Genomic DNA, 72,089 nt, shown 5'->3' with positions numbered 1-72,089 from the left:
GTTTACTGCAGATGTATCAGCGGCAACTAGAACGAATCCATCACAGACCATACCGAAAACACACTCCATCGTTCTGTAAATTTTTGTTAAGCGATTCTATTATTGTGTGAGCTCTGTAGATTTGGGGGTGAAGGAGCTTTTGTATAAAGAGAGTCGACTTAAAGAACAAGTTAAAAAGTAAGAGAGACCGAAGAAGGGTGGAAGTGAAATTTGAGGAAAAGTGTGAGGATATTTAGGTAGTTACAATTTTGATTTGGGTAGTTTAGGGTAATGGGCTTGTATTTAGCATCGTGGAAACAACGGTTTTTTTGGGGGACTACTCAAAATTGGTGAGGGATTACTCTCCATTTTTTTTGGATGATATTAGAAATAATAATGAGTCACCCCTTATCTAAGTTTTTTTTAATATCAAACTTGTCCTTGGTAATTAAATTAGTGTAGTGATTAGTGAATTAATTAATAATTAGTAAGATTAAATTAATAAGTTGATTTTTTTCAAAAGAAGAATTATTGAGAGGGAGAAGAAGAAGATGAAGATGATAATGAAGATGAGGGTTTTAGAAGAAAAAAAATAAGTTTTTTTTCTTTAAGAGCCACAACAAGAGTATGATATTTTAGGTACTCATGGATACTTCAAATTTAGTTAATGGTGCTTGAATTGGCCAAAACATTCCTAAAAATTAACAATTTACAAATTGATTTCGGTTTGGTTAATTAAGTTCGGCTACGACATCTGAAGAACAGGTAGTTGAAGTCATCTGCAAGTGTAGTTCGGCTAATATTTCTGAAAACACAGGTAGTCGAACTCAGCTTTAATGAAGTTTTTTCTTTCAGAGAAAAGTTCGGTTAGGAGAAGAAAATTGCGACGTAACCGAACTAGGAGTTCGTCTAGGAAAAATAATTGTGAGGTAACCGAACTCAATATGCAGGTTTTTCAGATAAAAGTTCGGTTAGGAGAAAAAAATTGCAATGTAACCGAACTTTTTGCGACATAACCGAACTATAAGTTCGGCTTGGACATTTTTTTTTCGACGTAACCGAATTTTTCTATGAAAACAAAAACCTCCATTAAAGTTGAGTTCGGCCAGTTCGACAAAAATTTTCACATAATTCCTAGCCGAACTTCTCTCTGTAACTTCCATTTTCAACTCATTTTGATGACTTCTCATTTTTTCAACAGAAAACGAATGAAAAATAATGGGTTTGTTATAATTTTGATTTTGTTAATGATTTAAATTAAGCTATATATAGAGGTGGCGGTGGTGGTGATTTGAGGTTGTCGGTGCTGGTAGGTGGTGGTGAGTGGTGGTGGTGATGGGAGGAGGTGGTTATATATATATAGGTGGTGGTGATGGGAGGAGGTGATTATATATATAGGTGAAGGGTAGGTTAGTCATTTCCACACTTTAGGATACCCCTTATAAGTATAGGGTAGACATTCCTATCACAAAGTAGTCCCCCACCATTTTTGAGTAGTCCCCAAAAAACGGTTCCGTGGAAATTATATAACTATCCCTCCTTCTGATGGGCCTTCACAAATATCCTTGTCCATTTTATTAATATCCCTAATCCAAAAACAAGGAAATTTAATTAATTATATTTTCCTTTAATACCCCTCTCAGACTTTAGTGCACTTTTATTTTTTAGATCTGGAAACGATCTTTCTCTTTTTCTTTCTCCGCCATCACCACCATCACTCTCCATTACCGTCACCTTACCACCACCACCACCATCTCCATCTCTGCTACCACCATCGCTATCGTTACCATCACCACCACAACCATCACCACTATCAACAACATTACAGAAAGAATTTTTGAACTTCAGTTTTTATGGAATCAACTCCTCCCGTTGATCCCATTTTTTATGGATCAACTATTGTTGTTGATCCGATCAACTCCTATTATTGACGACATTTCCTTGGATTAGTATAATCATGCTTGTAGTTTAAATCATGAAAAGTTATTCAAATGTTGAATTTGTGTTGCAATGATAGCATGACTGACTCCATGTCAGATGATGTGTATTTGACTCACGCCAAGTTCACTCCATTTACATGGATCAACTTTCATTGTTGATCCAATTTAGGGGATCAACTATTGTTGTTGATCCCATAAATTGGATAAACTTCTACTGTTGATCCTTTTTTTTTTTTGATCAACTACTGTTTTTGATCCCCTAAATTTTATCAACTACTGTTGTTGATACAAAAATACCTGAATCAGTATTAGCGGCGGCGATGGCGGTGGATGCGGACTAGTGATGGTGGCGGCGGCGGACTAGTGGTGGTGGCTGACTGGTGGTAATGACGGAGTGGTGGTGGAATATTGGTGGTGCTAGTGATTGGTAGATAGTGGTCATTGAACGGTGGTTGTGGTGGAATGGTAGTTGAATGTTGGTGGTGGTGGTGCTAATGGTGGTGGTGAAGTGGTAGAGGAAGAAACTTGTTCCATTTTGAAATAAAAAAAAATATTATATGGGTGAGAGTATTAAGGTAATCTAATTTTAAATGGATAAGGTTATTAAAAAGTAGGGATATATTTATTGTTGTATAAGGATATGTTTGTAGGGTATTAAAACTAAGGACATATAATTAATATACTCTTTAGCATTTTCATGGTGAGCAGCAGGTGGCACCTTGGATTTGATGCCACCCAAATCCAATGCATCAAAATGGCGGGTGTTGGATTTGCGTCCATGTCCAGTCCATCATTACGGGCGGATTGGATGCGGGTAAATCCATAAATTTTATTTCTTTTATAAAAAATTGGAAAATAGGTTAGAAAATAAAAAATTAGAACTTGGGTAGTTGATTTAAAGAACAAGTTAAAAAGAAAGAGAGGCTCAGGAAGGGTGAAAGTGAAATTTGAGGAAAAGTATGTGGGTATTTTAGGTAGTTATCAAAATTTTGATTTTCGTAATTTAGGGTGATGGGCTTGTATCTTGGTTGTGATTCATCTAGTATTTTGGAGAAATTCGATTAGGTCATGCCATATGTGCCATTTGCAGCGCCATTCCATGCCAGCCTTCCCCTTCACGGCTGCTAAAACGAAGGCGTGTAACAATCAACGGCCACCCTTCCATATTAGATGCAAATCTTAGACGTCCAAGATCGACAACCAATACATGGTAACCTTTGTCCCAACTCCAAAACCCTAATTTTGGCCACGCCAAACCGCACCAAGGCATGCCGGCCATGCCACATGTGCCAATGGCATGCCTTGTCGCGCCATACCATGCCGGCCTTCCTTATGCGGCTACCAAAACGAAGGCCTGCAACATTCAACGACCACTTTTCATCTAAGATGCAGATCTTAGCCGTCCAAGGTACCAGCTAACGCATGGCAACCTTTATCCCTAGTTTGGTCGCGCCTAAACAAAGCCAAAACCCTAACTTTTGGCCGCACCTAAACTAGGCCATATTAAAGCCATACCGATCATGCTTTCATGCCACTGGCTACTAAACGAAGGGTTACAATAATCAACGGCTACCTTTCCTCTTAAGATGCAAAATCTCGACCGTCGAAGGTCACCACCGAATCGGCAAGTCTCTCAAGCTCAACTTGCCAGAAAACAACAACATGCTACATGTTTTCCACGAAAACGCTCGAGACATCAACACATGTCACAAACTGGGGGATGCTCATTGGGTATTGGTTTGGCGGTTTACAGCGTGTGGCGTACACTACGCCTGTTATAAGATAGTGTCATAAGGATGAGGCGGTTAGTAAATACAGGGAGTAATGGTGAAACGCTTTCTTTTATGAAACATCAATTCCATGTGTTACCGGTTAACACCTCCTCCCATTTACTCACCCGTTTCCCATTTCTTAATGAGACCAGAGTACCTTTCACTTCGACTGGTATAAATAGGAACTACCTATTTCCACCGAAAATATTTGCTAGCTTTCCATCTGTTAGCTTCCCACTTTATGATACAAGTCGTGAAACAACTACTCTTCTAGATCAACTATTCTGGTCTCAACACTCTCTTCGCTTCCCTCCCCAAAACCAACCCTTTTCCTTCACTCTGTGACCGAAGCAAGTCTGGAACGGCCATTTCTTGGTTTAGGCCGGATTTGTGCAGATTGATATCTCGAATCTAAAGTACTCCCTTGCAGTACATTGTTTAGGGTTTAAACTCGTTTCTCACCCACACACCCAAATTACCAAAATCAGCAGAAATCGTTTTCACCTTCAAACAAGTACATAAGATTTCCTTGCAATTGAACAATTCTCTAACTAGTTCAATTGAGTCATTTGAACTAGTTATGGTGAAGAAGAATATGGTTGGTATGAAAAGACGGAACATCTTGTTTCGCTACCTTACAATTAAGATTGTTGTGAGGTGATTGATTTATCTAGGCTGTGCTTCGAGAATATAAGACTGGATTATCAATTGGTTCCTGTTCATCTTGATTATTATCAAAAGACGGAACAAAACTTTAGGGTTTTTCTGTGGGAGACAGATTGATCCTTTGATAGACTTGTCTATGTGAGATAGATTTTTTTATCGTCAAGTCTTCGACTTTGGGTCGTAGCAACTCTTAGTTGTGGGTGAGATCAGCTAAGGGAATCAAGTGCGCACTATCCTGCTGGGATCAGAGGCGTAGGGAGTATAACTGTACCTTGGATCAGTGGGAGACTGATTGGGGTTCAACTACAGTCCAGTCCGAAGTTAGCTTGGAGTAGGCTAGTTCTGTAGCGGCTTAATACAGTGTGTGTTCAATCTGGATTATGTCCCGGGGTTTTTCTGCATTTGCGGTTTCCTCGTTAAAAAATTTTCTAGTGTCTGTGTTATTTCAGTTTCCGTATTATATTGTTTTATCTTTATAATTGAAATAATACAGGTTGTGCGTTAGATCATCAATTAGAGTAATCCAAACTTTGGTTGTTGATTGTCATTGATTGATCCTTGGATATTGGTCTTTGGTACCATCCAAGTTATTCCTTGTGTTTGATTAAAGACTCGCTGATTTATATTAGCTCGAGTAAATCAAAACAAGAGAGAGATATTAACTCCTTGAGATACTTTTACCTAGATTGAGTCTGACTGTTTAGTTGATTCTATAGAAAGTATTTCGGAGTTAGTCCATACAGATTTCTAAGCGAAATATTGGGTGGTGTTGTTAGACCCCCGCTTTTTCAATTGGTATCAGAGCAGGCAAACACCGTAAACCTGATAAGTTTGTGTTTGTTCGTTCCTTATAAATTGTCTTATGGGAAATTTCTTTGGAAAACTTGCTCTTGGCATCTGTAACGCACGCCAGAAATCCTTAAAGATTGTTCAAAGATTATTATGGCTAAAATCTCTGGTTTCTCATGATAATCTTACTTCATCTAAAAGGGAAGATTTAGATGTTAAGAATCAATCAGAAGGAAAAAATAAAAAGAAGGAAAGGTTGAGAAAACGCTCAATACGCTCAAGGATATGGAACCTCTTTAGATTAACTCTTGATCTGTTTGAGGAATACTATCGTAACAGATCAATTGATAAATCTGTTCAAAGCGTTCGAAGGCGTTTTTAAATTCTTAGAAAAACTTAAATCTGTTAAGTCTAAGAATCATTCCGAAAAGGGTTCTGTATGTGTTAAATCTGTTAATACTGTGCAACCCAGAAATCGGAGGTATCCTTCTTCTAGCCAGAACAAACAAAGGATAGAAAGCTCTAACTGCCCTGACTATCATCATTACTTTGATTATACTACAGGGACTGTTCATACATATCAACCAGAAATGTCGCATGTGAATTCCTCTGCGCATTATACCTCTTGGTAACAAGGATGGCATTTCCCCATTTGTATATATCTTGGAATGGGGCAAGAAATGGTTTGAGTTGTGTACAGTTTTGTTATTCGTTATTTAGCTTTCTATTGCATCTGTTGTTGTTCACATGTGTGTTGTTGCTGAATGCATAACCTTTTATGTGCAAATGGCTAAGAAAATCCCAACTTTCTTATGTGGGTCGCGGTTCATAAACGGGTCCAAGTCCATGTGTGTGTTGTAGTATTTCGATTGCGGTAAATAAGGATTCGTTGCTCGGACTTGAAAAGATTTTTAAAACAAAAATATATACAAAATTTGTCACAGGATCAAGAGATACTAGGACTCAGGATTCCACCAATTCTTATACTCATGCGAATCAACTATTAATTCTAGACAATTATAGCTTATAATGATAACAAATATCGACTCTTTTCTTTGCGAAAAATAGATTTTGTAAAGTATTAGATGTAAATCATAAGCATGATGCATCAAGAATCTCATGGATTAAGCATACATCATCATACAAAATCACAAATAATCAATAAAAATCATAATTCCATTCATAATAGTGCAAATAGTCATAAAATAATTAAATAAAAATTACTCATGCATAAAGAATGGTTTCTTCCATCATCCCAGTATTGGGGTTTAGCTATTCATATTAATCATACACTCAAAATATTAATTCAAAGATCAAAGTGTGATCAAAAGAGTCAAAAGTTATAAAACAGTAGTTCTGTGACCCACAAAATACGTCCAGAAAGAAACGATACCAGGGAACTGCAGTAAAACAACGACACTCCGCTGTTGTTGTTGACGCTGCGGAAAATAAGACTGCTCTGTGCAGTCTGTTCTTCGTGTTCTTCAAGGTCCTCTAATGGCAGCAGCAGCAGCAGGTGAGAATTGTTGTTAATCCTTCTTCTTCGCTCCTCTGCGTCCCAAACCTTCCCCAAACTCTTGATAACTTATCTTTGACTCGTAACAACCTTTTTATACACAATAGGTCGACTAAATCTTCCCCAATATTTTCGTTTATCTCCACAACAAGTTACGGGTTTTTTCTCTGCCAAACTCTCTTTACGCGTCTTCCTTTTGAGTCGTATACTTTCCAAAGCCTTTATAAGATATATTAGAATTTGTGGGAAGATATATCTGCATTCTAGTCACGCTATATTTCTGGCAACAAACCAAACAGGACCCGACTTTCTTTCTCTGTTTGAACCGAGTATTTTTCTTCCCTGTTAGTCGATATTCCGGATTATCCAGCCCAAGTTAATCGATCAAAACACATGTACAAACCCTGTTTACTCCATTCGAGTCCAGCCCAACTTAGTTTGGCGGTTGAATCTCTCCAAAGAACGTTCAACAATCGAGTTCCAAATCTGTTCCGTCAGCAAAGTTCTTTCCCGCCAAAATTTCTGTTTTGAATTTTGGGAAGAAGGTGACCTTCCCCTTATCCATTTCGGGGGTCCCTTTAGCAATTAGGGTGGAAATAGTAATTTTTGGGCATAAACAGTAATTTTTCGGGGTTCCTCCAGGGTGTTTCTGGGGTGTCTCCAACACACTTCTGTGGTGCTTCTGATACGTTATTTGCGGAGGTTCAAATGCCACATATCGAGCCGATTTCGCCGCAAAAACTTATTTTTCCAAAAACACCTACAAAAACATAAAATAACCAAATAAGTACAAAATCGAGCATTAACAATCTATACAATTGAGATATATTAGACACATAAATGCGTCTATCAAATACCCCGAAACTTATTATTTGCTAGTCCTCAAGCAAATCAAATAAAAAATAAAATCCTAACTCACTGTCGCAGGCATCGTCGATTGCACTTAGCGTATGCAATAAGCCTTTAAACCCCTAGGTGTCCCTAGTGGCCGAGTTATAGTCTCGGGAGGGCTTACTAGAGATATACCCTCAAAACCTTAATACTCCAGACCCTATCTATCTACAACGAACCTTGGAAGGCACTAAAGAATCTCCTTGGTTGGCATACTTATTGACTACAAGAGGAAGTACCCTGATGCGAGATTCCAATTGATGTACACGAGTTTGCACTCAAGCATACTAAAATTCATATAAAGTGACAGAGCTCTACTCAAATAGTTGCACTATGACATCAATATCCGGAGTCAAAACTAATCACATGGATATATCAAGAAGATGGATATAGAAAAACATAGATGGTTTTGATGTTTACTAAGTGAACGGCGTTTCCCATATCTGTCTGAAGGCCTCCGCCAAAATGAACCTATCCTAATGGATTGAGGTATTAGTCTGACTAATATCAACAGATTGACATATATAAGGGAACCAGTGGTCGATAACCTAACTCTAGGTCAACACAACTTGCATATACAAGGGTACCAGTAGTCGACTTTATTGAATTTATTTCTTTTGGTCAAATGGTCTGGTCTCAATTTCTTTTTTTTCTTTTTTTTATAACTTTTTTTTTTCAATTTTTTTTTTCATGGTATCTCAATCACTCTAATTCACCCTAGCATTGGTAACAACTTGAATCGTGAGCCCCACCAAATCACTTAGAAACATATTTAAAAAGAAAACAACATCAAAAAAGAAGTAAAAAGGACTCAACGAGATATGGTGAAACTATCATGTTATTCCTAACAACTGAGCTATGTGCTTTTATGAGTAGACTCTTTAGATGTTGCCATCTAATCAGATTGGTTCCTCAACTCCTACAACCAAAATGCTTCCATCCACTTAGATTCGTTAGTGCAATCCTCAATAGGCATAAATTTCTAGGTTCTGGAGTTTATTTATTCATACTGCAACTAAAAAGTTTCTCCCATACCCCCAAACTTAAATCTAAAATTGTCCTCAATGTTCTAAAGATAAAATTAAAAGCATGAACAAGGAGAAACTGTAACCATTTGAAGCAAAATAGTTAAGGAAAGATATTACCGTGTTGCATGAGATTGGGTTACCTCCCAAGAAGTGCTAAGTTTAAAGTCCTCAGCCAGACATTGGAAAGGATTAGTCAACTCGAACCGCATAACAATAGCCGAAATAACTGTGGGTCTTCAAAACCAAATAAAGCTGACCAAAGGAAACCGCAGTAAACCAAGAAAATGAACAAGAATAGCATGCCCTTACCTAGTTTCCTAATTAAGAAATTTATATCTAATTGTGGTTCAGGTTCTATGAAAGGGTTTACATAGAAAAATTTCATTGGTTGTGTTTCTTCATAGGTGGGATCCGAATCATTAGGTCCTAGAGTCTGGAAAAACTCAAATATGATCTTAGAAGCGCACAATAATAACCTAAATAACTGAGGATCCTCTAAATAAATAAGATTTGACTTACGTAATTGACCACAATGAGAGTAGTGGTCATTCTTAAGCAAATGTGTCGATTCTAACTTCCTAAAGCATTTAGGTTTAGTCTCACAACTTAATATTCGACACATTTGGAATATAAACGTTCCCACAGTTGGAAGAAAACTATTTGGTGGGAAAACAAAGTCAATCTGGGGATCATATCCTGGGCAAACCACATCAACCAGAGGATGGGTTTCTAACGACTGAACTTCTTCCTGGACATCATTAGGTTCGGGAAAACGAGTATGAAGGTAATCTTGTAAAATTGTCGAGGCAGAGATATCAAGTCCTAAGTGAAGGGACTTTCTGAGAGTTAAAGGTAAGGCAATAGGAAGGTGATAATCACCCCCAAACTTAGAGTTTTCAGTGTCTCTAGATAGACTAGTTACAATCTCCCTAATTTCTGGATCATTAGATTCTTGAAAATGGTCAATTGATTCTTCTAATTTATTATCAGGTAGTGCATCTTTACTCATCTCTACGGGTATATCTTCTTCATCTAATACTATTGTTTCTAAGTCGCTAGACTCTAAAACAGCATTTTCGGAATAAACCCGTTCCTCTAAACCACTATCGGCTTCGTAATCAAAAGGAAAAACTACATCGTCTAAAACGGTGGTATCCTTAATCAAATCCTCGTCCTTTTGAATAGGTGAATAATCATAAAAATTATTTGGATTTGAACTAGAAATAATATAATCATTATAAAGCTCAATTGGATTAATAGATTCCTGATCACTATGCCTACATATTTAAGATTCTTCATTACTACTATGCTCATCATCATAATAGTACAAAGATTATTGAACCTTATCTAAATAAGTAGTGTCTTTTATTCTAGCCTCGTCCTCTAAATTAGGCAAATATTCACTATTGATATCAAGGGTAGAATTAGAAACCCTATTTTGGAAATTTAGATTATTTCGAGCAGCATTAGCCAACTGTTCATTTTCTGCCTCTAGACGTGCCTGAATTTCACTGAGCATAACACTTATACGTTCACCACTCTCGTTTATCATCTCAGAATATCGTGTACACTCTTCCTTTGAACTATTCATTGAAACTAAACGTTTATATGTCCTTTCAATCCGTTTTTGGGTCTCTTCTAGAGATGGAACAGGTTCAGAAATATCATAATCAGGACTAGTTTCCAAAAACGAGTAACCAGTACTACATTGTTCCTGATTTTCTTTCTCGTAAGACCAATTCGCGTGTGGATAGTAATTTAGCTCACCATGGTATGAACCATAACCTTGAAAAGGTTGGCGTTCCCAACTACTATTCCCACCATGGTCATAAAACTGATGATTTCCATATTCAAATTCAGGTCGATACTCATTGTATTGGCTTCTATCATACCAGTTCGACATTCTTAATTGCAAGGTAATTCTACACAACCACAAACAAGGCCGACTCGACTCCACCAAAACAAACCTAAAGATTTCTAGCAAACAAAAAGCATGATGGCTTCACTTATATTGTTTCTAGACTTGCTTCTATCTCTCGAAGGGGAATTCGTTACAATTTAAGCAAACCCCTCTGGAATCAATCCGAGTCAAAGTAAGTTGAATTGAGGCGAGGGAAGCTCAGTGGAGCTTTGATACCCAAGGCCTCACCGCTATCACAAGGCGGCGCAGTCACACATTCAACTAACAGAAACCATCATGAACTTCGAGGTGTGCTTAAGAAAGTAACCAATATCCTTCGAAAAAATTTCCTGATAAGCGCGATACCCTATTGGTCTCGTTCTAGTCAAGTTTTAAGCTTGGGTTCGCGTTAGGTTTCGTTTTCCTAAGGTGGGCAAGAAGGGAGCGGTGATGAAATCCGAACCCTTATCTTGTATTGGCCAGTCCTTGCCCTTTACTAGGAATTTAAAAATAGTCCAAATTCGCCCTCAATCAATGAATCACCTTAAGGAATACAGTAAACCCGCTAACATGGGATTCGCGGGTGTTTCGAAAGCTTACCTCTCGTACCAGACGGAGGATGAACCGTTGAAGTCGACTCGGGCCACGACTCCTATGTCATGTACGAACCCGAGGGGCCGAGGCGATATTGTAATCGTCGTCCTTCCCTGCAAATAGTTTATATTTAATTATTTTTTTTATTAATAATAAGACCCTTCCGTAGGGTTAAAAAAAATAAAATGTCCAAAAGTCCAGAATAAAGTCCAAATAAAAAGTCCAAAAAATACAAAAATTATGAAAAATAAAGCCTATTTACAAATTTTAAAAAAAATAAAAATAAAATAAAAGCTATACACAAAAAAATAATAATAATAAAAATTAAATCCTAAAAAAAAATTATGTCTTTTTTTTCTTCTCTTTTAGCTTTTAGCTTTAAGCTTTTTGTTCCCAAGTCCTTAGTATTCCACTTCGAACCTGTAAATCAAAGACACAAAAAGAAACGTAAAAAGGAACAAATAATAGTAAAAAAAAAAAAAAACCTAAAAAAAAATCTATAAACAAGTCCCCGGCAGCGGCGCCATTTTGTTGTAGTATTTCGATTGCGGTAAATAAGGATTCGTTGCTCGGACTTGAAAAGATTTTTAAAACAAAAATATATACAAAATTTGTCACAAGATCAAGAGATACTAGGACTCAGGATTCCACCAATTCTTATACTCATGCGAATCAACTATTAATTCTAGACAATTATAGCTTATAATGATAACAAATATCGACTCTTTTCTTTGCGAAAAATAGATTTTGTAAAGTATTAGATGTAAATCATAAGCATGATGCATCAAGAATCTCATGGATTAAGCATACATCATCAGACAAAATCACAAATAATCAATAAAAATCATAACTCCATTCATAATAGTGCAAATAGTCATAAAATAAATAAATAAAAATTACTCATGCATAAAGAATGGTTTCTTCCATCATCCCAGTATTGGGGTTTAGCTATTCATATTAATCATACACTCAAAATATTAATTCAAAGATCAAAGTGTGATCAAAAGAGTCAAAAGTTATAAAAAAGTGGTTCTGTGACCCACAAACTACGTCCAGAAAGAAACGATACCAGGGAACTGCAGTAAAACAACTACACTCCATTGTTGTTGTTGACGCTGCGGAAAATAAGACTGCTCTGTGCAGTCTGTTCTTCGTGTTCTTCAAGGTCCTCTAATGGCAGCAGCAGCAGCAGGTGGGAAATGTTGTTAATCCTTCTTCTTCGCTCCTCTGCGTCCCAAACCTTCCCCAAACTCTTGATAACTTATCTTGGACTCGTAACAACCTTTTTATACACAATAGGTCGACTAAATCTTCCCCAATATTTTCATTTATCTCCACAGCAAGTTACGGGTTTTTTTGTCTGCCAAACTCTCTTTACGCGTCTTCCTTTTGAGTCGTATACTTTCCAAAGCCTTTATAAGATATATTAGAATCTGTGGGAAGATATATCTGCATTCTAGTCACGCTATATTTCTGGCAACAAACCAAACAGGACCCGACTTTCTTTCTCTGTTTGAACCGAGTATTTTTCTTCCTTGTTAGTCGATATTCCGGATTATCCAGCCCAAGTTAATCGATCAAAACACATGTACAAACCCTGTTTACTCCATTCGAGTCCAGCCCAACTTAGTTCGGCGGTTGAATCTCTCCAAAGAACGTCCAAAAATCGAGTTCCAAATATGTTCCGTCTGCAAAGTTCTTTCCCGCCAAAATTTCTGTTTTGAATTTTGGGAAGAAGGTGACCTCCCCCTTATCCATTTCGTGGGTCCCTTTAGCAATTGGGGTGGAAATAGTAATTTTTGGGCATAAACAGTAATTTTTCGGGGTTCCTCCGGGGTGTTTCTGGGGTGTCTCCAACGCACTTTTGTGGTGCTTCTGATACGTTATTTGTGGAGGTTCAAATGCCACATATCGAGCCGATTTCGCCGCAAAAGCTTATTTTTCCAAAAACACCTACAAAAACATAAAATAACCAAATAAGTACAAAATCGAGCACTAACAATCTATACCATTGAGATATATTAGACACATAAATGCGTCTATCAGTATGGTCTTATAAAGAAGAAGTTCGCGCACCCTAGTCTTCTTCTTTACCCATTCGCGTTCGTGAACCTAGGGTTTTGTGTATTTCCTCCTTTAAAGCCTCCTTGGAGAAATTGAAAGAAAGGGTGTTCAAATCTCACTCCAAGTAAGTAAAATTCTCTTGCTCCTTTCAATTTCTTAGACCTATGATGAATTCTAAAGGGACAAAAAGGAGTTCTAAGAACTCAAAATCCTTTAGCTTGAATCCTCCTTGTGACCAAAACTCTCTTAGAATTAGCTTTGTGGATGATTCTTGTGCTAGAATATTTGATAAGATTGCTTCAAAAGGTTTCATTCTAGAAAAGAGGTTGGAGTTCTCTAGTGGGCATGAAGAGGATTTGGTATGCTTTACAAAATTCAAGCTTGGAAATATCTTCGGTGGTCTTGGTCAAGGATTTGATTCTCTTACAAGGATTTTCTATGCCAATATTCATGATGTTGATTATAACAAGATGGAATTCAAATCCATGATTGGTAGAGAGAGGTTCCTTGTTGATAGAGAATTAATTTCAAGGATTACCAAAATCCTGTTGGGGAACGTACAGCTCCCTAGACCATGTGATGAACGTCCATCCTGTGATGATATCTCGGTTGGGATTTGTGGCAAGAAGGTCGTTTGGAGTCAAGGAAATTTCCCTAGTAATGATCTTAGTATTTTGTTGATGGCTTTTGGAAAACTTGGTATCCCCAATCTTTGTCCCTCCACAATTGAAAATTCTTGGTGGAGTCACGAGTTTGCAGAATTGGTCTATTTCCTTGATTCGGGTATTCCAAGTCTCGATATTTGTGGTTTCATTATCTTTCAAATGATTTCGATGACTTCATCGGTCAAAATGTTGGCTTACCCTTGCTTGGTTAGTCAAATTTGCCGTGATCGTGGATGTGATTCAATTGGCAACTCTCTTGGGGTCCTAAAACCGGTTCGTCCGTGTACCTTTAGGCGCATAAGGGAAAATGCTTGCAAGCGAAATATTATTGCTTCTATTGATTTTAGCGACCCTACTACCATAATCCTTCTTCAAAAAATTCATAAAGGTGTGTGTAAGGTTGATTTAAGAGTAAAGTGTGTTCAAGAATAATTGTCCTTGATTGCAACAAAGTTTCCCGAGCTCAAGGAAGATTTGAACGCAATTCAAGCATCTTGGAGTATCTCCGATGAGGAAGAAGATGAGTAATTCGTGTTCTTATTGTTGCCTAGTATGTCTTCTTTTTGGTTTAGTTGGAAGAATAACTAGTGCTTCAATAGCAATGATTGTGACTACACGTAGCTATTATTTTTCATCTTCTTGTTCTTTTTTAGGTTTATTGGTTTAAATTCTAAAAATATTTGGAGGATCATGGTTTGTTATGATTTGTTATATTGCAATTTGTTATGGGATATTGGTGTTTACGTCCGTGAACTATGTTGTCCCATATTTTGTCAAAAGTAAAGTCGTTCATGGTCGGTATTCATGTATTGATTTAAGACTTTTGACATATACAAAAGTTAAGCCTATATTGTCAATTCTTTGATGGAAGATAGGTTAAAATATTTTTTGTTCAAGGATTATGTCTATTAAATATCGTTATGCAAATAGTGATGGAAGATAGAATGAATCCTTGTGTATTCCACAGTATTGATCTTTACTGATCCATATTTTATGTAATACTGTGAGGCTCCGTAATGTGTCTTATGTTGAGCACGATACAACCAAGTTGATTAATTTTTTAGTAGCTTTGTTGGTTGTTCCGTAAGGTACTTTATGTTGAGCATTATTGAACTAAATTAATCATCTTGTTTGGTTATTTAGTTATTGCTCCATAAGTATTTTTATGTTGAGCAAAACAAATGACAATTAAATTGATTACCTTTGTAATTAGTTTGGTTGTGTATTCCAATTAGATTAATTATGGGTTCTCTTATAATTAATCTAGTTGAGTATTTTCATATTCCGTAAGATTCCTCTTATGTTGAGTATATGACTATCCTATTCATTTTCTAATGGTTATGTTATTCGTACGCTCCATAAGTTCTCTTATGTCAAGCATAATCAATTAAGTTGATTACTTTTGTGTTTAATTTGATTGTGTATTCCGATTAAATTAATCATGGGTTTACTTGTGATTAATTTTATTTAGTTTTTGGATATAAAAAATCATTCTCATGGTTTTTGGTGTCCAATCAAAATCCTTCATTTATTTTGAAATTAAGGTCGCTCTTGTTGTTCCATTGGGAATGACATCAAATGGGGGAGAGTTCTTTTGAACTTGTGCTTAATGGTCATATTTTGAGGGGTTTGCGGCTGTGGAATTTTAAAGGGGTTATCTTGTATCTTTAAACTCCTTGATGAATGCTATTATCTTCAGCTATATGATTGCATCTAAATTAGATGGTGTGTATTTTCTTTTAGTCATGAAATGTCTCTTACGGAAATTTCATTATGATCCCTTTCTTGTACCTTTGCCAATTTTATTGACAAAAAGGGGGAGAATTAATACGTAGTTCACACTACAAATACATATGGTTTTCGGATCATTGTGTAAGGGGGAGTGGTTTCCATGTGAGATGGAGTATTGACTAAGGGGGAGTGATACATATCACCATAGTATTATTGTTGAAGTTGTGATACAATTGGACTTTGACACTGTGTAATAATACTATGACACTGTATAACAATGATCGAGACCGATGCTTTCTCATTGTTATAGCTACGGATCTTCAACAACGGTGATGCTAAACTTACAACCTTTGGGATCATTGGAGTACTTGGAAGTGACGAAGATTTCGAGGAATGTTGAAGATTAGACATGTGGAATAGGAGCTACTAAAGTTTCTTTATCTTTTTTGTATTCCATATGTATTGATAGTTTTGTCACTAAAATTGACAAAGGGGGAGATTTTTAGAGCATTGCTCGGTCGAACTCGCATGCGTTTCTATCTCAAGCATGTTTGTCAATGTTAGTGATCAAAACTATAAGTCTTGATTTCTAGTCTACTATAGCTAAGTCCCGTACTAGGATAGAAAGTGTAGTTGAGCTCAAGGACTTCATGGAGATTCATCGTACAAGAAGAAGAATTACTCAAGGAACCGGTGAAACTTCTCGACAAAAAGGTATGTGAAGACTTGAAATTATCTGTCATTCAAAAGTCTATCTACTCTATCTCCTACTTCTTGAGACAAAAAGTCGTATGTTATATATAGACTTAGATTATACAAATTTGGTATTTCGAGCCAAGTATACCTCGCCTATCTATATCTCGAAATATGTGTTGGTAAGCGTTTCACTTCGACCATGTTTATCTTTACCTAGTGACGAAAGTCATGATATGTTTCATTCACTTTGAAAATTGCTTTGACGAGAAATGGTGTAACAACTATATAACGTCCTCTAAGAATATTTCAATGGTTGGAATGAGAGTTTAGATTACATAACCAATGATGGACATAAGTATTTTTGTGGAACACATATGTGCATAAGTCCTATCCCTTGAAAAAAATTTTGCGAACTTTGTTGATCAAGAGAAACCGGAAGAATGGCTTGTTGCCACGTCCGCGAACTGCCGAACTTCTCATCCCGAGAAATTATACTGGAGTTGACAAACTAGCTGCGTTCGCGAACCCAGTCCGCGAACCGGCGGAAAGTCTTTGCCGAGATTTTCTGCTGGAGTTTGTAAACTATGCCCGGTTGCTTAAGTCCGCGAACCTAGTGTGTGAACTTAAGAAGGTTATATATCTGAAGATGATTTCTGAACTTAAACTTATAAAGACTAAGAAATACAATTTGCAAACCGTGGATATGAAGTTCATGAACCGATTCGAGTGAATCAAATCATCTTTGCTTCGATTGTGTCTTGTGTAGTACATAAGATTTCCTTGCAATTGAACAACTCTCTATCTAGTTCAGTTGATTCATTTGAACTAGTTATGGTGAAGAAGAATATGGTTGGTATGAAATGCTCATATGGCTAACCTTTTGGTTAACTATTGTTGAACCAACAATGTACACGTTTGGGTACGGTTAACAAACCTAGAAGCGTGCATTTCATTTGTGTATAACAAGCTAAGTTTTCGATCTAACGGTTGAAAAAATATTATCTTGAATCTAAATCAGGTTTTCATCTAGCGGTGAATATTGTTTGCTTTGTGACCAAGGCGAAACCCTGATTTGAAATACTATATAAGGGGACATCTAGCAACTCTGCAAAACTAATCCCCACACTTCACGTGTGATACTAGTTTGCGTGCTAGAGTCGTGTCTCCTTCAACCTTTGGTTTTCTTCTTCTAAAACCAGGTTAACGACTTAAATACTTCATTGGGATTGTGAAGCCAGGCCGATACTACTTTTATCGTAGTTGTGTTATCTGATCTTGCATCTTCTATTGTACGAGGACAATCAGATTGATTGGCTTGAAATTAATATCTCCGATAGGCAAGATATAAAAAGTAGTCACAAAGATCTTCGTCTCATTGTTTGTGATTCCGCAACATCTTTTTTCGCTACCATACGATTAAGATTGTTGTGAGGTGATTGATTTATCTAGGATGTTCTTCGGAAATATAAGACCGGATTATCAATTGGTTCATGTTCACCTTGATTATTATCAAAAGACGGAACAAAAACTTTAGGGTTTTTTTGTGGGACACAGATTGATCCTTTGATAGACTTGTCTGTGTGAGACAGATTTGTTTATTGTCAAAGCTTGCGATTTTGGGTCGTAGCAACTCTTAGTTGTGGGTGAGATCAGCTAAGGGAATCAAGTGCGCAGTATCCTACTGGGATCATAGGCGTAGGGAGTACAACTGTACCTTGGATCAGTGGGAGACTGATTGGGGTTCAACTACAGTCCAGTTCGAAGTTAGCTTGGAGTAGGCTAGTGTCTGTAGCGGCTTAATACAGTGTGTGTTCAATCTGGACTAGGTCCCGGGGTTTTTCTGCATTTGCGGTTTCCTCGTTAACAAAATTTCTGGTGTCTGTGTTATTTCAGTTTCCGCATTATATTGTTTTATCTTAGTAATTGAAATAATACAGGTTGTGCATTAGATCATCAATTAGAGTAATCCAACCTTTGGTTGTTGATTGTCATTGATTGATCCTTGGATATTGGTCTTTGGTACCATCCAAGTTATTCCTTGTGTTTCATTAAAGACTCGTTGATTTCTATTAGATCGAGTAAATCAAAACAAGAGAGAAATATTAACTCCTTGAGATACTTTTACCTAGATTGAGTCTGACTGTCTAGTTGATTCTCTAGAAAGTATTTCGGAGTTAGTCCATACAGATTTCTAATCGAAGTATTGGGTGGTGTTGTTAGACCCCCGCTTTTTCACAACTAGTATCAAACAGGAGGTGTGGGGACTAGGTTTCCCAGTTGCTAGAGTTCTCCTTTATATAGTCTTCAAATCATGGTTTGCAATCAATGCTACCTTGGTAACAAAACATTCAATATTCACCGTTAGATGAAAACCTGATTAGATTCAAGCTAATATCTTTCAACCGTTAGATCGAATCTTAGCTTGTTATACACAAATAAAATGCACGTTCATTTAGGTTTATGCAACCGTACCTAAACGTGTACACCTGGTTGGTTCAACAGTAGTTAGTCATATGAGCACTTTCATATCAACCATATTCATCTTCACCATAACTAGTTCAAATGACTCAAAAGAACTAGTTAGAGATTTTTTCAATTGATTAGATCTTACAGAAGTATACAAGACACAATCGAAGCAAAATCGGTTTTGATTCACTCGAATCGATTCATGAATATTATAGCCACGGTTTGCAAATTGCATTCCTTATTATATAAATGTTTTAGTTCATGAACAAACCAATATTAGAAAGTAACACACTTAAGTATGCGTACGGGTATGCGTACTTAAGTAACCGGATTTGAGTTTGTTTTGGTTTTCAAACTCAGCAGAAATTCACGGACGTGAACTTTCCGCTATTATGCGTACGGGTACGCATACTTAGGTAACCGGATTGAGTTGGTTTTGATTTCCAAACTCAGCATAAATTCACAGTCGTGAACTTCCGCCAGTATGCCCAGTCTCCATCAACCATTTAGTACACACACAAGTATGCATACATTTGGTTCCCGGTTTTGGACTTATACACTAATGTGCGAACACACTATCTGCTTATATCCAAAGATGGTTACATATTCTAAACTCTCATTTCAATCATTGAAGCATTCTTAGAGGATGTTATATAGAGGTTATTCACACTCCATTTTTCATCAAAGCGATTTTCAAGAGATTGAAACAACCAACATGACTTTCGTCACTTGTAAAGATGAACTTGGCCAAAGAGAAAGCTTACCAACACATAATTCGAGAAATAGATAAGCGAGATAAACTCCGCTCGAAATAACAATTCTGTATAATCGAAGTCTATATAGCAATACGACTTTTGTCTCAAGATAAGAGATATAGTAGATAGACTTTTGAGTGATAGATAAGTTCAAATATCCACATACCTTTTAGTCGATGAAGTTCAACCAGTTCCTTGAGTAGTTCTTCATCTTTGTATGATGAATGTTGTGGAGTCTAGAGCTCAACTACACTTTCTATTCTAGTCTGATACCTATCTATAAGTAGACTAGAAATTAAGACTTATAGTTTTGGAAACTAAACTTGACAAAAAAGCTTGAGATAGCAACACTTGCGAGTTCAACCGAGCAGTGCTCTAACAATCTCCCCCTTTGTCCCCGAAATTCATAACACAAACTATTATGTACAATCTCTTTGGTTTGGATTCATGAACAAAACTCCCATATCATATGATCAAAAATCACGGTTTCTTCAAGTTATCGTGAACAACAATTTAGACCTTCTGAGAAACCGTCGCATGCCACCTGCCAAAGAATCCGAAAGTGCCCACAATATTACCGAGATTATCAAGTTGGACAGTCGCCAAAAGGATATCTCAAACAGGTATCCCGAATGGCGTCCCATACCACCACTCAAGAATTTCTAAAGTTCACAAAGTTGGTGCCAACAATTTGTAGTATTGTGTGGAAAAGGATCTAATTGCACACCGTCCCTGACGGTCATCTAGGCTGCCACTCGTAGGTGGGATGCTAGTCGGCCTAACAACGAACACCGTTGGCCAGTTTCCAATGTGTGGGGAAGATCAGTCCCATTGTCTGCCTACCGTTCCAAATGGTCTTACGGATATCCACTCGTAAGTGGGGTACCACTTAGGCCGAGAAAACTCACACTACTTAGAACAATCTCAACTCGATTCGCAAAGTAGCCGACATAGCAGTTACAAACTATTTCCGCGCAAAAGTTGGCTTACTCTCCAACTTTAAGTTTTCATTCAAGGAAAAATACTCGCTAATGGGTCCACTCCGCACTGTCCCAAAAGTTATCTCGGAACTTGCTCTGATACAAACTGTGACGGACCGGAAAATTACGCCCGTCTCGCCTGGGCGCGCAGGCCATAACTTACCCAATGCGCCATGATAATGATGCTTATCGGGCCTTAAAGCTAGGAAAATGCACGTTCATTTGCCCTTGAAAGCATACTCGACGAGCATGATGCGGCTAACTTAGCTTTCACACCTTTCCGACTTACCCTTGTTATGCGAAGGGTTTAAATCCTTGAAGGTTATGGCGATGCACCTTACGTGCATCACTGGCTTCCGAGTCCATTGTAAGCATAGATCATGCCTTGAGCTTACGCATAGGCCATTGCAGGCCTCTTTCCACCTCTTCACTTAGGTTAGGCATTGCTGAGAGCATGCACTTATCTTGCTCGTGACAGGGGTGTATCAATCATGCTTATGCCGTACTTTCCTTAGGCTTATGCAAGCTCCACTAACTTGCATATCGATGTAGCTTACTTTCGAGTCTATGCCCAATGCGCAGTTGGTACATGCTTAAGTCGAACACCTTGATGGGAAGTATGAGCATCCAAGGAATGCAATGCAATTTGCCTCATCAAGTTTGGACACAATCATCTCTTGCATCGAGCTACCGAGCCAGAGGATATAAGAGGTCGGTATGCCGCAATCATCTCACAATTAGATGATACGAGCGACAAAGTGCTGGACCGGCAATGCTGCAACTCATTGCGGCTGCCTACGTACCCTTCCCTACTCTAATGGTATCAAGCACTGACCGTAGTTCATCCTCGAAGGGACAAGCAACTTAAGCCAACTCGTTTGCAAAGCCGTGGCCAAGTAATAATAGTAACGGCCTAGTCCGTATAAGTCATTCCGTCAAAATACATCCAAGTAATATATATCTATTCCGCGACATGGCATAGTGATTACTAAGAATCATAAGCCCCATTGTCAATGCTACGCAGCTATAAATGAGGCTTAAGTATTATTTATACTATTTCGGCTAAGCTATGAAGCTTACTTGGTGCATGGTCCGCATATGCACCTTCAACCAACTACCCTCCCTATATATGTTAACTTGACATTTTTACAACTTAGATTAGGGGAGCAAAATGACTTCACCAAGTCCGAAGGCCATGATGGTTATACATTGTCAAGGCCATCCCGCTCTGGACTGTTGCAATATTGGCCATAGGCCAATGACCTGCGTAATGCGCCATTCTGGCGCTACTTTATTCTAGGACAGTCACCCAACTGGATTAAAGCACCTTTGGTGCGAGATTGGATCTTCGCCAATACATCTTACAACATGTACCCTCTTGGTGTGATATTGGCCCTTGGCCAATATATCTTTGCAATGCGTTATATTGGCCCTAGGTCAATGTTCCTCTTAATACCCAACGGAGCTTTAGATGAAGCTTCATATCATGCGATGGCGCATCTTTGCGCATGGGCCATGGTAAAAATTCGGGGTGTTACATTGGTGGTGTATTAGGTGTTAGAGCTTTAGGTCAAACTCACAAGTTTTGGTAAGTCAATCGTGTTATAAAATTTAGATGAACAAAATTTCATCTTGATTTATAGTCTGCTAAAATCAGTATCGGACTAGGAATATCTCATGGTATTTGAGTATCATAATTCACCGATTAAGCCTTGAAGATTCAAGAACAACTAAGACATCTACGAGGACTTCATCAACAATGGTATGTAAAGACTGAATATCCTATTTACTCATTATTTCTACTATTCTATCTACTAAGATACTATCGAATAACTCTAGTGTTTATGATGAAAATTACAAAGTTAAAATTTCGAGTTCGAGCTAGTACTTGACAAATCTCGAAATACAAATTCAAGCAATGGATGTTCTAAAGGACTTATCAGTTAATATGTTAAAACAATTAATTGTTCAATAAACCATAATTGCGTAAGAAATCCTTATAAGACATCAAGTTACATTGTTGTTTTCAATATAAAAACTATGATATATATATATATATATATATATATATATATATACATATATACACATATATGATGAATAAATTTTCTTATTAACGACGTACACGAACTGTTTTGGTCAGTTCGCGAACTGGTTAATTTTGTGAAGTTCATGGACACTTTTTGAATCATCGAGTGTACGAATTTATTTTGGTTAATAGACGAGCTGGTGATTTTAAAAGGTTTATGGACACTATTTATAACTCACGTGCACGTACTGATTTGGACCGATTACGAACTTATAATTATAATAAGTTCCTGAACTTCGAGACGATATTATTGTTCACAAACTATTTTTAACAGTTCACGAACTAATGTTGTCTTTGAGGGTAATCGAACTCCATTATTTTTTGATGGTTCATGAACAACTTAACCATTGTTCTTGGGTTAACTCTTTGTGCACAGAGCTTATTTTGATAAATACATGGGTGAGCATTCTTCTTTATAATTCAAGGCAAATTGTTCACTTACTTACATGATCCATCTATATTCAGAAGTCAAGCTTTGGTGTCAAAGTAATTCGGAAACATGAAAACTAGTTGACAAACTCAGTTTTAATGTAACTAGCTTTAATCATCATTGTAAATAGAGGGCTCTTTGCATACTAGAATCGTAATCCGGAAAAATTGTGTAGGAGTTGTGAATAGAGACGTCCTAGTATGTCTGTATTAGATTACGACTTTTTGAAGTATTCATTAAGGGATCCATGAAGCCTGGTCAGACTATCTTTTACCTGATAGGTCTTGGTATCCAGAATCTTATCTTGGTCATCGTAACTCTTGTTTATTCTAAAGTTCATTCGTCTAATATACGACCATTCAAGAATTATCGGTCGGGGAATAAGATTAGTAGGAATTTGAAACTTCTTTCATCTTAGAGTTTGTAATTCCACAAGATTCATATATGTTCTTAGATTGATCTTGTGAGGTGAATTTGAATACCTAACTTTATAACCTTTTATACGGAGTAAGAGATCCTAATTGTTGAGGTTTTCTTGATATATTCTTTACCCTTGAAGATCCATCATAAGCAAACATATTTTCATTACCTTGATTGAATATCATTTAAAAGGAAATCAACAGGCTATCTGTTAGAGGAAGAATAGTTAAAAGTCTTCACATCTGTTGAAGCAACTCATAATCCTGTAAATGACGCCAGCTAGGGGAATCAAGTGCTTAGGGTGAAGCGATAAGCACAACTGAAGTTGAATTTCTCAGAGGGTTGATTTGGTTTCAATTGCATTCAATCCGAATTTTGATAGTAGGCTAATGTTTTTAGCGGTTTAATACAATATGGTGTTCAAGTTGGACGAGGCCACGAGGTTTTTCTACAAAGATTCTCGGTTTATCATTAACAAAATTTCTGTTGCCTTGTGCTATTTTTATTCTGCATTATATTGTTTATCTTTATAGTTGAAATAACACAAGTAGTACGTTAATCAGCCTAAATAGTTTTTAACTCAACTGTAAAGAACTTACAAGACTTGCCCTTGTGAATTCATGCTTTAAATTACTATTCGACTTGCTCATATTGGAATTCAGTTCATATATAGTTTAGATATCTACTAGGTTGTTCTTGGATATTTATTTTAGAGATCGTTCAAGAAATTATCCATACAGGTTCACGAATGAAAAAGTTAGTGGTGCACTTGGTACCATTGCAATTGTTTATTATGTTGTAATGAACATTATAGTGTTTTGTTATTTAGTTAGCTTGGTAGTTTCAAAAGGACTTGAAATGCAACACTTTTATATGGTTATTACATATCTATACAAGGATTAAAGGATAAAGATGTTTACAAAAGTGTATGATAGCCTTTTGTTGCCAAAATCAAAACACTCTAAACCACAGAGTGCGTATGAAATTATAGTGGAACGCTTACTTAAGGATTGAAACAATCAAAAGTATTTGGTATACTCGTCCAAGTGACTATTTGATTGGGAAGGGATAACCAAGTAAGGTATTATGTGCTGCGTACTGGTGTAGTTTTAAAGTGTAGTAAGAAAGGATTCGATACTCGGACTATTTTTAAGGTTTGGTTTAAGACAAATAAAAGAAAAACTAATAAATTTTAATTTTCGTTACCAAGGAGAGACAAATCTAGGGTTTGGATTCCACTACTTCTTATGATGTAAACTCAATAAATATACTTGGATATAATACTCCTAATCATCTCAAAGCAGTTTCGAACCCAATCTCATGCTTTGGTGAATATAAAATTACAAGCTCGTTATTTTATGACTTTCACCGTTAATCTATAGGATAATTTTCCTTCGCTTATAAAAGATCGACCGCCGAAGACGATCCAAAACAGTTATTATGAAGCATACAAGAAGAGAAAAATTTTATGCAATTAAAAACATTAAATGGAGTAAATATGCCGAAGAAAATAATTATTAAGAATTACTCATAGAGAAATAGTTTCCTCCAAAACCCTAGAAATTAATTTAGCTACTCATATGAAGAGATATGGAAGAAAATCGATTAATCATTGTATTAAAAATAATGAAAATTGCTTACAACGATTTTGAATCGCTAATGGCCTCCAGTGACCAAGGCAGTACAGTTGCCAAAACTCTATTACGAGTGATTAAACGATAGATACTCTTTGTTGTTGAATATAAGACTGCCTTCTGCGACTGTTTCTGAGAGTCAATGTTCTTCGTTGTTCTTCTTCAATGGAAGCAGCAGCGGAAATGCTGCAGAGTTTGATTTTTTCGTTTGTAGGTCTATGTTCTATCCAAAACTCTTCGTCCTCTTTCTATGCATCCCAACCAACATATTTATACTCGACAGACCCATAAAATCTCTTATAATAACTCACAGTGATCTTATTTCCTTTACGGTGATAACACGGGAATAATTCCCCTGTTTAATCCATGCATGCGTCTGTTGTGGATTCTCATGCGTCTTCTTGCAGCAGCACACTTCTACATGTCGCATCATCATCTCAAAAGTAGTTATACACACGAAATTTCCCCAAAAATAGCTGAAAATATCTTGAGAATATTTACTTGCTCTGTTTTATCCAAAACCACGTCAACTTCCCTATTTTATCGATTCCAACTCATATACCAGCCCTGTTTTAGTCAAAAATGATCAAAGCAATCAATTCCAGCGATTAGGTTGCATCAAATCCTTCCCAGAACCCATATAGAACTTTTCGGGCCCAAAAATGGTATTCCTTTTGTTTTGCTTATCGGTGATTATCCTACCAATTCTAACTATACCAAAACCCATCACCATATATGTTCAGCCTTAACAGACCCAATGAGACTAAATCCAGCGATTGAATCGCATTAACTGTCCGCCAAAATTCGAACCCTAAGTATGGTTCATGAAGAACAGCTTTCCCGCCAAAACAGTTTTGCTTCAAATTGAATTTCAAAACAATCCAACCAACTTTAAATGATTCTGACAACTATATCATGCATGTTATGCTGAATACGATCATCCTTATCAATTTCTGTGATTTAGTCTCACCAAAACACCTTCAACTTTCAAACCCTAATCTGCTGCCACTAATGACCAGTTTTCCCGCCAGAATGTGAAATTCAAAAGGTTGAAGATGACCTCCCCTTATCCAGTTCTGGTTTCCCTTTAGCAATTTGGGGTATAAATAGCGATTCATGGGGTACGAATAGTAATTTGTGGGGTACAAAGAGTAATCGTGGGTTGTAGTGAAAACCTCCTTGGGTGCCTTTATCAACTCTTCTGGGACATTTTTGGGGGTGCCTTTAGCACTTTTATGAGGTCTGAAAACCACTTTTTCCTGTCGATTTCTCCATAAGAACTTATTTCCTTGAAAAGTCTTAAAACAAGTTTATTAGCAATAAAAATGAGTCCTAGCTAATGTAATTATGGGTGAAAAAGTGTCGCACTTACGTGCTTATCAAATTCCCCCACACTTACATTTTGCTAGTCCTGAGCAAAACCAGAATGAAAATTTATCCGCTACACGGCTGGATATAGAGATGTCTGCTACACAGCTAGACGAACCACTAAACAATGATATATAAATGTCTGCTAAACAGCTAGACGAACCACAAAACAGTGGTTGAGAAATATCTGCTAAACAGCTAGACAAACAATCAGAAAGACCCGCTCAACAGCTGGCCATGTCGTTCAATTTTTTTATTTTTTTTTGGAAGAAAGTCACTCTAATAGACCCGCTCAACAGCTGGTCATAATATGCAACAAAATAAAACAGACCCGCTCAATAGCTGGTCATAATATGCAAAAAAAGTTAACCACTCCCCTACACTTAAATCTAACATTGTCCTCAATGATTCTAACAGAAGCACATCAGCAAAAATAAAGTAACATGAGGATTCAATAAGACATCGGAAAGATAATAACTGGGTGAAGCGTAGCAATCCTTCCATGGGGAACAAGAAAGAAAAAAAAAATTCACTAATGTACAATAAGAGGAGGATCCTCCAGAGGGACCTTAATATCACCATGTATAGGTTGCCTCCCTACAGCGCTAAGTTTATTGTCTTCAGCCAGACTTCGGTAGAATTATTAGTCACCACATAAAATCATAAAGTAGTAGTCGGAATATATGTGGGTCATCAAAACCAAATAAAGCTACCACAAAAAGAAGAAAACTGCAGCATATCAAGAAAATGAACCAACCAAACACACCCTTAACAAGTTTTCTATTTGAGAAAACTATATCTAGTTGTGGTTCGGGTTCTGGTTCTATAAAAGGGTATGAATAAAATATTTTCATGTGCCAGGTTTCCTCATTGGTAGGATCCGGAGGATCAGGTTGCAGAGTCTGGAAAACTCAAATAAGAACTTAAAAACACATAATAATAACCTGAACAATTGTGGATCCTCAAAGTCAACTAGATTTAACTTACGTAGTTGACCATAATGGTGGTCATTCTTAAGAAGATGTGTCAAAAAATTTAATTTCCTAAAATAATTAGGTTTAGTTCTAAAAACTATATAATGACACATTTCGAAATGTGATACTCCCACATTTGGTAAATAAAATCTTGGTGGGACAACAAAATCAATTATGGTATCATGGACCGGATTAACCACATCAACCAGAGGGTGGGTTTCTATCAAATGAGTTTCTTTTTGGACATAACTAGGTTCAGGAAAACGTGCATGAAGATAGTCTCTTAAGATGGTAGAGGCACAAACATCAAGTCCCAAATTAGGGATCTTTGTAAGATTCAAAGGTAAACCACGGGGAGAATGATATTCACCCCCAAACTTAGAATTGTCAATATCCATGGATAAACTAGCCACAATTTCCTTAGTTTCTAAATTATAAAATTTAGGAAATTGGTCTTTTATTTCTTCTAAGTTATAATCATGTGGTTCTACCTTTCTATAATCCTCAGAAGAGACTATTGTTTCTGAATCGCTAGACTCTAAAACACTACTCTCAGGATAAATTCTTTCCTCTAAACCATCATCGACTTCATAATCACAATGATATACTACACCATCTAAAACTATGGTATGTCAAATCCACTTCCTTTTGAATAGGTGAATAATTAACAACATTATTAGGATTTGAGTTAGAAACAACATCACTATGACTATATATTTCAAATTCTTCATCGACACTATCTTCATCATCATAACAATACGAGGATGGTTGAACCTTGTCTAAACATGCAGTGTTTTCAGATCTAACCTCATCCTCTAAATTAGGTGAATAATTATATGTATTATCAGGGGTAAGATTCAAAACACTATTTTGGAATTCAAGTTCATTATGAGCAATATCCTTAGGTGCATATTGTTCCACATACTTATTAACAGTCTCACACATTCTATCCAAGATTATTCGAGATTGACGCGCAGATTCACTTGTAGTTTCATTAAACTTCTTAAGTGATTCCTCTAAGGAAAGACTTGAATATTCATCACTATGTGATATACCGGTCACTTGTTGAAACTTTTTGAGTGCATATTCTAAGGAATGAGTTTTATATTCATCAGGAACTGGTGGCAATTGTTTGATTAAATCCTCTAAAGATGGAGAACTCTAATTTTTTTTATTATAATATTGCTCATTCGCCCATTCGTATGATTGGTGGACGTGCGAATAGTAATTGGGATCACCATGGTATGAACCATAACCTTCAGAAGGTCGGTAGTGGTCCCAAATACTATCCACACTACGTGCAAAGGAGGGATATTGTCCAATTTGAAATTCAGGTCGATATTCATTGTATTGGTATTCATAATACCAACTCGACATAATTTGTGCACATGCAAATGCAGGGTTCACTAATTTAGGTAAGCTTGGGTTTACCTTTAGCAATATATATACCTACAGTCAAAGACTGGTCAACGGTACGAGGCTAAGGCTTGTGGTGTTTCAGATGATAACGCCCAGAGGATTCACCGTACTAAACCACGAGTTTTCCTAAAATCGGTGCCGGAAGATGCAATTAGTGTGTGCACGTGTATTGTTTTTTAATAAAAAACATATTTACAAAATATAAAAAGAATCCTAAATTAATTATGTACAAATAAATAAAATAAAAATATACCAAATATCAATATTTACAGAAAAAGAAAAAAAAATGGAATATCTTTAGTTACCTTTTTGGTTGTCCAGTTTTATTCTCCAACAAATGTCAAATTAAACCTGCACACAAAAGCTAAAAAGATACCCAACGTAACATCAAATAAAATTAAATAATATAAATTCTAAACTACCAAAATATTTACAAAAAATGAAATCTAAAACCTAACCTAAAGGCAAGTCTGCGTCGGCGGCGCCAAAAACTGATGTAGTTTTAAAGTATGGTAAGAAAGCATTCGATACTCTGACTATTTTGAAGGTTTGGTTTAAGACAAATAAAAGCAAAACTAATAAATTTTAATTTTTGTTACCAAGGAGAGACAAATCTAGGGTTTGGATTCCACTAATTCTTATGATGTAAACTCAATAAATATACTTGACATAATACTCCTAATTATCTCAAAGCAGTTTCGAACCCAATCTCATGCTTTGGTGAATATAAAATTACAAGCTCATTATTTTATGACTTTCGCCGTTAATCTATAGCCTAATTTTCCTTCGTTTATAAAAGATCGACCGCCGAAGACGATCCAAAACAGCTATTATGAAGCATACGAGAAGAGAAATTTGTATGCAATTAAAAACATTAAATGGAGTAAATAATCCAAGGAAAATAATTATTAAGAATTACTCATAGAGAAATAGTTTCCTCCAAAACCCTAGAAACTAATTTAGCTACTCATATGAAGAGATATGGAAGAAAATCGATTAATCATTGTATTAAAAATAATGAAAATTGCTTACAACGATTTTGAATCGCTAATGACCTCCAGTGACCAAGGCAGTACAGTTGCCAAAACTCTATTGCGAGTGATTATGTAAACGATTGATACTCTTTGCTGTTGAATATAAGACTGCCTTCTGCGACTGTTTCTGAGAGTCAATGTTCTTCATTCTTCTTCTTCAATGGCAGCAGCAGCTAGATTGCTGCAGAGTTTGATTTCTTCGTTTGTAGCTCTCTGTTCTATCCAAAACTCTCCGTCCTCTTTCTATGCATCCCAACCAACATATTTATACTCGACAGACCCATAAAATCTCTTGTAATAACTCACAGTGATCTTATTTCCTTTCCAGTGATAACACGGGAATAATTCCCATGTTTAATCCCTGCACGCCTCTGTTGTGGATTCTCATGCGTCTTCTTGCAGCAGCACACTTCCACATGTCGCATCCTCATCTCAGAAGTAGTTATACACACGAAATTTCCCCAAAAATAGCTGAAAATATCTTGAGAATATTTACTTGCTCTGTTTTATCCAAAACCACGTCAACTTCCATATTTTCTCGACTCCAATCCATATACCAGCCCTGTTTTAGTCAAAAAGGATCAAAGCAATCAATTTCAACGATTAGGTTGCATCCAATCCTTCCCAGAACGCATATAGAACTTTTCGGGCCCAAAAATGGTATTCCATCTGTTTTGCTTATCGGTGATTATCCAGCCAATTCTAACTGTACCAAAACCCATCACCATACCTGTTTAGCCTTAACAGACCCAATGAAACTAAATCCAGAGATTGAATTTCATTAAATGTCCGCCAAAATTCGAACCCTAAGTCTGGTTCATGGAGAACAGCTTTCCCGCAAAAACAGTTTTGCTTCAAATTGAATTTCAGAACAATCCAGCCAATTTTAAATGATTTTGACAACTACATCATGCTTGTTATGCTGAATATGATCATCCTTATCAATTTCTATGATTTAGTCTCACAAAAACGCCTTCGACTTTCAAACCCTAATCTGCTGCCATTAAAGACCAGTTTTCCCGCCAGAATTTGAAATTCAAAAGGTTGAAGATGACCTCCTCTTATCCAGTTTCGGTTTCCCTTTAGCAATTTGGGGTATAAATAGCGATTCTTAGGGTGTGAATAGTAATTTGTGGGTATAAAGAGTAATTATGGGTTGTAAATAGTGAAAACCTCCTTGGGTGCCTTTATCAACTCTTCTGGGACTTTCTGTGGGTGCCTTTAGCACTTTTATGAGGTCCGAAAACCACTTTTTCCTGCCGATTTCTCCATAAGAACTTATTTCCTTGAAAAGACTTAAAACAAGTTTATTAGCAATAAAAATGAGTCCTAGCTAATGTAATTATGGGTGAAAAAGCGTCGCACTTACGTGCTTATCACGTACTCACAGAGAAAGTTCCTGAATTTGAATTGTAACTACGTATGTCGATGATATGGACATGGTATGTACTCTTAGTGAAATAAGAGATTTTACAAGATGCTTGAAATTCGAATTTGAGATGGAAATCTGGGAAAAGCTCGATAAGACACCAAGCTTGTGGTATATTATTCCACCAATTTGCATATGTCCAAATTTGTCAGGCAGTTTAACAAAGACATGCATCCTGCTAGCACTCCCATGATTAGTTAAGGTTCAAATGTAAGTAAATGACCATTTCGTCGTAATAAAGATGACGAAGATGTGTTGGGAGACGAAATTCCCATATCTAAGTGCAACGCATTGTTTTACTTAGCATAATGTACTCAACTAAATATTTTATCCTTATTGAACTTTTTAGCTAGATATAGCTCAGCGCTGATGCAATGTAATTGCAATGGTATAAGAAATGTAATCATATACTTAAAAGGAACCACTGACATGAGTTTTTTTTTATCTCTGCAAAGACAGAAAATGGACTGCTAATGGAAGTGAAATTTAAAAGATGTTGATTATGAAGCAACAATAATCTCTTCTCCCATGAAAGTAATCATGGGGAGATATGATTGACTTATTTTCTAAGTCGTTTCTTATATTCACTTTTGGAAAGTATATGACTAAAGGAACTGTCTGGAAACTCCTTTGATAGAATCAGGGGGAGATTCCGACATCAGGGGAAGGATCCAAGGATATGATATCGACATATTTGACTCTGAAATATGAAGATGTGTTTTACTATTTTCCTTTTGATCGAGATTAGTTTTTCCCACAAGGTTTTTATTACTCGACAAGGTTTTTAGTGAGGCTACCATAACCACACCAACTACATTATAAATAGTGAATACCTGAAGATCACATTGATATAATTGCTGAACAATATCAGAATTAAATAAATGAAACTTGATAGATATTCGAGTGAAACCACTGCCAGAATCAACACAACAAATTAAGGATTGTATCGCAATAGTTTTTTGCACAAGTCAACTAGTAGTATTGATACTACTATTGTATATCAATACTAGGGTTTCATCAATCATCTATAAAACATAGAAAGGACGCTATGTATAGGTATTCATCAAAGGCATACTTATACTTATCGTGTTGTACGCTTTTCCCTTCGTCAGGGTTTTATCCCACCGGATTTTTTATTTATCAAGGTTTTAACAAGGCAATATATGTGATTCCAACATTGTTCAAAGTTTTCTTAATATTGCACTTTTTCTCCTTAGTTAAGGTTTTGTCTCTGGATTTTCTTGGTGCGGTTTTAATAAGGAAACTGACTTAGTTACAATGGTCATTAAGGAGAGAAACTATATCTGAAGAACTATATCAGAAGTGCTAGTGTTGTAGGGCCTTTGGATCATGTGTGCGGCCCATCTATATGTAAGCACGGTTTGCATCCTAGCCTATATATAGGGGCTTACTCCTATGTATATATATATATATATATATATGTCATATCAAATGAATAAGTTCTGTTTCTCTGAATGAGGCAATTGACTTAGGGTATGTTTGATATTAGAGCATAGATCGGTTGAACCCACCAAGCGTTGGTATGTCAAGTTTGGTTGTAATATTTTAGTATCAAAACTCATCTAGAGTCGCTTGATTAAATATTAAAGTCAACTTCATTTAGGTTAGACTAGAAAGTCTAGGAATGTTGAGACGTACAAGTATTGCTCCGAAAACTTGAAGAATGAGAAGAAGTAACGACTACAACGACGACATCATCCTTTCACTTAAGGTTAGCAATATTGACTTGATCTTGTTTCCATTCCTAACGTATCTTTCAAGTCGTGATATATTGAAAACATAACATGCGAAGCTGTATATATTGTATATAATACTCTAGTGATGAGACTTGGTCATAATGGTATGATCAAAGTATCAAGGAAACATATTACGAAGCATAAACGCTTATCTTTTGGAACTTCGTAAATACGACATCGACATAATTTATGGTATATAGTTATTTTATTATGTGTGCATTATGTAGGTGTGATTTCATCCTAGAAAACTATGTATCTTTACATTAGTTTAAGGAAGTAGATGTATGAACTTGTTTTCATAATCTAAAGGGAAATCATGATTGGTCTTGTTATTCATTGAATATCTTTTGGAAGACCAATGGAAGATGACAATGGTAGAACCTACCTTAACTTTGTTGAGACTTGAGGTATAACAGGTCACAACCTATGATATATAGCTAGATGGAATCGGTCACAAGTAACTTTGGAATTCAAGGTGTAACCGATCATAAGTTATATTGGAATGTAAGTTGTAACCAGTCACAAGTTACTTTGGGAACCAAGGTATAACCGGTCATAAGATGAATTGGGAAGTTAGTTGTAATAGGTCACAAGCTACCTTTGGGAAGCAAGGCGTAACCGATCACAAGTTACTTCGGGAAGTAAAGTGTAACCGGTCACAAGTTACTTTGTGGAGCAAGGTGATCTTGTATCCATAGACGATCACACGAAGTTTGTACCGAATCTGTTATATTGTCTCGACTCTGTCCATAGACGATCACATTCGGTAAAGGACTTATAGGTGGATAATTAAAAGATTGTGGTGTATTTGGGTACCCTCGTCTTTTCATTTGATTGCAAAGAATTAATTCCATGGAATCGGGGTAATTTCCATGGAAAATTTCGTGAAATGGTGAATTCCTTTGTTTGTTGTCATATAGCTATTCCATGGAAAATATAGATTCCACCAGTTGATTGCTAATTATTACCAAGGAAAATAATTTTTTATTTTTATTGATTGACTTAAGTTCTTAAAAGTCGTAAAGCAAATAAAACATCCAAAATCAAACGTTACAACACTCGTCGGATAAAAAAAAAATACCAATACATTAAAAAAATAAAATTTGCTCTAATTTTTTCCAATCTTCATCGAAATCTTGCAGAGGATCACAAGATGTATGTTGTGGGTTAAACATATGAAGTCGTTCCTTTAGAAATTTATAGCTTTCATCAAAAGCAATTTTTCTCCTGTGTCCGTGAATATAGTAATTTTTTCCGAGTCTGATCTACGAAAAAACAAATATAAAAATATTTAACTTTTAATTCCAAGATTGAAATTTAAAATATGTGTTCGAAAAATGTTTACAATAATTTCAACATCTATTTCAAGCTGCTTATTTTTGTAAATAGCTTTTTGGATGTTATCTGTTGCTGCTTTTTGAATCACAACATACTTATCATGTATCATTTTCTTTAATCTTCGAAAAGAATTACTGTATTCCTCTACGCAGTTGTCCCACACCCCATCTCATAAGATAGTAGTGGGAACCATTTTTCGTCGGACATCGGAAAAAGATATTTGATTATACCAAGAAATAAGAATGGCTAAATCTTAAGTAAGATCGTACCTAGCCATACTAGTAAGAATAAGAATTAATTCCGCCATAAATTGTTTTGTTGAGGCTTTTCTACAAACACTAAAAAAGCACATCCCTATAAATAATAAGAAGTAAAAACATAGCTATTCGTTCCCCAACTTTGAGGTATCGGCCATCATCAACATAAACATTTTGTTGAGGCATTTTCACAAATAGTAAAAAGCATGTATCTAGACCAAAAAAAAAATCACATAAAGATGGTACATATTAAACTAGCAGAATCCGATCATACATGGAGTCATGGGGATTCAAAAGGAAAAAAAGCGTAAGAAACACAAACCTGTCGATTTTCTACTATTGTTTTTGAACAAGGAATTGGAGGTGAATGGAACATAGTTTTTATAGGCAACATAAGGGAATTATGGAGAGACAACAAGGCACGAAAACATTGTGATAATATCAAATCTTAAAAATAATTTTTATTTTCTAATATTTCCATTTTAGGATTTCCTTGTTTTCCATGATTTCCATAGAATATTTTAAGATTCGTTAAATATGGGTATTCATCAAGCAAAAAAAAACTATATACAAAAAAAAAATTCTTAAACAAATAATTATCTGACAATTATAAGAGCTTTTTTTTTTGAAGCATTATAAGAGGTTGGATGGTTAAAAACAATATACTTTTTAAAATTTTAAATTATCTCTTGGGCCCGAGGCCTACCCGACCTGATCTAGCCTGGCCCGTATTTTTTCACGGGTATGGACAGATCATGGGCATTAAAATTTTGCTACAGCCCGACCCAACCTAGCTTGTTAAACTTAGTGGGTAGTAAGAACCAAGCCTGTCCAACCCGGCATGTTCTATGATCGAACTTGGGATGGCCTTCCCGGCCCGATGTACACCTCTAGGGTGGGGGAATAAAATCAGGGATCATTCCGTGAAAAGTGGTCACCTGAGAAATTGAATACGGACTAATTCTGTGGAGTTAACCGTTGTATCTGAAGTGCTACATATGAAGCATTATATGTGAAGCACTACAATAAAGCACTTTTATTGGACCACACAAAGGAAATTATTGTAGGGTTTGTAGTCCATGTAATCAATTATTGTTGTATGATAAATTGCTAGATAGTCCAAAAATACATGTAGTAGTTATTATATAATCCGACGGGAATTATGTTTTAATCGCTAGTCCAAAAAGGTTTTGAATATAAAAATTTACCTTTCTGCTTGTCACTGGAAAACCCACGTTGTTCTCTCTTAACAAACCAAAAAATCAAAAACTACTTCCCGATCCGAATTGAAAACTTGGACACTGAAAATGAAAACGAAAAAATCAAAAACCGGCGACTATAAAAATAAAAACCAATCATCCAAACATAAACTAAAACTAAAAAATTTAAATGAAATTAGGGAACCAAAACAAAAATCACGGAGATCTAGTAAAGAAGAAGAAGAGTAAAACAAGAAGGAAAAATAAGAAGATCTTTGTTAGTCGCCAAGAACAATACATCTTGATATGTATGATCCTTTAGTACATATTGATATAAATTGAAGGAAAAAGTGTATGATCCCGCAGTACATATTAATTCAGTAGTATATATTGATATGCATTGAAAGAAGAAAATATGTACTGGAGGAAAAAGTTTGTGGTGATCCCACAGTCCATATTGATCCAATAATACATATTGACATGTACTGGTGATAAAATAGGTATTGAACGAAAATAAGTATGATCCTACAATACATATTCATATGTACCGAAAGAAAATATGTATCAAAGGAAAAAGTGCATAATCCAACATTACATATCAATATGTACTGAAGAAAAAGTGTAAAGTCCCACAGTACATATTGATATATACTGTATGATTATACAAAATCTTTACACAAAAAATCATGATTTAAGAAAAATAATAGTAAACCAAATAAAAATATCATCATATCGATTAAACCATGTTGTTTGAAGACAGAACCCTCGTTTCTAAAATTGAGTATTAGATCCGGATGAAAAAAAATGTTAAAGAGTATAAATCAAAACCTAAAGTTAATGATTTTATATCTCTTTCTTTTTCTTCGTGGATTTATTCGTGAATCTTCTTGATCTTCTTTTTCGCTTGTTCACTTCTTTACCATCACTTCATGGACAACCAAACGCACTGAGAAAAACGTAATTCCATCAAACCCGCTGAATTCATAAATCTCATCTTTAAAATTCTACATCCAAACGCGCCATTAAGGAATTTAGTTGGAGGAAGGTTTTTTCTGGAATTTTTCAAAAATATATCATAACAATAGAGTCGTGGGGAAGGTAAATAAACTCAAAACTAAATCTCATCTTTAAAATTCTACATCCAAACGCGCCATTAAGGAATTTAGTTGGAGGAAGGTTTTTTCTGGAATTTTTCAAAAATATATCATAACAATAGAGTCGTGGGGAAGGTAAATAAACTCAAAACTAAAACGTCACTTCATGGACAACCAAACGCACCGAGAAAAACGTAATTCCATCAAACCCGCTGAATTCATAAATCTCATCTTTAAAATTCTACATCCAAACGCGCCATTAAGGAATTTAGTTGGAGGAAGGTTTTTTCTGGAATTTTTCAAAAATATATCATAACAATAGAGTCGGAAGGTAAATAAACTCAAAACTAAATCTCATCTTTAAAATTCTACATCCAAACGCGCCATTAAGGAATTTAGTTGGAGGAAGGTTTTTTCTTGAATTTTTCAAAAATTATCATAACAATAGAGTAAAACGTCGCCCGAGAGATTCGAACTCTCGCGGGGAAACCCCATATACTTAGCAGACGCACGCCTTAACCACTCGGCCAAAGCGACGGCTATGCTCTGAATCAAACATAAGAGAATACAAATAAATAATTTCAATAATCAATAGTGACTGGTACAGAAAATCCAAGCACCAAACAAATGTAAGAGAAACGAAAAAACACACCACACAAACACAGACAACAATAGTTTAGAACACCACTCTCTAAGTTCTAATTATAGTTTAGAACCATAATTCCTACTAACATAAACAGCACTGGTGACACTACTGAAATGTGACAGATCTTGGCAGCTGACGAAGGGTCAACAACTGGTCGGGTACCAGTGACGGATGTGGTTGGACTGTCCGAGTCCACTGGTGGTGATTCAAGAGTTGGATTTGATTCAGGTGCTTGGCTCGGTGATCCAACAGTCGAACCTGCTCAAAAGAAGATGCAATTATTTAGATATTCACTGGCTTCAATTACGCTACCAGAGGTACAAAACATGAAAGATTAACAAAAATTGTTGCATGAGAGATACCTCCATTAGGGATAGCTCCAAGAGGGGAAGGAGCAAGACCAAATGAAGCGGGGCCAGGAGCTGGAAGTGGAGAGCTTGAGGCTGCATACGCCAAAGGGCGAAAAGTGCAAAATATATAGTTAGTAGCCTGTGGATTTTCGAACTTCGGATTAAAACTGGAGAAGAGAAAGAAAACATGAAAGAAGAAAAGAGTTCATACCATCGCATTGGACTGGCACACCGTCTAATTTGCAAGCTTTGGGGAGCGAAATTGCTAAGGTTCTGTTAATGGGCAGTTGGAACGGGACACTGCCAGTGACTATAAGACATGCACAGTTCATGCCATTACTTGCAAGTGACTTGAGTGAACTGCAACATTCTGTAGACGGAGTTGCAGGTGCTGATGCATTCCCACCGCTACCTTGAGCGATGTAATTCAAACAAGGTGTGAAGCTACTAATCATCGAAGCTGTACATGATGTGTTAATCTGCCCATATACCGGCGTAATAGATACTGATAAGACAATGGATAATAGAGTGAAAATGTGCAAGAAACTCTTAATTCCCTCCATTTCTGTTTTCTTTTCTAACTCTTTAAGATTCTAATGCAAAGCTAAAGAGATGAAGAGAGATTGAGTACAGTGATGATGGTTATGAGAGTTGTGGAGATTGAATGAAACTTAGGGAAGATATTTATAGATTTTCGGAAAGCCAATAAGGAGGGATAAAGTGTTATATGGAAGTGGGTTATGTTGTTCATCCACTCTTTAACAAACCATTTCTTTTTTCCCTCTCTTGATATGTACATTTTAACAAACTTTTGTCTAGCAAATTATTTTTTTTGTCTCAAATTGTTGGCAAAATTTGGGATTTGGTTAAGCGTACAAAATCAAAGGCAGCCCAAGTTCTGGTTCATATTACCTTTTGCTAGTCAAAGTCGAAGAGGAGAACAAAATCTTGGTCAGATGACACGTTATGGTGATTTTAATCACTAGGGTTTGAACTTTATACTTTTCTTTAAGCTGCAGCTGTTAACCTAATAGTCAGTTTGAAAGTAGGCAAAGTTGGTAACCAAAACGACCCGTTTCTTATTTGTCTTTTCTTTACTAAATCTCTCTCTTTAAATACCCTGTTCATCTCTTTTCATTTTCTTCATCCAAACATAAATCAAAACCCTCACAAACACATTCACAGTTCTCAATCTACTTCTCCACCTTTACACTGCTAGACCTATCTCAACAAACACCCATTCTTCAAATGGCTTTTAAAGGAATCCAAGTGTGTTCCGTCGCACTTTTGACAGCCCTTCTTTTTGCAGTAGCAGCAAATGCGCAATCAGATTGCACAAATGTGATCATTAGTTTATCTCCGTGCCTTAACTATCTTACAGGAAATTCATCAACTCCATCTTCTGATTGTTGTTCTCAACTCTCTACCGTTGTAAGGTCAAAACCTGAATGCCTCTGTCAAGTCCTTAATGGTGATGATAGCTCCTTGGCAGGACTTAACATTAAAAAAACTCAAGCTCTTGGGCTTCCCAAAGCTTGCAACGTTCAGACTCCATCCATCAGCAAGTGCAACTGTAAGTAGATCCAAGCTTTTCTATACAAGCTCTAATGCATACACTTTTAGAACAGAAATTTTGTAACTCTTTCTAGATTTTCAGCAGCTGGTTCTCCAAGTGGTTCTCCATCAGACACACCAGATTCTCCGACAACACCTGCGTCAGGTACTGAGATCTACTGTTTCCAATAACTAGTAATGGTAAAACTGTACTAAATTTCTGTTACTTTACTAATACTTTCACGTGATGCAGGAGGAGGATCCAAGACTACCCCATCAAACGACGGAGACTCGTCACATGCAACTTCCACCACTATCCAGTTTTATGTGTTGATCATGTCCCTCCTCGTCGCATCATTTGCTTCAACTTAAGCACATTGTTTTGTTGTTCTTTGCACCTGGTCCTGTAGTTTGTACTACCAAGAGTCCTACATGTATGTAGGATTGTTTTTTTGTTGTCATCTTCTTCCTCCTTGTTTGGTACCTCCAGTTTATCACATTTATTTGTTGGAGAAACAACTAATTGTTAGTTGTCTTCTCTCTATTTCTTTTGTATACGAGTGAACTATGAAGACTCTTTGATCTGTTCTATTTCAATAAAAGCAGTTATGTCTTGAATACATTCTCTGTCCATTGACAAGAAAGGGACTCCAAGCACAAATGTTACACTCAAAGACGAGCATGCATACAATCTAGTCGATGCAAAATTAATATACTCCAAGTTACTGACTAATTAAGGAGAAATGTCCAACACATAAAAAGATTGCAAAGCAAAAGGCAAAATCACTCCTCACCAGCATAATTACTATACACTACCACTTTTACAGCATACATATGCATCGACGAGATGTACATTCTCAAACCACCAGTTACACTTGCTAGTTGCAGCAGTTCAGTTCAGTAGACACGTCTTCAGCTTCGATGTGCTTGCCTAAGTGAATGTCAGCATATGTCTTAACAACATAGCGAGGTTAAAATTTTCACTCGGCTGCGAACAACTTCCAATTACTGAAAGTACAGAATATGACAACCATAAATACACAGATAACGTATCTTTTGTGATCATATTAGCAGCAACAAGTTGTAGCAAATAATGTATCAATAGGAGAAAAAGACAGATACTTGTTGAAGTCTTAAACCAGGTATACATTTAACCAAAAACCAGAGAAGAGTTCGTAGAACCTCTATTTCCCTTAAAGAGTTCAATGGGCTACCAGTCACAGTTTGGTTACAAAATAACCCCACAAACTCTTTCCTCGAAACCTTTGAAATTTGAACTTTACATGTAAAAAAAAATTAAACCATCAATGGCACCAAACCATTGCCCTCAACTTGAGTCAGCAACGGTATCCCTTACTACTCCTAAACCATGTCAACCACCTCTCCTTCTCTTTCATCTACCAGATGAAGTAAAAACCAAGGAGCGACCCCAACTAAATCAATTTTTCTTTTCCAACCATGCCAGCAAGTGCGTGTTTCATTTGATAAAGCTAAACAGCCTATAATGTCCTTACCGAATGGGACCAAAAAAATGAATCCTGTATGAAGGGAAGTGATAATTGAGTGTATCTTCTAGAAAAAGAAATGATAATGATATTCAAACTCGCTCATCACTTACTAATTTGTTTCACTGGTATGCTGACAGTACCAGTGAGGTAGTAAGTGGCCATATTAGCACTATTAATTAGATTCTAACAACTTGCGCAAGATAATGTCAAGGTACATTTGAAAACAATAATAAATATAAAAAGTACTAAAATCTGAACATGCAGTGCCAGGGATAGTAGCCAACTATGATCAAGACCAGAAACAAAACTTACATTCTCTCTCTATTGCAGTTTGGAAAACCTCAGTTATGTGATCGTGAGCGTACGAATTCCTCCAGCTTTCCCCAAACTTCTAGAGCTGCTGTTTTGTCTTGGTGTCTTTTGTTCTTGCTAATCTACAATTGTCACTTACATTAATAAATATACCTGATCTAAGGATAATGCTCGGAGGAGTGAAAAATGAGGTAAACTAAGAAGAAGAAATGATAGAAATAGTAAGTCAATATATACTGACCGAGATAATCTTCACATTCCACTGTTTCACAATCTTTGCAGATTCAATGCTGTCGTCTTCAAACCGCAAGAAAAATCCAATAACTGCAAAGCAATTTACATAAATAAGTGCTTGAGTACCCTAATTTTATACATTGCAGCTAATAAACACCATATTACATAGCAGTTAGATAATGGCACTATCGATTAAACATTTTTAAGGGGTTCATGAACGAATTTTAGTTACAAAAGGAGCCTAAACTATGAATTAGTAATGCAGAACTTGGTTCTGCCATCAAATGCTTCTTCGGTTCATCCAAATGTCAGAGAAAGCAATTGACTATTAAATCCATCGGGTATTCTAACACGCAGCAATAAGAACTAATAAAGCGCCAATAATCTTTGAATAAATCAAAACAATCCTCTCCTAATTTTGTTAGTCATTCCAAACAAAATCGGTATATAACTAAACTTTTGCTAATCTTAACCATAACCATGACTGTTTTGTTTCAACGTACAATCATAAGTGAAACTCTGTAATCCAAATTCAGCAAACTGCCGTAGTTCTACCATGTGAGAAAGTCAAAACTCAAACTAAGTTGCAAAGTTCAGAACTTACTTTTGTTGAAAATCTCCACATGATCCTTAAAAGGCCAATCCTTGAACTGCCACTCCTTACCCAATACAAAAACAGCAACCACTCTATCCCAATCCTCCGCCTTCAAAGCCGAAGGCTTATCTCTCACCTCATAAGCAGTCACCACCCGATCTCTACTAAACTTCTTCTGCACCGTGATACAATCCGGTTTTGCACCTTGCATCTGTTTTATTTTAACATCCGTCGGTATAAATACTCCATCCTCCAAAAATTCCTTCACATTATAAATCGTAATTAGAGTTTGTGAAGCACTAGGCACCAATATAATCGGCACTCCTTCCCCAATCTTACTCCCTTTCATATGCATTTTCGGCTTCGAATTTGAATCAAACCCTGCATCCTCCCCATCTTTCCAAAACCCTCTATCATCTGAACCCATTAACCTACTCTTTGCAACTAACCCATCCTTCCGCTGCTGGGACTCCAACCGTTGCCTCTCTTCTTCCCGTCTAGTAGACGCAACAAGGACAGTATAAAAGTCCCTCTGTCTACATTCCAGTAACAGTTCCCTATCTTTCAAAGGTCTCTCCATACTCCTAATTTTCTCAACATAATCAATTTTCTCATGAACCCTAGTTTTATCATCCTCTACATCACCCCCCATCTGCGCATCCCCGCGCAACATACCAGGATCATCAGGTCTATACTCTTCGATATCAAACGGTACAGAATCAACTTTAGGGTGTTGAGGTACAACAAATTCAATAGCATCGTTAGATAAAACCTTACCTTGAAGATATTCAAGTAAGGGTTTTCGATCAGGTAACGTTACTGATGGAATCTTTTGTATACGAGCGTTTTGGAGATATTCTGTATGTTTAATATGATGGTTCTTGATGTAATAAATTAGGGTTTCAATTGTGTAGAGATTACCTTGTTTAGATCTATATGCAGTTTCAGCTGAACATGGGAATGAATAATCTTTACCAAATCTAAACTCATCGTTAACTTTAACGATTTTATCTAACTCACCTCGGATTGTGAAGTCTCTTAGAGCAGAGAGAGGATCCATTAATGAAGCTCAACTATTATAAGTTGTTAACTTTGGAGGGAATTTGTGAAGTCAAAATTAGGTTTTTTCTTCTCTTTAGAAGTGGTGGTGATGAGGGATAGAGAGAGTGAGAACTGTTTTAAGGTTTTGGACTTCGGAGGTACTAACAGTACTTTTGGGTGTAAAATTTTTGTCTCCAAATATTTATATGCAAATTTGACTTCTTTACATGCAAATTTGGAACTTTAGCCTTTGGGTGTAAAAATAGAAAGCTACTTACGTGGGCTTCACATGGATCCCTGGTGACTAGAAAATTGGATATGGTGTCTTGATGGAATAGCAAATATTTAAGTTACCCTCCATCTAAAATAAAAACATAAGAACTAAAATCAAAATCCAATTCTAATTTAAAATTTGCTCTTCTTCTAAACTTCAGCTTCTTCATCTAAATTCTTCTCTCTTTTTTTCAATTGAAATCATTTCATCATCTTCGACGAACCTCAATTAGGGTTGTCTATGCACACATGTTCTTTTTCTCTTCTTCTCTCAATCGAATTATTTTAGATTTGATAAACTCATATATTTTTCTCTTTTTTGTGTTTGAAATAGGTTAAATTGGTTGAAATCAGAAGAAAAATTAGGGTTACAGATTCACTTACAGTTAGGTATTCTTAATTTCCTAACAATAAATTTGTTTTCTGGAGCTGCTACGGTTAGGAAACTAAGAACTATTAACTATAAATCAAAGAAAAATAAAATTACATATGTTATTACGGTTAGGTTTGTAATCGTAAATGGGTTTACGGTTAAGTTTAACTCCCTAAAACCTAACCGTAAAATATCCTAAGTTAAAGTATTTTTGGAAGTTTTTAAATAGATTTAGAATGGGTTTTGTTTTAGATAAACTAGATCATAAGGTTTTTACGATTAGTTTCAAATTCATAAAACCAACCGTAAAGATTTTACGTTTTTATGATCATAGCCGTAATTTCCCTTCTCCACTCGTCATCTAGAGATGGTGAGAAAATAATGGGAACAAAATAATACCCCTAAGTTTCATTCTTTTTTTAAAAGAAATTTAGATACTGTTTGGACTTGTTAGACTCTAAGGGTAAACTATATGTTGGTTATTAGTGGGGTCTTACCACCAAAACATATTTAGTTTCAGTTTAATCACTTTCACTTTTTCAGTTTAGCCTAAAAATAGGTCAAATTGAAAAAGTGAAAGTAAGACTTTTCCAGAAACAGAGGTAGTAACATACTTTCGTAGAACTTGAGCAAATGGAGGAACATGAAAAAATAAAACAGATTTTGTTTCTCCTAAATTAATCGTAAATTTTCTAAAAGCTCTTTAAAGTTTAAATATGAAAACTGAGTTACGGTTTGCTTCGAAAATCAAAAACCCAACCGTAACTGGTTTATAATTAGATTTTTTTATTTTTATCCGGTTACAGTTAGGAGTCCATCATCACCTAATCGTAAATTGGTATTACAGTTGGTAAAGGGAAAAACCCAGACGTAAACCAGTTTGGAAATCTAAAAAATTTAATATTTGGTTAGGTGAATGACGATCTCCATCATGAGGTATGTAAAATTCGGTTTCTCTATCATATAAGGATTCACTCATCTCAAATTTCTCACTGGAATCACTCAATTTGGTTGGGTGAATCAAAATTTAGGATTTTTCCAAAAAAAATCTCTTTCCTCCAAAAATTAAACATTAACTCTAATTTTCCTTCTGTTACGGCAAATCAAAATCATTAACTTAATCTAGATTATTTAACTTAATTAAATGTTTTAAACTAATTAAAGAAGGACAATTTATCCATTATGAAAATATTTTAAATAAGGAGTTTTTGAAATTACTAACTGGTGACTTTTTTTGTTTTATTATTGAAGCCCTTCTTTGGAATATGAAGCCCCTGTATTAGGTTTCTAGAAATAATTAGAACACTGGCTTGGCCGCTTTGGTGTACAAATAATTAAAAAGCGGAACACATGCTAAAGTCTTTGGGTTTGGGTAGTGAGAGACCGACACAATCTGAAAGAATACTCCAAGCATCTTAAAGGGAAAATGAACTCAACATCTCCTATTTCACTATAGAAGGAGATTGCAAGAATCTTTTTGACCATCTCAATGGGAATTCTACTCCCATCTCTTGGCAGACCATGATATTATAGAAGAAGTAAAATATGAAGTCTGCTCTTGCTCTAATTTTTTGGGTTTCTTCTTTATTCCCAGATATGCAAAGACTTACTAGTAAAGGAAGCAAAACAATTCAGTATTGTTTTTAATGGGAGGGTTCACCCTCATTCTGTATTATTAATGCTTTATAAATAGATAAATCTAACGCCAGGAAGGATACTCTTCCTGCATTAGATGACTCTACTGTAATCGTACCACGGGTTCCTAACACCCAAAGTTAGGACTTTTATGAATTTATCAATATGCAAAAAGAAGAAGATGGGAGTTATATATTGTTAGAGCACTGCTCAATTGAACCCACTAGTGTTGGTATGTCAAGTTAGTTGTCAGTTTTAGTTACCAAAATGCATTCTTGATTTAGCATACTAAGGATAGTTTCGTACTAGATTAGGTCTAAGAAGTTGAATCGAAGCTATTCTTAGAGGATGAAGATTGAAGACTACAAGAATACATCAACAAAGTTATGTGATTGATTTCACTTGGATTCTTTTTCAGTTCTACCTTTCTAATCTATCAAGATAAATTCTCACTCTATAGAACAATTCCAATGACGACAAATGTACATTTATGTATATATATACTTGAGGTTATTTGATTCATGACTTTGGAGACAATAACCTTTATCCTTATAAAGAATCTCATGTTACAGTGAATGAGCTTATGAATCCATAGAGCCAAGAATCACTCAATTCCAAGTTATAACGATAAAGTTATGAGTGATTTATTAAAGTTCGTTAGTAGGAAACAATTCATGGGATGTTTGTAACAGTTCATGGACTTGGGCCCAATTACGTGACTAAAAGCTATTTTTGGTCAAGTTGGTGATGTTTCCTTGTCTAAGCAAAATGTCTATTAATCCAAACATATTTGATTACCATATTAAAGTGTTTGTGATAACTTTTAATTCCTTCCTAAGTTAGAATGTGATTTATTCACATAAATAAATATTTGCTAATTAATTATTTATGTAATATTTGTAACTTAGGAAAGACTCTCATACTTAGGGGAGTCTTGAAAAAGGAAAATAGCTTTGCTTAGCTTCCAAGCTATTGTTCATTATAAATAAAGGGTTCGTGAGTTTACACGTTTTTCATCCCTTTTGTAAAATAGGCGTAAGCTTTGTAGGTTAGTTTCATGTCTTCTGTTCTTCGTGAACAAGAGTGAGATAAAGTATTTGTATTGGGGATCACAAATCCAAGTTGAATTAAATCTTCGTGATTGATTATACAACTTGTAATCTAGGTTTTTCACCTCTTGTCTATTCTAAGGTTTTCTCTTCTGATATAAAACCATTCAAGAGTTGTTGATCATAAACCCTAGGTTTTGATAGATTTCAGTTTCCGATCGTATACCAACACTTGTTAGTCGAAATCGGAGACTGGAAAGAAAAACTTCTATTGAGGCATCTCGTAAAAATCCTTGAGAAGTTTTAATCAAGATATCTCTAGATTTATTCTAGTTGTTCTTGTTGTAGAGTTATTAGGTTTTTCTTCCTTTTATTGGAGAGTATAATAATCCCTAATCTACACGTTTGTTTTGATATTACTTTTACCTAGTAATTGCTTTTATCAAAACAAACACAAGATTTACAAAACCTTGATTCATATCTAAAGGGAAATCAAACCGGTGTTTTGTGCAAACAAAATATCTAATCGTATCAATCGTGTTGTGGTATCTTCTAAAAAGAGCTTCGGGTTCTGCTAGAAGATTTGTGTGAAGAATTTCTAAAGAGAATCGGTATTATGCTAGGAGTTATACAAGTGCTGAATAAGGTATTACATCTAGTCTGAATAGGTAGTAGGAATTTGGTGTAACATCTTATAGTCAGTGTGTGTTTATTCTGGACTAGGTCCCGGGGTTTTTCTGCATTTGCGGTTTCCTCGTTAACAAAATTCCAGCGTCTGTGTTATTTCTTTTTCACATTATATTTTATTTATATAATAGAAATATCACAGGTTGTACGTTAAGATCAATCAGTTCTTGTATCCGGCCTTAGTGTTGTTGAGTGAATTGATTGACACTTGAACATTGGTCTTTGGTACCGTTCAAGTTTATCCTCTTATATTCAATAGGGCTCGCAAATCCCTATTTGCTGATTGCGGATTGAATCAAGAGATAGAGATATAAAACTCTTTGATATACTTTTTATAGATTGAGTCTAACTGTCTAGTTGATTCTCTTGAAAGTATATTAGAGTTTGTCTATTCAGATTGCCAAACGAAATATTGGGTGTGGTTGTTAGACCCCCGCTTTTTCAATTGGTATCATAGCAGGTAAACACGCTAAGACCTCATAAGTCTGTGAATCATCCAAGAATGATCTAATTATTGCGCTTGAGAAGGTCAAAAGTTTGGAAGACGAAAACTCGAGCTTAAAAGAGAGGTTTTCTAGAAATAGCAACTCAGATAAATTAACCTCGATATTGGGAGCATGTAGAATTCATCGTGATACACAAGGATTGGGCTATGAAAGAATAGACGCTCCTAGTATTTGTAAAGAGGTAAAATTTGTCAAAGTTAAGGATTCTTCTCAACCAAAACCTTCCACGGTTGACAAAAATAAAGTATCTCTATCAACTGCTGATAACGAAAAGAGGAAATCCTGGCAAGCTCCAAAGCAAGCACATAAACATTCATATAACACTAAACATAACTTTTTTCATTCTACTAAAGATTGTTTTTATTGTGGAAAACCAGGTCACTTACAAAGGAATTGCAGATTTCTTAAACGAGATAAAACCAGATCTTATTTTGTTAAGATGACAAGATCTGATATTCCAAACTGGAGAAAAACCGAGTCTCATAATATCAGTTTTTTCAGTATTCCCCACAAGAAGTTTCATAATTATATTGGGGAGAAAAAGAAATACGTTGCTCCAAAAGCTGCTCAGAAATGGGTACCAAAGAAGACCAATAAAGCAACGAGTACTATTAAGAATGATCTCCCATACAAGAGTTCGACAAGGGATAACATCTTAAAAAGGTATGGAACAGTTATTGAAAGTTTCAAGGAAGTTGTTAAATTCCTAGATTCCATGTTTGTTTTTGTTTCGAATACCTGTCGTGAGCAAGATTTTTCTCATCTCAACACAACCTGATTGTGTTGAAAGTGCATCCTCACCATGAATCCCTATTAAATGCGGTGGATTGCAAAAGAGTTGGGGCGCACATATTGTGTTGGGTAATTTCTGAATATGTGGTTATTGTTTCGAGCTGAGTCTAACTCGCTTACATATTTCTCAAAATATGTGTTGGTAAGCCTTCACTTCAAACAAGTTCATTTTTACCCAGTGACGAAAGTCATGTTATGTTTCAATCACTTTGAAAATTGCTTTGACGAAAAATGGTTTGTGAATAACAACTATATAACGTCCTCTAAGAATGTTTCAATGATTGAAATGAGAGTTTAGATTACATAACCAATGGTGGACATAAACATTGTTGTGGAAACACATATGTGTATAAGTCCTATTCCTTGAACCAAAGTTTGCGAACTTTGTTGATCAAGAGAACCGGAATATGGCGTGAATCCAAGTCCGCGAACTCAGTCTGCGAACTGTCTAAGTTCTCAAACTCGAGAATTTCTATTGAAGTTTGTAAACTACTTGCGTGAGCCAAGTCTGCGAACCCAGTCCCCGAACCAGCGAAGTTCTCATACTCGAGAATTTCTGCTGGAGTTTGTAAACTCTGTCCGGTAACTTAAGTCCGTGAACCTAGTCTTCGAACTTGAGAAGGTTATATATCTAAAGATGATTTCTGAACTTAATCTTAAAAAGACTAAGGAATGCAGTTTGCAAACCGTGGCTATAAAAGTTCATGAACCGATTCAAGTGAATCAAATCATCTTTGCTTCAATTGTGTCTTGTGTAATACATGAGATTTCCTTGCAATTGAACAACTCTCTAACTAGTTCGTTTGAAGTCATTTGAACTAGTTATGGTTAAGAAGAATATGGTTAGATACCATATGTATGAGTCTTAATTACCTAACTTGATTTGTGATTGGAATTCTTAAATATAACAGGTTACAAGCAATTATCAAAGCCATGGATGTTGGTTTTTATTGTCAAAGAATCTTTTTTCATACTCTTATGGTAACCATTCTTGGTGTAAATCCTTATGGAAAATATTATTCTTCCTTCTAAGCATATACATTCTTGTTCATACAAGTTTGTATCTTAGAAAAGATGATCACAGTATTTGATCTTCATGATTACATAGTATGTATTATTACCATGAGATAGTTCTATTGTTCAGTAACTTGATCTCGTGAGAGACTTTCAATGATTGGTCCTTAGTTCGTATCTCCTTGTTGGTTTTCTAAAATCCAATATATAAATCCTTATCTCTGGAGTAAGGTCACTCTCGTTATTCGTTGGGAATGACATCTAATGGTGGAAAGTATTCTTAAATGAACTTGTGCTTAATTGTCATATCTTTGTAGGGAGAAGCAGGTTTGGAACATGTAGGAGTTAACTTGTATCTTAATAAACTCCTTGATGAAGTCACTAAGTTTCGACTCTGTGATATCGTCTAAACAAAGTTGATATGTTTCTTTATTTTGGTCATGAAGTGTCTCCGTGAAAATTTCATGAGGATCCCACTAGTCTTCGTGCCTTTGCCAATTTGTATTGACAAAAATGGGGAGAATTAATGTGTAGTTCACACTACAGATACATATGGTTTACGGATCATTATTTAAGGGGGAATGGTTTCCATATTGAGATGGAGTATTGACTAAGGGGGAGTGATACATATCACCGTAGTATTATTGTCAAAGTTGCGATACAATGAAACTTTGATGATGTGTAATAATTCTATGATGGATATTCAACAAGTACAGGATAAACACATGAAGAGTTGAAGAACCAAGGAAATCAAGCTTGTCGATTTTTATTTCAATAAGTACAAGCCGTATGTAAAATGGTTTTGTCACTAAAATTGACAAAGGGGGAGATTGTTAGAGCACTGGTCGGTTGAACCCACTAGCGTTGGTATGTCAATTTAGTTGTCAATTTTAGTTTCCAAAATGCATTCTTGATTTAGCATACTAAAGATAGTTTCGGACTAGATTAGGTCTAAGAAGTTGAATCGAAGCTATTCTTAAAGGATGAAGATTGAAGATCGAAGACTACAAGAAGACATCAACAAGTACTTCATCAACAAAGGTATGTGATTGATTTCATTTGGATTCTTGTTCAAATCTACCTTTCTAATCTATCAAGATAAATGCTCACTCTATGGGACAATTCCAATGACGGTAAATGTACATTTATGCATATATACTTGAGGTTATTTGATTCATGACCTTGGAGACAATAACCTTTATCCTTATAAATAATATCATGTAATAGTGAATGAGCTTATGAATCCAACGAGCCAAGAATCACTCAATTCCGAGTTATAAAGATGAAGTTATGAGTGATTTATTAAAGTTCGTTAGTAGGAAACAATTCATGGGATGTTTGTAACAGTTCATGGACTTGGGCCCAATTACTTGACTAAAAGCTATTTTTGGTCAAGTTGGTGGTGTTTCCTTGTCTAAGAAAAATGTCTATTAATCCAAACATATTTGATTATCATGTTAAAGTGTTTGTGATAACTTTTAATTCCTCCCTAAGTTAGAATGTGATTTATTCACATAAATAAATATTTGCTAATTAATTATTTATGTAATATTTGTAACTTAGGAAAGACTCCCATATTTAGGGGAGTCTTGAAAAAGGAAAATAGCTTTCCTTAGCTTCCAAGATATTGTTCATTATAAATAAAGGGTTCGTGAGTTTACACATTTTTCATCCCTTTTGTAAAATAGGCGTAAGCTTTGCAGGTTATTTCCATGTCTTCTGTTCTTCGTGAACAAGAGTGAGATAAAGTATTTGTATTGGGGATCACAAAGCCAAGTTGAATTAAATCTTCGTGATTGATTATACAACTTGTAATCTAGGTTTTTGACCTCTTGTCTATTCTAAGGTTTTCTCTTCTGATATAAAACCATTCAAGAGTTGTTGATCATAAACCCTAGGTTTTGATAGATTTCAGTTTCCAATCGTATACCAACACTTGTTAGCCGAAATCGGAGACTAGAAAGAAAAACTTCTATTGAGGCATCTCGTAAAAATCCTTGAGAAGTTTTAAACAAGATATCTCTAGATTTATTCTAGTTGTTCTTGTTGTAGAGTTATTAGGTTTCTCTTCCTTTTATTGAAGAGTATAATAATCCCTAATCTACAAGTTTGTTTTGATATTACTTTTACCTAGTAATTGCTTTTATCAAAATAAACACAAGATTTACAAAACCTTGATTCATATCTAAAGGGAAATCAAACCGGTGTTTTGTGCAAACAAAATATCGAATCGTATCAATCGTGTTGTGGTATCTTCTAAAGAGAGCCTCGGGTTCTGCTAGAAGATTTGTGTGAATAATTTCTAAAGAGAATCGGTATTATGCTAGGAGTTCTACAAGTGTTGAAGAAGGTATTACATCTAGTCCAAATAGGTAGAAGGAATTTGGTGTAACAGCTTATAATCAGTGTGTGTTTATTCTGGACTAGGTCCCGGGGTTTTTCTGCATTTGCGGTTTCCTCGTTAACAAAATTCTGGTGTCTGTGTTATTTCTTTTACGCATTATATTTTATTTATATAATAGAAATATCACAGGTTGTACGTTAAGATCAATCAGTTCTTGTACCCGACCTTAGGGTTGTTGAGTGAATTGATTGACCTTGAACATTGGTCTTCGGTACCGATCAAGCTTATCCTCTTATATTCAATCAGGCTCGCAAATCCCTATTTGCTGATTTCGGATCAAACCAAGAGATAGAGATATAAAACTCTTTGATATATAGTTTTTATAGGTCGGTCTAACTGTCTATTTGATTTTCTTTGATATACTTCCATACTTGCTAAGAAAAATTGCAGTGAGATAGAATATGATAAACAATTTTACTAGCATTACGGACAATTATTGATGATTGTTCCTTTTCTTATAAAGTGTGTCCATAATGTTTAGTCTTTATAGTATACATGACAAAGAAAGAAACCCACTCTCTGAGGCCTGAACCTAGACCATACACAAAGTTAGGATAGGAAAATCATTTTCAAATGCTATTTTAGTATAAATAAACTTTACAGGGAATTTCCCTGATTTATCCAAACTTCTTTTTAAGATGATCATGCCATTGATTTAAGAAATAAGCTCCAATATCACATTCAAATTGCGTAACTTATTAATTTGAGCTTGAGATAATCTTCTTTGCAAGCCAAGATTTCGGGAACCTCTATTAAAGATGGTATTCGCGGCCGTTACAATAAATTGGTTGTTTGAGGAAGTCTCTTCGTAGAGAGAATGAAAAGCTTTAGAAAAAGAAGACTCATATTGGCAATGATCTTCCCACAAGATAATTGAAAAGTCAGTCCTCATCTGCAAAGAAGTGTTAGCTTTAAAGAAGCCCAATTGTTTGTAAATTCGCTTCTGAAGGCTCTCGTTGTGGATTTTTTGAATCCTTTGTTTCTGTATCAAATCCAATAGAATCATACTTAGAACAACTCTCCTCCATATTGATTCTTTTTGGACTTAAATCTCCACGACCATATATTATGAATTTTATCGATCTTATTTTAGTGTAAAACAAATGAATTCCCAAATTTTTGTAACTTTAATTATTAGATTTAGAGAATTTTGATCGTAACTTTCACAACTATTTGTTGGAATTGCTATTAGAATTAATAGTAATGGTTTTATTCTTCTATGAATCTGTTTAGAGCCTTATCTTTCGAATGCCTGAGTTTTCAAAACCAGGCGTGACTAGGAAAATCAAGGTTTAGAGTTGTTATTGCTCCATTTTAAAAAGTTTTTGATTTAGGTAGTAATATAAAGTTCTTATTATAAGTTTTTTAATTTGAATAATACGAACATGATAAAAATGCAAAACTGATATATGAAACTCTTTCACGGTTAAAAAACTTTTGATTTAGGTAGGAATATAAAGTTCTTATTATAGGTTTTTTAAGCTGAATAATACGAAAAGGATAAAAATGAAAAATTGATATATGAAACTCTTTCACGGTAATTTGATGTGGTAATGGGACCCACTGAGTGATGTAGTTTTTAAGTGGTAGTAAAGTTCGTTCAACTCGGATTATGTAGACTCTATTTTAGACTCAAATTAAAATAGAAAACTTAAAAATAAATTGTATTCAAGTTTATAAAAAGCACTGAGACTTTGGATTCCACCAATCTCCAATTTTTATATGATTTAATCTAGTCAATATTTATGCAACTCTTTACGTTTAAAGTGATTCTAATATTTTCGTCTAGACAAGTAGATTCTCAAAACAATAGTTGTAAATCGAAAGCATGGACCATCAAAAGATTTAACCTAAGCATGACCCATCAATTGAGAATACAACCACTTAATCAGAATCATATATTCGATTATCGTTCAGTGCAAATAATCATAAAAGAATTACGAAAATTAAATTAAAGAGAATTTACCACATAATAATTGGAAAAATGGCTTCCTCCGTCGCCTCAGCAATGGGGTTTAGCTCCTCATATTAATCACTTGCTCAAAATATTTGTTTATGGTTCAAAAGTTGATTAAAATATGAAAAACTATAACTCTGAATGTTTGCAACGGTGTATTGGAGTCGCAAAACGAATGACTGACTGTTACAAAGAAGTTACTGTAGCAGAGTTACAAATTTGAGACGTTGTTCTTATTTGCAACGGATGTTCTTCAGCAGCAGCAACAGAAATACAGGTTTCCTGCAACTTGATCAATTCGCCTCTGTAGTGTTACAAACTCCTCTGCGACTGCTCCAATAACTTCGTTTCCTTCCCCGTGACTTAAACACACCTTTTATACTACTCAGAAACCTAAAAATAGCGATTAATTCTCTCTTTTTCTTTTCGTGCTAGCCATGGAAATAATCTCTTCTGTCGACTTCCTTAATCGTTTCTGAGACTTCCAAACCATCCTAAACTCTTCCTTAGATAGAATACTACCTTAGGAAACAATATCACGCGTTTAGTCTCCCTGGAATTCCTAAAATAATTCCAAAAAGTTTCCGTGCAAAACTCAAACTTTGTTTCCTTTTTCCGGCTTATCCATCCCAATTCGATTGATTCCAGCGCACATACCAGGCCTTTTTAGTTGAATCACGTCCAGCCCATCAAATTTCAGTGATTGAATCTCACTAAAACATCTTCGAAATCCAATCGAACGTTTGGTTCTTCGCTGGTTATTTCTTCCCGCCTTTTTCTGAATTAAAACGAAGAAGATGACCTCCCCATATCCTGTGCTGGTATCCCTTTAGCAACTGCCTGGAAATGGATGCCCCTTAGTAATTGGTCACCCCTTATCCATTTGAGGGGTCCGAATAGAAAATGTCCTCGGGGGTACCCCGCGCAACTTTTCGAGCCGATTTTTCCAAAAATGTTTGTTGGCCAAAAATACCTACACACACACAAAACACCATAATAAGTACAAAAATGAGCACTATCAATATATAGAATCGAGACAAATTAGACACAAAAATGTGTCTATCAAATACCCCCAAACCTATTATTTGCTAGTCCTCGAGCAAAAATAAAATAAAATAAAATCCTAACTCACTGACGCAGACATCGTCGATTGCATTTAGCGTATGCAATAAGCCTTTAAACCCCTAAGTGTCCCTAGTGGCGGAGTGTTGTCTCCGGAGGGCTTAACAGAGGTATACCCACAAAACCTTTACTCCAGACCTTAGCTATCTACGCAGAACCTTGGAAGGCACTAAAGAATCTCCTTGGTTGGCATACTTATTGACTACATGAGGAAGTACCCTGATGCGAGATTCCAATTGTTGTACACGAGTTTGCACTCAAGCATACTAAAATTCATATAAAGTGACAGAGCTCTACTCAGATACTCGCACTATGGACATCAATATCCGGAGTCAAAACTAATCACATGGATAGATCAAGAAGATGGATATAGAGAAAAACATAGATGGTTTTGATGTTTACTAAGTGAACGACGTTTCCCATATCTGTCTGAAGGCCTCCGCCAAAATGAACCTATCCTAATGGATTGAGATACTAGTTTGACTAATATCAACACAACTGGCATATACAAGGGAACCAGTGATCGATAATCCTAATTTTAGTTCAACACAACTGGCATATACAAGGGTAACAGTGGTCGACTTTATTCACTTTCTTTTTTTTTTTCTTTTTTTTTTCTTTGTAACTCAATCACTCTAATTCACCCTAGCATTGGTAACAACTTGAATCGTGGGCCCCACCTATCACTTAGAGAAACATGATTTAAAAACAAAATAAAATAAAAATAGAAGTGAAAAGGACTCAACGAGATATGGTGAAACTATCATGTTATTTCTAACACCTGAGCTCTGTGCTTTTATGAATAGACTCTTCTAGATGTTTCCATCTAATCAGATTGGTTCCTCAACTCCTACGATCAAAATGCTTCCATCCACTTAGATTAGTTAGTGCAATCATCAATAGGCATAAATTTCTAGGTTCTGGAGTTTATTTATTCATACTGCAACTAAAAAGTTTCTCCCATACCCCCAAACTTAAATCTAACATTGTCCTCAATGTTTAAAAGATAAAATTAAAAGCATGAACAAGGAGAAACTGTTACCATTTGAAGAAAAAGAGATAAGGAAAGATATTACCATGTTGCACGAGATTGGGTTACCTCCCAAAAAGTGCTAAATTTAAAGTCTTCAGCCAGACGTCAAATACCACAAAATGGCTAATTACCTTTCAAATCATATATCAATAGTCGAAACAACTGTGGGTCAACAAAAGCAAATAAAATTGCCACAATTATCAGACAACTGCACCAAATCAGAAAAATGAACAGACATAGCACATCCTCATCCAAGGTTTCCTGCAAGACAACTGGGTTTTTATGTTGTGCCCATTTGGGCTTCATATGAGTGTCTTGACAAATTGACTCATTCGAACAACAAGTCTTTAGAATTTCCTCCTGGACAATATCAGGAGGATCCGGTTGCGGAGTCGGAAGTGACTCAGGTACACTAGGCTCGAATCCCAAGTTAGGGACTTCTAATGGAGATAATTGACCATTACTACCCCCAAACTTAGGGTAGTCAGTATTCTCGGACAAACCTCTAACTATTGCTTGAATTTATGGATCCTCAGAGTCTTTAAAATACTCAAGAGCTTCTTCTAGTTCAAAAGTTTGGTCACCTAACTGACTTAAGAGAATTTCCTCATCAAGTTCATCTAAGGAATCACCAAATAAAGTGTCGTCCCAATTATCCTGAGTTAGATCCTGAACTAAAGTGCTAATCATATTCACTTCTTCTAAATCATCGGAAGGTTGTCTATTAACATTAAACACATTTAGTTCAGTGGTCATATTACCAAAGGATATGTTCATAAGTCCGGTCCTACAGTTGATGACAGCGTTAGTTGTGGATAAAAATGGGCGACCTAAAATCACCGGTATTTGAGCACTGGGATCCTGAACAGGCTGAGTATCTAGAACAACGAAATCCACTGGATAAATAAATTTATCAACCTCAATCATAACATCCTCTATGACACCACGAGATATTTTGACAGACCTATCAGCTAATTGCAATGTCATTTTAGTCGGTTTCAACTTACCAAGACCTAGCTGGTTGTATACATGATAAGGGAGTAAGTTCACACTAGCTCCTAAGTCAAGCAATGCCTTATCTACTGAATAATTACCGATCACACAAGATATGGTGGGGCATCCAGGGTCTTTATACTTAGGGGTTGTTTGGTTCAGAAGGATTGAAATTACCTGACCAGCTAAAAAGGCTTTCTTATGGACATTAAGCTTACGCTTTCGTGTACAAAGGTCCTTAAGGAACTTTGCATAAGCAGGCATTTGCTTAATTGCTTCTAATAAAGGGATGTTAATGTTTACCTGCTTAAATATCTCTAGTATTTCGTTGAAAGTCGACTCTCTCTTTTTTGGAGCTAACAACTGTGAATATGGGGCTTTGGGTACAAAATGAGACCTGTCGGGAACCACATTGGCATCACTAGAAATTTTATCGGTTTCTTCAGTTAGTGGCTCCTTCTGGGGCTCATCTTGGGAACTAGAAGGTGGATCTACAGTATGTCCACTATTAGGTATGGCTACCTTATTGTCTACCGTTTTACCACTCCTAAGGGTTGTGACAGAATTCACTTGATTAAATGGTTTTGCACCTACTTCATTAACTCCTCTAGGGTTGGGTATCGGTTGACTAGGGAACTTACCTTTTTATCTTAGAGACTCATTGATCAGACTAACCTGGTCTTTCAATTCAGAAATGGCCTGACTATGTTGTCATATCCTATTACTAGCTACTATGCTTTGTGAAAGCAATTGACGCATATTTTCAGTATTTTGAATAAACGAGGTGAGAGTTTCCTCTAGACTTAAGATTTTCTTATCAGACTGATTCTGAAACTGAGTTGATCCTGAAGTATTCTTAGTATAGCCAAAACCTGGGGGAATATTAGAATTACTAAACTGACCTTGGTCCTTAGACCATGAAAGGTTCAGATGGTTTCTCCAACCAGGATTATAGGTTTCTGAATATGGGTCAAACTTATGACGGTTATCAAACCTAGTGTTATTATAGAGAGCATTGTCTTGCTCTTTATTATTCTGGCATTCCCAAAAAGGATCTACTCTACCACTAGTGTGATCCAATTCTAAAGCTTCTAACCTTTTTGCTATAGCAGCAATTTTGGCATCTGATTCATAGCCTCCTTCTACCCTATTAACGTTTCCTCTACTTAGAAGAATTGTTCTCTTGGGTTCCTTACAATATTCCCATTGCTGGGTCTTTTCGGCGATTTCATTCAAAAATTCCATCGCCGCATCAACAGTTTGGTTTTCAAAACCACCAGTGCATACAGACTCAACCATTGTTGTTGTCGAATAATCTAAACCCTCATAAAGGATTTGAACTAGCCTAACCTTTTCTAAACCATGATGAGGACATTGGGCTAATAAGTCATTGAACCTTTCCAAATACCTATATAACGATTCTCCCTCCTGTTGAGAAAATGTGCAGATTTGCGTCCTAATAGACGATGTTTTGTGCCTAGGGAAAAACTTGTTCAAAAAGGCAGATGTAAGTTGTTCATATGTTTCTATTGAACCGGAAGCCAAACTATATAGCCACGATTTGGCTTTATCTTTCAGGGAAAACGGAAATAACCTAAGTTTCAAAGCATCATCATCAAGGTCTCTAATCTTTAGGGTACTACAAATTTCCTCAAAATCCCTAACATGGAAGTATGGGTTTTCATTTTCTTTCCCTAAAAAGATTGGGAGCATCTGTAGGGTCCCAGGCCTAAGTTCATAATTTGCTTCAGTTTCGGCTAACCTGATACAAGAAGGACGAGTAGTCCTAGTTGGGTTCAACAAATCTTTCAAAGTTGCCATTGCTGGCACTATCGGGATATTTGGGATTCTATGCAATCATAAAACAAGGCTGACTCAACCAAATCAAACCTAATTTTCTAGCAAACAAAAAGCATGATGGTTCCACTTAGATTGTTTCTAGACCAGCTTCCATTCTTTCGAAAAGGAACTCGTTACAATCTGAGCAAACCCCTCTGGAATCAAGCCGAGTCAAAGTAAGTTGAACCGAGGCGAGGGAAGCTCAGTGGAGGTTTGATACCCAAGGCCTCACCGGTTACAAGGCAGCACAGTCACGCTTTCAACTCACAGAAACCATCATGAACTTCGAAGTATGCTCAAAAGAGTAACCAATATTTTTCGAACGACTTTCCTATTAAGCTCGTTACCCTATCGGTCTCGTTCTAGTCAAAATTTTAGGCTTAGGTTCGCGTTTGGTTTCGTTTTCCTAAGGCGGGCAAGAAGAGAACGGTGATGAAATCCGAACCCTTATCTTGTATGGCCAGTCCTTTCCCTTTACTAGGAAATTAAAGCAGCCGTTTTCAAGTCCTCAGCATATATGCAAACGAATGAATACAGTAAACCCGCTGACAGGGGATTCACGGGTGTTTCGAAAAACTTACCTCCCGTACCAGACGGGCGAAGAACCGCTGAAGTCGACTCGGGCCACGACTCCTATGTCATGTACGAACCCGAGGGGCCGAGGCGATATCGTAATCACCGTCCTTCTCTGCACACAGTTTTTATTTAAACCAACCCTTCCATAGGGTTTAAAAATAATAATGTCCCAGTCCAAAAAGTGTCCAAAAATAAAAAGAAAAATTACAAAAAATAAAACCCTATATACAGTTTCTAAAAATAAACCAAAATAACTATATACAAAATCTTCTTCTTCACTCCTTTCGGATTCCTCTTTTCTTTCCTTCTTTGGCGATGCTTTCCTTTTATAGCACTTTTTCTTTCCTTGTAGCTTCGCTCGAAATCTGAAAAGAATCAAAAAATACCAAAGGCGTAAAAGAGAAAAAAAATTCTAAAAGAAATAAACCAAATCTAAAACCTAAAACCTAATACAAATCCGCGTCGGCGGCGCCAAAAATTGATGTAGTTTTTAAGTACTCAGAAACCTAAAAATAGCGATTAATTCTCTCTTTTTCTTTTCGTGCAAGCCAAGGCAATAATCTCTTCTGCCGACTTCCTTAATCGTTTCCGAGACTTCCAAACCATCCTAAACTCTTCCTTAGATAGAATACTACCTTAGGAAACAATATCACGCGTTTAGTCTCCCCGGAATTCCTAAAATAATTCCACAAAGTTTCCGTGCAAAACTCAAACTCTGTTTCCTTTTTCCGGCTTATCCAGCCCAATTCGATTGATTCCAGCACACATATCAGGACTTTTTAGTTGAATCACGTCCATCCCAGCAAATTTCAGTGATTGAATCTCACTAAAACATCTTCGAAATCCAATCGAAAGTTTGGTTCTTCGCTGGTTATTTCTTCCCGCCTTTTTCTGAATTTAAACGAAGAAGATGACCTCCCCTATCCTGTGCTGGTATCCCTTTAGCAGCTGCCTGGAAATGGATGCCCCTTAGTAATTGGTCACCCCTTATCCATTTGAGGGGTCCGAATAGCAAATGTCCTCGGGGGTACCCCGCGCAACTTTTCGAGCCGATTTTTCCAAAAATGTTTGTTGGCCAAAAATACCTACACACACATAAAACACCATAATAAGTACAAAAATGAGCACTATCAATATATAGAATCGAGACAAATTAGACACAAAAATGTGTCTATCACTGAGTTATCCAATATAGGATGTTCAGATTCAGTAAGCCTTAAAAAGCTCATAATTTTTCTAGATGTAGGGTTTAGGTGATAGTAAATTAGTAATTATCAACATAGAAAATTTGTATGAATATAGTTGATGTGGTATACCAGATTCATTAGGGCCATAAATACAACCCTGAATCTTTTGTACCCGAGTTCTCTACCTCATGTTCTTCCAGTTAGAAATTAAATATAAGTCACATAAATAATCAAACAAATAAACACTTTTACGTTTTAATTCTTTTTCTTGACATATTAAAGGAAAAAAAAAATAGTATAAAAATATATGTTTGTTGTTGATTTTTTTGCCTTCTTTAAGGTTAAAAGTCCTTTTTTTTATATCAAAAGGATTTCGTTATCAAAATCACTAATCTACCTACAAAATTTATTTTTCAAGGGCACTTAGTTAGAATAGGAAATTAAAACGCATGTTTAATCTTTTTCTAGTCTTTTCTTACAGAGCAAACCAATAATTTGGAGTATCCGCAGAAGCTATGACGAATGAACCATCACGAAACCCAAAAGTAGCTTGCACTACATATACAATATAAAAATCGAATACCCGGAGTATACAACAACATGTACACATGGAAGGAGCTATCCAAACAAAAAGAAACACAAAAGTCATCGCCGTAGTAACAAGCGGTACTGGAATAACAACGGTAACTTTGACCGACCACTGCAAACTCATCATGAAAAAATTAGCGTTATTGGATCTCCAAGAGCCTGTTGATCTACAAGTTAACATGGAATTTGTGAAGAAGCACATACGAATCGTATGGTCCGCATGGAGTGAAGGAATGATGATCGCGCCAAGTAGCATGAAAGATTATGTATGATCATATAGGGAAGATGTACCTTTGTCAAAGAGTAGACCACAGAAAAATTTGATTACCGTCGAGGAATATGTTTCAGAAGCAAATTAAAACATCCCATAACCGATGGCAGAGAAGTTACCAACACATTTAAAGAAACAACACATTTCACTAGTGAACATAATTGAACATTCTGTTAGATATATTGTTCCTAGAACTAAGAAAGACGCATTTCATCATATTTCGTATAACATAAGAATCCCAAGGGGTCTGCAAACCTTAGTTATCCCACCATTTTGCATCTTCCAACAATTCTATGCTATAAGGTACAAGACTGCGTACACTGGTGGAACCGAGTTGTAGAATGAATAGACAACAGAGAACTCCAACAGTTCATCGAGACAATTGAGAATATACAAACATAATGGTCATAGAAATATTCAGTGACGAAGATTGATGCAATTCCACATAGAACTTGCATCATAATTCACGGGAGACAAGAGGCGCCAGAACTTAGAATTGTAAAGATACCAGAGAAGCGGAATCAACAAATATTAGCTCATCATCTCTTTTTTTTTTTTTTGCAGGAAATCATTTCAAAAACATGAGCTACTGCACTTCTACTTATTAGTCATCACTTTTGACATGGAGGACGAGAAATGAGGTAGATCATGGTCGATACGGGAAGATCTACCGACATTCTTTTTTTATGATATGTTTCGTAGAATAAAAATACCACAAAAAAAGGTAGTACTGAAGCATATAACGACATTTACACGTCCAATGACAAATAAATTCAATCATACAGATCAGTTTCCCTAGACGCCCAAGCCAGACCCATAACTATCGAGGTAAAGTTCACTATAATTGATGCGATCTCGTCATATTATCCGATAATGGAATGGAAATGGTTGCGCAAAATACAAACGGTACTGTCATCATTCACCAAACATTACCGTATTCAACTCCGTTGGGACTATTGAGATTCAGTCATGAGAGGATGCCAAATAAAAATATGGTTACGATAAAGCAGACAGTCAGACGACGTACGCAGGAGGATAGAGAATGCATATTATGGTGACCAGCTTCGAAGAAAAATAACAATTAGCGAGTGAGAAAACACACTCACCTAAAAAGAAATCCTTCAAAAGGATATGGTGTAAAATATACTACCAACTTTTTCATTCGGTAACTTGTATGGACAAAACTTTATATAATTATAAGTAGGTCAAGGCAATGACCCATGAATAAGATTGTCTATAGAGATTTTCTATTTTATCTTCCACAATCAATATGTTCAGACCGAAGGTCTGTGAACCTGATTTTGTAGAAGAGTTCTTGGATGATCTCAAAAATCAATATTCAAGATCAATCTAGTCGTATCTCAATTAAGAGGATGCAAATTCTAACAAGATGTGAATTCAATAAGATAATATTTTTTTTATCTCAATTAATCGGGACTTGAACTATCTAGATTGATTACATACTACTTGTGTTATTCCTATTATAAAGGTAAACAATACAACACCAGAAGTTTTGTTAACGAGGAAAACCGCACCAACTTTGAACATCATATTGTATTAAACCACTACAAACACTAGCCTACTGTCAGACTTCGAACTGAAATATAGTTGAGACCTGTTTAACCCTCCAAGCAATTCAGCTGCAGTCGTGTTCCTTACATCTCCAGAACATCGTAAGATTTTGCGCCCTTGATTCCCTTAGCTGACGTCCTTTACACTGTAAGAGTTGTTTCAACCTTAGTGAATACTTTTGATACCAATATCCCTCTTAGATACAAGCGTATTTTTTTTTTATAATCTAGATTTGGAAATTTGTTTGCAGTAGACAAAGTCTAGCAAACCTATCCACTTACATTCAGTTAGATGAGAAACCTAGATTACTAACCACATTTCAAGAAAAATCCTAGCGAATCAGAGAAGAATTTTGATATATATCTTGAGGATTACAAATTCTGAGAAGATGATAGAACTTTGTGATTTCTATCTATCTCATTCCTAATATGAGATTACTGAAAAACCTCAAAGATCAATAAGAACAAGATCTAGATATAAGAACTATCAGGTAAAAGTTAGTCTGATTGGGCTTCACGAATCCCTAAATAAAGTCTTCAAAGCCGTAACCTAATTATGTTTCTCAGAGGAAACCTAGGTTATAAAGGACGACTTCAGCATAACAACTAGGACAAAACAGTGTCACAGAGATTGAGATATCATGTTACAAGTGTCACTCTACTTATATATTTTCTCAATTTAGATGATATTCTTACTAGGAATTCAAGTAAGCATGTGAGAAGTCCGACTTGAAATTATACAGAATAATATGCATTATGGTCCAAGATTCTGGAACCATGTACAATGATGGTTCATAGTGGCTTGGTATCCTTTGAACTTAAAAGCACATAGTGGTGTTCAATAACACTCAAGACTTAATCAATGATTCACAAACACAGATTGATATATCGAATAACATTTTTTTAAAAGTTTCTATGAGAATCCTAGAAAATTCGAACATAAGCGTATAGAATAGCTCGTGTACTTTTGCTAGACTAGAACTGGGTTGGTTTGCAAACAGGGTGGCAGACCACTTGATTGTTCGCGAATTCAGACCACAAGGGTTTGCAAACCGGGTTTGCGAACTTTGAAAGTTCATGGAATTCAGGCCACAAGGGTTTGCAAACCTTGGAAGTTCGTGAAAGTCAAATGGTAGGGGTTTCCAAAACTGGTTTGCGAACCCACCTAATTCGTAATAACTCAGATTATATGGTTTACAAACCGGGTTTGTGAACCTACACAGTCGGCGGAGTTCAGATTGACTTTGGAAAAACAGACAAGTATGTTTAGAAATCGCCAAGCAGATATTTTTCTCACATAAATGATTTGAAACATTCCCCATAGCCATATGCAATATGCATTGTCGCTCAGGGAATTTCCAAGTGATCAACTTGAAACAAAAATAGTTCTTGAACAATGAATTGTTTTTAACTAAAATTGTTAAAGATCTAAAACATATATTGCTTGAATCATATTTCAAGAGTTTAACCAAGATAAGTTTAAACTCAAAATTTATTTTATGTAATGTTAAATCTATTAAAATTATACGACATAGTCTCATAAGGTAGAATGGTAAATACCGTGAGTAAATAGGATGAACCCAGTATTCTCAAACCTCTTTGTAGTTTAAGTTATCGCAAACAACTTCGTTGGTTCTTCAATCTTCAATCTTCGAGGGATATTCTGTGATGTTTGATATTCAACTACCATACTCTAATCCTAGTTCGGGATATTCTATATCTTGATACTAGAATTCAAGATATAGTATTGTACATATGGCATTGACAACACGTTTGAGTTTACAAAATTTGCGAGTTCGACCGAGCGATTCTCTAACAAACCTCATTAAAGATATCACCATCAGTAACAAGTTACTTGGAAGTTAGTTAGAAAAAAATTTCATGAAGAAACTATGACAAGCGGAAGGAGCAATGTTAACGATCACATAACATGAGGATGACATGATGTTTGCATTTACATTACGACCTGTTATCCATAAGTAATCAGAAAACAAATAAAAAAAACATATTCATAAAGGCTACGATGAAGTCATTGGGGGATATAACAAGGTCATAAGCACGAGAAAAACGTGTACAATAAAAAGCAAAAAGTACGGGAAAAGCAGATGAATAGTCATACAAGCATCCGGAAAACGTGTACGGAAGAATCAACCAGCAGAGCTGAAGCAATTTTCAAAAGAGAACCAATATTAGCACATAAGAGGATCCAGATGATGTCATGTATTCAGAATAAAAGAAAAAAACAAATTACCCTTCGTTCCCAACAAAGGAACCATATGCAAAAAAAATAAAAATGGAACAGGATTCCAAGTCAAATATTATATAATGTTCGCGTAGAGCTATGATGACTACTTTGTAAACGTAACTTACATTATTAGTGAGTTGTAATAATAAAAACTTATAACCATGTAAGAAAATAGTTTTTTCATGATTCCCTCGTTATTTAAAAAAAATAATAGAATAAAAATTAATTAATAATTTACTGCGTCAACGAAATGATCAGTGAACATTGTCTTAGTCTTGTGAGAATGTATGGTGAACCACAAGTTAGGGTCAGATAAACTATGACCATGTGTATGTAACAAACGGAAAAGAAGCAAACAAAAAAGACTAAATTTCTTCTAAATGTTATTTCAGCAGTTGGGATTCCCTCCCGCGAACCTAACCAGAGCGGCATAAATAATAGCCTCTAAGAGGAGACAAGTTTATTATCAAAAAATGGCACAATGACCAATGAATGTCAGTTGTAATGGTCTAAGTCTGGCGATGCATGATGATCCAATTTAGGTTATATCATGATAAATAATACGAAATATCCAACAAATATCCGTGATTTTTCCTTCATGAATTAAAAACTATCATGGAAGCTTCTGCAAACGGAACTTGGTCAGTAGATTAAGCGGGACAACGGCAGTATTTCCTAATCCTTCACTATCATGCGTAAGATCAACCAAATTTATTCCTAAAATTGTTTAGGAAGGTATAATTTTTTCAATATAATTATAAAACTCTAGATAGTCATGAAACCCATACAATTAGCTAATCACTTAATTATACTGGATCAGATAATCCTCTAGAAATAATATTCAAAGTAAAACAGGTTTATCGAGAACAAATGCACCCAGACGTTTAAAGAAACTTAGCATAAAGGAACTTAACAGGGATGAAATTTTGCTCCTGAAAGTAGCTAACACCCAAATTAGATAGTAGTTCATGAGGATCATCCAGTGACTCGAGAACACGTTCCAACTTCTTTGATATTTGCCGGTAGAAGATATCATTAGCATTATCCATCAAACTTTTCAACAATTTAATTTTCATAGTTAAATCATACTTTAAATCAAACTTCCAAATTTCTTTTCTCACGACCAAGTTGACCTACCATAATGAACCCTGAACCAGACAATGAATAAAAAGTAATGAAGATGCATGACATGAACAATTCTTAAGAAGACAGTTTTAGAATGTTTTAAAATGTAATGACAAGCGAAGATCAACAATAACTCGCTCAGTACAGGTCTCAAGACCAATTGAAAGCGTCTGCCGAATTTTCTCAAGATAAAAGAGCTGAAACCCAAGCATCTGCAAGTTTAAGACTTCGAACTGATGCTTCTCCAATAGCTGGTCCTTATGATTACGCCACGAGGCATCATGTGACCTTACCTCACAAAGAAAATATCTCGAAGAAAACAAAGATCACCCCTTACATTCAGTAATTGGTGCATAGCAATTAACAATAAAAGATAAAAGTTATCAAATGATGAAAGCACAAAAAATACATGAAGCTCACAATAAAATCTCGCAGCATCATCCGTACCAGAATCAAAATTCACAACTACAGAAGTAAGGCGATTGAGTAAATCCTTCCCTTTGATAGATAATTTTTTCATATAAGCATAACAAAAGCCGAACTTAAATTGGCGGGTAGACCGGAATTTCATGGACCCTCCTTCGGCCGTACCAATAAGAGGATAATTGTTTTCATCGCAGATTAGTTTCCCAGAGAATCACATCTTAACTATAAATTACTATTCAGAAATATTTTCTTAATAATATTATTAAGAGCGTTAAGCCCTTTCTCTGCCCTTTTACCCTTGTGAACAAAAAACTCCTCAACAAGAAGATCAACCAAGGGAAAGTAGTAAACTAAGCTAACAAATAGACGAAACCGTAAATGCATATCCGATTCAGAAACTTCTCCCTAATTCAGATATCTCCCTAAGGAATGAATTTATTCTTAATACCACATTCTTATTTATATTTGTGGAGAAAAGAACTTGAAATAATTTTGACTGCTTATTCCATCGATCAAATCATAATGCATATTCTAGGTTAAAAATCACAAGATAGATTTGAAGTCACATGACAAATTTTGGGCCACAGGGAAGATAGAGCAAATTTTGAGTTATGGGGAAAATTTTGGTGCATAAGATATTTATGGATCATGATGTAAGAACCAAGTCATGCACAAAAAAAAAATGACAATAACCCATTACCCAACCATAATACACTTCTACGTATTAAATCTTAGATTTTATACTTTGGATAAATACATAAGTTGCCTCATTCAAACAATTTATGAACCTGTAATTGCACGTTTTTGAAGTTGAAGAGCATAATCCGACACATAACTAGAAGCGTTGTGTAGTTAGGTGTTAATAAGTCCAACGAAGATGTCCTTGACATGTTGTCAGATTACATTTAGGTAGACTACTTTTGAGAGTTGTTGTGATATAACCTATTTTATGACCAACTAAGATCAGTTGTTGCTGCACACTCAGTCCATGCATAAAATCACTAGATTACAGAATTGATCAAATATTTACAATCAATCTGCGAATTTGACGATCAATCAGACTTGGTATTGTGTTGCATTATGCTTAAACCCACTACAATTGAGAGTTGGTAACCGTTTTTTGAATCGATGGGAAACTGAAACAATAACAAAATTAGATAATTATTAGGTTGTTGTTCATTTTTCGATCTAATGAACTTGACAGTTGCTAGAGCATTGTTAAAGAGCACCGAACGAAGTTTTGAGGCCAAGAAAATAGGGGGGTGGGGAATATTTACAAACTTTTGGGCGTCTACCGTAGAAATTTCTTCAATGATGCTAAATGTTACATGATTTATTTTCCGAAACAAAAACCCGACTCTAACAAAAACCTTAAATCCGTAGCTCGAAAACCACTACTGCCAAATGACAATGAACGGTGAATATGATCTTTAGCGACCAAATTCACGTTCATTCATATGTCTCGTTTTCTATTTATAAAACCATTACCTCTTCTTTTTTTTCCCTCTCCTCTGCTTTAAACGAAAACCGTTACCTCCTTTTTTTTTTCTCTCCTATACTCTAAACGAAAATCCTTACCTCCTTTTTTTTTCTATCCTATGCTCTAAACGAAAACCCTTACCTCACTGGCTGATTCCTGCTCAGATCTGATCTCCTAGAGCTTATTATCTTTGATTTTAGCGTTAGTTTTACCTTGAAAGGTGTTTTGTTTTCTGTTTTTCATGTATTAGATTTAGTTTTTGTTGTTTTGCTTTTTTTCGTTTGTTTGATTATAGTTTGGGCTAGTAGGGTATTAATGGTTGGGGATCTAATGAAAAAAAGGTATCTAATTTTTCCATCAGTATCAGTGGATCAACAAGCAAATAACATCTTCAACATCAACTCCGTCTACTACAACTAGATCAACTTCCATCTTCAGTTTAAAATTTGCTCTGAATCTGCGTTGGGGCTTTATGTATGGTCTGTTTTTGCTTAGATCAGTTTTTCTTTCAGCTGTTAGTTTTTGTTTTTTTTTTTTGATTTTTGGGTCTGCTAGTTTGCTCTCTCTATTGGGTCCGATAATCTTCTATGTAACAGTAGTTTTCTTATGTTCGGGTCACTATCTGTTAATTAGCCGCAAGATGGGTTGATGATTTTTTGCGGCAGGAACAAAACTCTGAAGATTTTTCTGGCGAGTACTTTATGCGTCGGCGGGTGAAGATATGATAAATCTTTCTTGGAAGGTCATTGTTTTCAGAAAACTTCTAGGGTTACGGATCATGCCTCAACGATCCGAGCTCTCCCGTATGTAAACGGGTGTTACTGCTACTTTTACTGGTATCTCCTGTATGTCGGGTGTTCCTACCACTGTTACTGGTTACATATGATTCTGGTAAATTATTTTGTTACCTGAGATTTTGTTGTCGAAGATTTGTTACTTGGTCATGTTAGAGAGTGATTCACATTCAGTCATGTTGTTTTTATTTTGTGTTATCCCGTAACTTTCAGGTCTAATACCTGGTTTATCTATTAAAAAAAAATCAAAAGATATAATAACAACCTTTATAATTTTATAGTTTATATATCTCCATATTTTCTCGTTGACAAAAGACACACCCTTTGGAATGGTACAAGGATATTTTAGTTTATCCCCCGTAAAAGAATTAGTAATGCAACTTTTCTCGTAAATTGTTAATACTAATAACAACCAAGGTTGGAAAAGGGGTCATAGCTCAGGTCACGACCACTGAGTGTGACCGTAATATTGCATTTTAATGGGTGTGAGCACATTTCGGGCAAAAAAACACATTATTTAGGGGAAAACACATTTACGTTATTATAAAATAACGAGTGTTATAACGGTTAAATAAAAAATATAAAAGAATCATGATTTGAAACAAGGTTTGAAAACACAGGTCACGGTTCAGGTCACGGCTACTGAGCGTGACCGTTATAATACGTTTTGACTGGTGTGAGCACGTTTCAGGCGAAAATCGCGTTATTTAGGGAAAAACGCGTTTTTTATGCGTTATTCTAAAATAACGGGCGTTATAACGGTTAAATAGAAAATGAAAAAGAATTATGGTATGAAATTCCTATCTAACGGTTCCAACGTGCGTGAAAACAGTTATAACGGGTCAAATAACGTTGTTATAACGTTTTCTATATATTATTATTTTATTCTTTTATTTTTAAAATATTAGTTGTAATTTTTTAATCTTTAATTTAAAATATAAAGAATTAAAAGAAAATATTTTTATATTTTTTTTTATTAAAAACAGTTATAACTGACGTGAAAACGGAAAAAATGGTATGAAAAACTTACATTAAAATGTTATTTAGATGGAAAATACGTAAAATTCAATTTTATAAAAACGGTTATAATGTGTGTGAAAACGGAAAAACGGTCCTAAAAAATTGTCATTATTTCCTATTTATCGACATTATATAGGCACGGGGTTCGGGGACCCTCATGGCCACGCTATATGGGTGTGACCCTTTTAACGGATGTTTTTCAAACCTTGACTTGAAATTCTTATCTAACGGTTATAACGTGTGTGAGAACAGTTATAACGGCTCCAATAACGTTGTTACAACGTTTTTTTATATATTGTTATTATCATATTATTTATTATTTTATTTTTAATATTTTAATTGTAAATTTTAATCTTTAATTTAATAAACAAAAAATTGTAAACAAATATTTTTATATTTTTTCCCTAAAAACGGTTATAATTGGCGTGAAAACGGAAAAAATGGTCTAAAAAACTCGAGTTAAAATGTTATTTAGAAGGAAAAAACGTAATATTCAATTAAAAACAATTATAACATGCCTGAAAATGATTATAACGGGTCCAAATAGCGTCGTTGCCTTCGATTTTATCGATGACATACATGATATAGGCGTGACCGTTATAACGGCCGTTTTCTGAGAAATATTAGCTATTTTCAAACCTTGATAACAACCTCTTGAAAAATTCTTAGACCGTGTGGACATGCATGTTTTGAATTTCAAAATACCAATTTTATCCTTACTAGTTTATCACCTGTGCTACGCACGGGTCTATTGTTCTCTTACGAAATATTGGATTCATGTTTTGAAATTAAGACGGTAATATCACTATCAAATTAATAAAACTATATCCAACCCTAAAAACTAATAAAACATTTAATCTGATAAAAAACTAATGCGATAGGAAAACCATTAAAAGGTGATGTTTTATATTACAAAATTTGAATGAATACCCAAACGCGAAACAACATCCCCATTATTTATATCAAATCCGGAAACATTTATTTATATCAAAAATTTAGACTTTGCGAGTGTCAAAAATTTATTTGTATTTGTGTTTTCATGTTTGTACATTGTATGTGTTTAGGTCGTCGTGTTGATATTTTTTTTTTGATGAATTATATTTTTATTTCTGGGGAATTTTTTCTTCTTTATAAGATCAAATTGTATTATTGTGAAGAAATTGTTTATATTTAAGAGGCTACATAATCATTTGTCTAGGTTTGATGTTGGTGCCAAGAAATATAATTTCTTTTTTCACATATTAGGGATTGTGATTCAGAAAGGTGTTGGAGTCCAGCTTGTAGCTAGGATTCCAACTAGTTTCTTGTCGTCTGATGATGTTCTTGACGATTAATTATTTTCGATTTAATTCTTTTTTTATCTTAAAAAAATAAATATTAATGTTTATAAAAAGAAAATTTAATTACATGAGGAATTTGTTTTCTTTTTGGAAAATAAATGTATTGTGTAATTGTAAGTAGGAGGTTTTACATATTAAAAAGGGTGCTGACGTTTATTTTTCTCTTTGTTTCTCTACAAATATTAAAACTTTTTTTCCTGATAAATATCCATGAACTTTCTCTAATTTTTACCTGAAAAGTTAAATCTCTTTGATTAAATCTTGTGTTGTAATTTTTTTTTACCCTTAAGGTTTAACTCCATAATAAATCTGATAACTTAATTATCGATCTACAACAATTTAGGGTTTAACTCCATTTTCCCGATTTCGTTTCCTATAATAGTTTAATGGCTTGTTATTGTCATTATGGTTTACATCTATAAAATGCCAATACCATGCGGCTGCTTCAAAGCTAACATGATGCTTCTTGGTTACATGACCAAAATATTGGCGGAAACCACATTATATGCTTTTTTTAGCTTATTTTAATAGCTTTCGCGACGATTTGTTCACTTGCAGAAATCATCAAACCCAATATTATATAGTAGCTCATATACGTTAAGTCCGTGAATAATATTTTTCATTTTTAGGTTGCATGAGCTTTTTTAACACTCGACGTAGCGTTATATCATACCC

At 35.5% G+C, this 72,089-nt stretch overlaps 4 protein-coding genes and 1 non-coding gene across 8 annotated transcripts in view; 1 reads left to right on the top strand and 4 right to left on the bottom strand.

Moving 5' to 3' along the window:
- LOC113347150 (proteasome subunit beta type-2-A-like) overlaps window positions 1–205 on the bottom strand; it is a 3,302-nt gene extending 3,097 nt beyond the window's left edge. The window contains exon 1 of the mRNA XM_026590746.1: window positions 1–205. This exon is cut by the window's left edge and continues 89 nt beyond it. Coding sequence (XP_026446531.1) covers window positions 1–69 — 69 coding nt within the window. The 5' untranslated portion in view covers window positions 70–205.
- A 37,068-nt stretch (window positions 206–37,273) lies between these two features.
- Window positions 37,274–38,530, bottom strand: LOC113353046 (non-specific lipid transfer protein GPI-anchored 2-like). The gene is made up of 3 exons (XM_026596764.1): window positions 38,082–38,530; window positions 37,883–37,963; window positions 37,274–37,778 (listed from the first exon to the last, which is right to left on the bottom strand). The coding sequence occupies exons 1-3, from the start codon at window positions 38,431–38,433 to the stop codon at window positions 37,573–37,575; spliced, it is 639 nt and encodes a 212-aa protein (XP_026452549.1). The 5' UTR covers window positions 38,434–38,530; the 3' UTR covers window positions 37,274–37,572.
- TRNAS-GCU lies at window positions 37,330–37,411 on the bottom strand. Its single transcript has one exon. It is a non-coding gene; the product is annotated as a tRNA-Ser (tRNA).
- Window positions 38,531–38,992: 462 nt separating the features above from the next.
- Window positions 38,993–40,044, top strand: LOC113347149 (non-specific lipid-transfer protein-like protein At2g13820). 3 transcript variants are annotated; one of them, XM_026590745.1, is made up of 3 exons: window positions 38,993–39,443; window positions 39,520–39,590; window positions 39,678–40,044. In XM_026590745.1, the coding sequence occupies exons 1-3, from the start codon at window positions 39,119–39,121 to the stop codon at window positions 39,756–39,758; spliced, it is 477 nt and encodes a 158-aa protein (XP_026446530.1). In that variant the 5' UTR covers window positions 38,993–39,118; the 3' UTR covers window positions 39,759–40,044. The 3 variants fall into 3 exon arrangements, with proteins under 3 accessions (XP_026446530.1, XP_026446529.1, XP_026446528.1); XM_026590744.1 differs by having other exon boundaries at window positions 38,994–39,443; window positions 39,531–39,590; XM_026590743.1 differs by having other exon boundaries at window positions 38,994–39,443; window positions 39,528–39,590.
- Window positions 40,045–40,087: 43 nt separating this feature from the next.
- On the bottom strand, window positions 40,088–43,276 carry LOC113347148 (protein CDC73 homolog). 2 transcript variants are annotated; one of them, XM_026590740.1, is made up of 4 exons: window positions 42,083–43,276; window positions 41,486–41,568; window positions 41,245–41,366; window positions 40,088–40,432 (listed from the first exon to the last, which is right to left on the bottom strand). In XM_026590740.1, the coding sequence occupies exons 1-3, from the start codon at window positions 43,131–43,133 to the stop codon at window positions 41,274–41,276; spliced, it is 1,227 nt and encodes a 408-aa protein (XP_026446525.1). In that variant the 5' UTR covers window positions 43,134–43,276; the 3' UTR covers window positions 40,088–40,432; window positions 41,245–41,273. The 2 variants fall into 2 exon arrangements, with proteins under 2 accessions (XP_026446525.1, XP_026446526.1); XM_026590741.1 differs by lacking the exon at window positions 40,088–40,432 and adding an exon at window positions 40,527–40,962.
- Between the last annotated feature and the right edge of the window lie 28,813 nt (window positions 43,277–72,089).

This window comes from Papaver somniferum, chromosome 2 (genome assembly GCF_003573695.1).
Source record: "Papaver somniferum cultivar HN1 chromosome 2, ASM357369v1, whole genome shotgun sequence".
Classification (NCBI taxonomy): Eukaryota; Viridiplantae; Streptophyta; class Magnoliopsida; order Ranunculales; family Papaveraceae; genus Papaver; species Papaver somniferum.
This window is presented reverse-complemented; position numbering and strand designations above follow the sequence as displayed.

What these genes read in the sequence shown, in the direction of transcription:
- LOC113353046 (XM_026596764.1), bottom strand. Translation starts at nt 38,433, where the DNA reads ATGGAGGGAATTAAGAGTTTCTTGCACATTTTCACTCTATTATCCATT. An exon ending in TGTGCCAGTCCAATGCGATG is followed by an intron (nt 37,964 to 38,081) that starts GTATGAACTCTT and finishes TGGCGTATGCAG; the next exon opens with CCTCAAGCTCTCCACTTCCA. An exon ending in TGGAGCTATCCCTAATGGAG is followed by an intron (nt 37,779 to 37,882) that starts GTATCTCTCATG and finishes TCTTTTGAGCAG; the next exon opens with GTTCGACTGTTGGATCACCG.
- LOC113347149 (XM_026590743.1), top strand. Translation starts at nt 39,119, where the DNA reads ATGGCTTTTAAAGGAATCCAAGTGTGTTCCGTCGCACTTTTGACAGCC. An exon ending in ATCCATCAGCAAGTGCAACT is followed by an intron (nt 39,444 to 39,527) that starts GTAAGTAGATCC and finishes CTAGATTTTCAG; the next exon opens with CAGCTGGTTCTCCAAGTGGT. An exon ending in TCCGACAACACCTGCGTCAG is followed by an intron (nt 39,591 to 39,677) that starts GTACTGAGATCT and finishes CACGTGATGCAG; the next exon opens with GAGGAGGATCCAAGACTACC.
- LOC113347148 (XM_026590740.1), bottom strand. Translation starts at nt 43,133, where the DNA reads ATGGATCCTCTCTCTGCTCTAAGAGACTTCACAATCCGAGGTGAGTTA. An exon ending in TGTGGAGATTTTCAACAAAA is followed by an intron (nt 41,569 to 42,082) that starts GTAAGTTCTGAA and finishes ATTGCTTTGCAG; the next exon opens with TTATTGGATTTTTCTTGCGG. An exon ending in GGAATGTGAAGATTATCTCG is followed by an intron (nt 41,367 to 41,485) that starts GTCAGTATATAT and finishes TGACAATTGTAG; the next exon opens with ATTAGCAAGAACAAAAGACA.